The 72,089-nt window shown below is 35.0% G+C and overlaps 3 protein-coding genes across 6 annotated transcripts; 2 read left to right on the plus strand and 1 right to left on the minus strand.

Moving 5' to 3' along the window:
• Window positions 1–3,400: 3,400 nt before the first annotated feature.
• Window positions 3,401–4,782, plus strand: LOC139888139 (uncharacterized). Its single transcript, XM_071871170.1, has 2 exons — window positions 3,401–4,189; window positions 4,402–4,782. The coding sequence occupies exons 1-2, from the start codon at window positions 3,401–3,403 to the stop codon at window positions 4,780–4,782; spliced, it is 1,170 nt and encodes a 389-aa protein (XP_071727271.1).
• Window positions 4,783–9,585: 4,803 nt separating this feature from the next.
• LOC139894373 (probable amino acid permease 7) lies at window positions 9,586–12,347 on the plus strand. Of its 4 annotated transcripts, XM_071877621.1 has the most exons (8): window positions 9,803–9,869; window positions 9,984–10,055; window positions 10,239–10,334; window positions 10,408–10,566; window positions 10,652–10,866; window positions 10,942–11,075; window positions 11,175–11,402; window positions 11,679–12,347. In XM_071877621.1, exons 3-8 carry the CDS (start codon window positions 10,246–10,248, stop codon window positions 12,078–12,080), a joined length of 1,227 nt encoding a protein of 408 aa, XP_071733722.1. In that variant the 5' UTR covers window positions 9,803–9,869; window positions 9,984–10,055; window positions 10,239–10,245; the 3' UTR covers window positions 12,081–12,347. The 4 variants fall into 4 exon arrangements, with proteins under 4 accessions (XP_071733721.1, XP_071733724.1, XP_071733722.1 ...); XM_071877620.1 differs by having other exon boundaries at window positions 9,586–9,869; window positions 10,239–10,566; XM_071877623.1 differs by having other exon boundaries at window positions 9,586–9,869; window positions 10,239–10,566; window positions 11,710–11,873.
• LOC139894372 (proteasome activator subunit 4) lies at window positions 12,170–24,061 on the minus strand. Its single transcript, XM_071877619.1, has 35 exons — window positions 23,832–24,061; window positions 23,229–23,331; window positions 23,045–23,157; window positions 22,835–22,957; window positions 22,638–22,739; window positions 22,376–22,541; window positions 22,167–22,283; window positions 21,842–21,909; window positions 21,653–21,754; window positions 21,364–21,568; window positions 20,765–20,998; window positions 20,540–20,667; window positions 20,310–20,427; window positions 19,998–20,216; window positions 19,749–19,904; window positions 19,584–19,660; window positions 19,282–19,490; window positions 18,993–19,200; window positions 18,832–18,911; window positions 18,391–18,508; window positions 18,138–18,308; window positions 17,897–18,065; window positions 17,609–17,652; window positions 17,485–17,527; window positions 17,093–17,235; window positions 16,908–17,002; window positions 15,711–16,612; window positions 14,195–14,470; window positions 14,013–14,108; window positions 13,350–13,528; window positions 13,140–13,221; window positions 12,921–13,045; window positions 12,703–12,795; window positions 12,446–12,599; window positions 12,170–12,362 (listed from the first exon to the last, which is right to left on the minus strand). Exons 1-35 carry the CDS (start codon window positions 23,990–23,992, stop codon window positions 12,321–12,323), a joined length of 5,421 nt encoding a protein of 1,806 aa, XP_071733720.1. The 5' UTR covers window positions 23,993–24,061; the 3' UTR covers window positions 12,170–12,320.
• Window positions 24,062–72,089: the final 48,028 nt, after the last annotated feature.

Genomic DNA, 72,089 nt, shown 5'->3' on the forward strand with positions numbered 1-72,089 from the left:
ATCATACAAACATGGACTCCAAATCTTGTCCTTATTTTAGTATGCAACAGCGGAAGCTCTTAGTATTCACCTGAGAATAAACATGCTTTAAACGTCAACAAAAATGTTGGTGAGTTATAGGTTTAACCTATATATATCAAATCGTAACAATAGACCACAAGATTTCATATTTCAATACACATCCCATACATAGAGATAAAAATCATTCATATGGTGAACACCTGGTAACCGACATTAACAAGATGCATATATAAGAATATCCCCATCATTCCGGGACACCCTTAGGATATGATATAAATTTCGAAGTACTAAAGCATCCGGTACTTTGGATGGGGTTTGTTAGGCCCAATAGATCTATCTTTAGGATTCGCGTCAATTAGGGTGTCTGTTCCCTAATTCTTAGATTACCAGACTTAATAAAAAGGGGCATATTCGATTTCGATAATTCAACCATAAAATGTAGTTTCACGTACTTGTGTCTATTTTGTAAATCATTTATAAAACCTGCATGTATTCTCATCCCAAAAATATTAGATTTTAAAAGTGGGACTATAACTCACTTTCACAGATTTTTACTTCATCGGGAAGTAAGACTTGGCCACTGGTTGATTCACGAACCTATAACAATATATACATATATATCAAAGTATGTTCAAAATATATTTACAACACTTTTAATATATTTTGATGTTTTAAGTTTATTAAGTCAGCTGTCCTCGTTAGTAACCTACAACTAGTTGTCCACAGTTAGATGTACAAAAATAAATTGATAAATATTATCTTGAATCAATCCACGACCCAGTGTATACGTATCTCAGTATTGATCACAACTCAAACTATATATATTTTGGAATCAACCTCAACCTTGTATAGCTAACTCCAACATTCACATATAGAGTGTCTATGGTTGTTCCGAAATATATATAGATGTGTCGACATGATAGGTCGAAACATTGTATACGTTTCTATGGTATCTCAAGATTACATAATATACAATACAAGTTGATTAAGTTATGGTTGGAATAGATTTGTTACCAATTTTCACGTAGCTAAAATGAGAAAAATTATCCAATCTTGTTTTACCCATAACTTCTTCATTTTAAATCCGTTTTGAGTGAATAAAATTGCTATGGTTTCATATTGAACTCTATTTTATGAATCTAAACAGAAAAAGTGTAGGTTTATAGTCATAAAAATAAGTTACAAGTCGTTTTTGTAAAGGTAGTCATTTCAGTCGAAAGAACGACGTCTAGATGACCATTTTAGAAAACATACTTCCACTTTGAGTTTAACCATAATTTTTGGATATAGTTTCATGTTCATAATAACAATCATTTTCTCAGAATAACAACTTCTAAATCAAAGTTTATCACAGTTTTTAATTAACTAACCCAAAACAGCCCGCGGTGTTACTACGACGGCGTAAATCCGATTTTACGGTGTTTTTCGTGTTTCCAGGTTTTAAATCATTAAGTTAGCATATAATATAGATATAGAACATGTGTTTAGTAGATTTTAAAAGTCAAGTTAGAAGGATTAACTTTTATTTACGAACAAGTTTAGAATTAACTAAACTATGTTCTAGTGATTACAAGTTTAAACCTTCGAATAAGATAGCTTTATATGTATGAATCGAATGATGTTATGAAAATCATTACTACCTCAAGTTCCTTGGATAAACCTACTGGAAATGAGAAAAATAGATCTAGCTTCAAAGGATCCTTGGATGGCTTGAAAGTTCTTGAAGCTGAATCATGACACGAAAACAATTTCAAGTAAGATTTCCACTCGAAATAAGATTGTTATAGTTATAGAAATTGAATTAAAGTTTGAATATGATTATTACCTTGTATTAGAAAGATAACCTACTATAAGTAACAAAGGTTTCTTGATCTTGGATGATTACTTGGAATGGATTTAGAAAACTTGGAAGTAAACTTGCAATCTTGGAAGTATTCTTGATTTTATGAAATTAGAACTTTTGGAATTTATGAAGAACACTTAGAACTTGAAGATAGAACTTGAGAGAGATTAATTAGATGAAGAAAATTGAAGAATGAAAGTGTTTGTAGGTGTTTTTGGTTGTTGGTGTATGGATTAGATATAAAGGATATGTAATTTTGTTTTCATGTAAATAAGTCATGAATGATTACTCATATTTTTGTAATTTTATGAGATATTTCATGCTAGTTGCCAAATGATGGTTCCCACATGTGTTAGGTGACTCACATGGGCTACTAAGAGCTGATCATTGGACTGTATATACCAATAGTACATATATCTAAAAGCTGTGTATTGTACGAGTACGAATACGGGTGCATACGAGTAGAATTGTTGATGAAACTGAACGAGGATGTAATTGTAAGCATTTTTGTTAAGTAGAAGTATTTTGATAAGTGTCTTGAAGTCTTTCAAAAGTGTATGAATACATATTAAAACACTACATGTATATACATTTTAACTGAGTCGTTAAGTCATCGTTAGTCGTTACATGTAAATGTTGTTTTGAAACCTTTAGGTTAACGATCTTGTTGAATGTTGTTAACCCATTGTTTATTATAACAAATGAGATGGTAAATTGTTATATTATCATGATATTATGATATATAATATATCTTAGTATGATATATATACAGTTAAATATCGTTACAACGATAATCGTTACATATATGTCTCGTTTCCAAATCATTAAGTTAGCAGTCTTATTTTTACATATGTATTTCATTGTTAATACACTTAATAATATATTTACTTATCATTTAACATAATTAACCAAGTGTATCAATATCTTAATATGATTCATATGTACCTAGTAAGACGTTGTTATAACGATAATCGTTATATATATCGTTTTCGAGTTTCTTAAATTAATAGTCTCATTTTTATGTATATAACTCATTGTTAAAATACCTAATGAGATACATACTTATAATAAAATCATGTTAACTATATATATAACCATATATATGTCATCGTATAGTTTTTACAAGTTTTAACGTTCGTGAATCACCGGTCAACTTGGGTGGTCAATTGTCTATATAAAACCTATTTCAATTAATCAAGTCTTAACAAGTTTGATTGCTTAACATGTTGGAAACACTTAATCATGTAAATAACAATTTTATTTAATATATATATAAACATGGAAAAGTTCGGGTCACTACATAATAGTGTTGTTCTTTCATGGATACTTGGATCAATTTCTGATGAGCTTTATTTTGGTCAAATTTTTTCTACTAATGCTACTCATGTATGGAATGAATTAAAAGAAACTTACAACAAGATAGATGGTTCAATCATTTATAATATTCATCATAAGATAAATTCTATCAAACAAAATGAAAACAGTTTATCTGATTATTATCACAGTTTGAATAGTTTATGGAAACAATATGACTGTATGATAACTGGTCCTGCTTGTACTTGTGGTAATGTTTGTAATTGTCCTGCTGGTGAGTTTGTTAAGGAACAAAATAAGGTTCAAAAGCTAATGCAATTTTTAATGGGTTTAAATGATTGCTATATGTGTGTTAGAAGTAATATTTTGTTGAGGGATCCCTTGCCTGATGTGAAAAGTGCTTATGCTATTTTGTCTAGGGAAGAATCACATAGAAATATAAATCTAAAAGAAAATGTGATTACTAAACCTCAAACATCTGCTTTTATTGCTCAAACTTCTAACAAAGATATGAATTCTAATAATAGCAGTTCAAGATTTAATAATGGAAGAGGACCAAATCAGAATCTAAAATGTAAAAAATGCAATAAACTTGGTCATGCCATTGATAGATGTTTTGAAATTGTTGGATATCCTTCTGGATATAAGAGAAACTTTAATAATAATAATAACAGCTATAAGCTAAATGAAGGATATCAATCTCAAAACAATTTTAAAAGTGTTTCTAACAATACTACAGCTTCTAAAGAAGCTAGTACAAGTTCTTCTCCTCTTTTTTTCTCAAATGAACAGATGATGAAGCTTTTAAGCCTTATAAATGAAACACCTGAATCTAGTACTCAGTCTAATATGGCAGGTACTTTCTTTAATTGCAGTGTAAAGTTTAATGCAAAATTTAATAAATACTTTAATGCTCTTAATTCTCAATCTGAAAATGTTTTTAAGGGTTGGGTTATTGATTCTGGTGCTAATCAACACATGACACTTTTTGAAAAAGGCTTATTCAATTTGGTAAATGTTTCTAACTTAAAGCTAACTGTTGGACATCTAAATGGTACTCAAGCATTAATTAAAGTATTGGAAACTTAAAAATTAATGATCATATCACACTTTTTGATGTTCTTGTTGTGCCTGAATATTGTGTTAGCTTAATGTCTGTATACAAATTATCAAAAGATAATAAATTAAGTGTTAGATTTGATGATAAAAGATGTTATATTCAGGATTTGAAGGACTTGAAAATAAAAGGGATTGGTAAACAGGATGGTGGATTATATGTTTTTGATGATACTCATGATTGTTCTTTTACTGCTAATAATTGTGTGAGTAATTGTTATGCATATTGTAAATTATGGCATGCTAGGTTAGGTCATCTTTCAGATCAAGTTCTTAATGTTCTTAAAAATAAACTTTCTTTAAAAGGAGATTTTAATACTGAACCTTGTGAAATCTGCCATAAGGCTAAACAAACTAGACTACCTTTTCCATTAAGTGAACAAAAAACCAAAAGTCTTGGTGATTTAATTCATTTAGATCTGTGGGGTCCTTTCAAAATTCAAAGTAAAGAAGGTTTCAAGTATTTCTTAACTGTTGTTGATGATTAATCTAGAGCTGTTTGGATTTATATGCTTAAAAGTAAAGAGAATGTGTATGACAATGTGTTCAGTTTTGTTCAGCTAATTGAAAATCAATTTTCAAAGAAAGTTAAGATCATAAGATCTGATAATGGTACTGAATTTCTGAATAATAAAATGGCTGATTTTATTAAAACAAAAGGTATTATTCATCAGACTACTTGTGCATACACACCTCAACAAAATGGTATTGTTGAAAGGAAACATAGGCACTTGTTAAATGTTGTAAGAGCCTTAATGTTTCAGGGAGGATTACCTTTAAATATGTGGTCTGATTGTGTGCTAACTGCTTGCTATTTGATTAATAGGACTCCCACTGCTGTGCTGAATGGAAAATCTTCTTATGAACTTGTTTTTAAAACTGAACCTAACCTCTCTTATATTAAGTGCTTTGGTTGCTTGTGTTTTTCTACTGTTCTTAATCCTTCTGATAAATTTAGTAGCAGATCTGTTAAAAGTGTTTTGATTGGTTTTTCCAGTGTAAAAAAGGGTTATAAACTTTACAGTTTGGAGGATAAAAGTGTTTTCTTTTCTAGAGATGTGAAATTTTATGAAACTATTTTTCCTTTAAAAAAGAAAATTTCTGTTGATGAACAAAATGACATTGATTTACAAAAGACAAATTTCTTTGATAAAATGTTTTTAAGCACCAATGACACTTCAAGTCCCTATGATGAAGATAGGTCTAATAGTGATGGTGATGGCAGTAGTGATTATGTTCATAATCAAGAACACAATTCTGCTGCAACTCATGTTGATGGCAGTAGTGATAATGCTAATGAGCATAGTCCTACAGCAACTCATGATAGTGAACAAAATTCTCATTCTGAGGGCAATTCTCATGTTTTACAAAACACTAATTCTTCTGATAACCTAAGGAGATATACCAGAAGCACAGTATTTCCTAAGAAGTTTGATGATTTTGTTGTTGATGATAAAGTTAAATATAGTATTAATAGAGTTGTAAATTACTCTAATCTGAATTCAGAGAATTTGTGCTTTGTTTCTAATTTGAATAAAAGTTTTGAACCTAAAAATTATGAAGAAGCTGTTAAAGATAAAAATTGGGTTGAAGCCATGAATACTGAGATTGAAGCTCTTAATAGAAATAATATATGGATTATTACTGATCTTCCACCTGATAGAAAGCCTGTTGGTAATAAATGGGTGTATAGAATCAAGTATAAATCTGATGGTGAGATTGAGAGATATAAAGCTAGACTTGTTGCAAAAGGATATAATCAAAAGGAAGGAATAGATTATGATGAAACCTTTTCTCATGTTGTTAAACATGTTACTGTTAGGTGTTTAATAACTATTGTTGTGCAAAATGTTTGGCCTCTTTTTCAACTTGATATCAATAATGCTTTTCTTTATGGTGATTTAAATGAAGAAGTTTACATGACATTGCCTCAAGGCTATTATTCTGACTCTGATAGAACGAATAAAGTGTGTAAATTAACAAAATCTCTTTATGGATTAAAACAAGCACCAAGACAATGGAATGAAAAATTAAATGCTGCTTTGGTTGAAAATGGTTTTGTTCAAAGTAAAAGTGATTATTCTTTATATGTGAAAGATTGTGATAATGTGTTTATCGCTGTACTTGTTTATATTGATAATATTGTTATTACTGGAAATAATCTGACTGAAATTGATAATTTCAAAACTTTTTTGAAGTCTAAATTCATGATAAAGGACTTGGGAAATTAAAATATTTTCTTGGTATTGAAATTTTAAAAACAAATCAAGGTGTTTGTTTGTCACAAAGAAAGTATTGCTTAGAACTTCTAAATGACTATGGTTATTTAGGAGTTAAACCAATTGGTACTCCAATTGAATCAAACTTGTGTGTTGCTTGTGAACCAAGTGATAAGGATTTATTGATTTCTAATATAACAGAATATCAAAAGTTAGTTGGAAGGTTGATTTATTTGACCTTAACCAGACCTGACATATCTTTTGCTGTTCATGTTCTTAGTCAATATATGCATGCTCCATTGCAATCTCATTTGAATCTTGTATTTAGAGTTCTTAGATATCTTAAGAACTCCCCTGGAAAGGGTATACATTTGATGAAGGGCAATGGTTTTTCTCTGTATGCATATTCTGATTCAGACTGGGGAAAATGTAAATTAGATAGAAAGTCTGTCACTGGTTATATTGTTTTCTTTTGTGGATCCTTAATCTATTGGAAAAGTAAAAAACAAGCAGCAGTTTCTAGGTCCTCTGCTGAGGCAGAATATAGAGCAATGGGTTCAGCTGCTTGTGAAATTATTTGGTTGAAAAATTTACTTTCAGATCTGAATATTACTGTTAAATTACGTATTGAGCTATACTGTGATAATAATTCAGCTATGCAGATTGCTTCTAATCCTGTATTTCATGAGAGAACCAAACATTTAGATATTGATATGCACTTTAGACCACTCTCAACAATAACATACTTCTTTAAAAAGACCGACTGCCACATCAGCACTATCTCAATATTTCTTAAAAAGACTGAAAAAGACAAATCACTACCAACTATAACATACTTAAGTAAAATACTGGACCCACCATTAGATAAAACTTATATTAAAATACTTGACCCACACAAAAACACACAGATTATGTTTACCATATATTAATTCATGGAGTGAAAGTTCCATGGACCCATCAAATATTAATTCCTACCTTGAAAAATAGATTGGCCCCACATATTCAAGTGTCCTCCTCTGTCTTAATTGAGACGAAATTTGTAACTTTCTAAAAAAGGACGTGAATGACGATACAATACCTATGTCGTCTTTTGAGTTTGAAAAATGACATAGCAAATGACGGTAGCGTTGGCAGTGGTCTTATAAGAGATAAAGTTTGTACATGTGTTATCAAAACTTTAAGAATTAACTCTGGAAATCAGCTGGATGATGTTTTAACCAAAGGACTTGGTATCAAACAACATAATTTTCTTTTAAAAGGGTTGGGACTTATTGATTTGTTCAAAAATAAGTTTGAGGGGGAATGTTATAATTTATAAATAGTTCAAGCTTATTTTTGATTCTTATTTAAAATTGTTCTTATTCTTTGGTTCTAGTGTTTGCAGAGTAATGCTTGTTATTCTGGAAGGATTGGCATTGCTGGATTTCTTAAAGTGAAGGACTAAAGTTGTTAAGTTATTGAAGTTTAATGTTGGAATCAAGTTGGAGGACCTTTCTGCACTTCTTAGAAGATTAAAGGACTACTTGGGGACCAAGTTATTTTGATGCTTATATCTGGTTTTAGGGTTTCAGTTGTATCCATCGTTTTCTCAATCATTCATTCTCAAATTTGTGGTTTTCTCTCAAAACACACAATATCTGAAACCCTAATCATCTTCATCAGATCGATAGAGTGCTTCGGTTATTCATTTAATCAATCACTTATAGTGATTGTAATTTTGATATTTGCTGTTCAAGAGATTTTTAGTCTATTTGATTTTATTATCATCAAAGTTAAGATTGTAATTTTGAAGATTGAAGTATTTTGTAATCGAATCTGATATATTTTAGCAAAAAATTTGATTAGATACTTGAATCCTTTTATCTACTTTTGTAACTGTTTCAAGATAGCCTAGTAGTTGAGATCTCAGGTTTTAACTTCATTAGCAACATATCTTGTAATTTAGAAGAAAGAGTCCGGAATCTTGTATATTTACATGTTTATAAAAGCACCTCTCATTTTCGGTTTCTATTTCAAGGTCGAAAATAGACCTTGAAATTGATTAAAGTGGGGTCGGTGTCAATTTAAAGGTCGAATATGACGTGAACAAATAAGAAAATAGAATTACTTTTAAAAAAACAAAAAAAAAAAACAAAAATTAAACCCACCAACTCTTGCTAGACTTCGAAAACCGACGGTGAGATTGACGCTAGCCCGGCGGCGACGAAGAGCGACGACGGATGCCGAGGGCTCGAATTTATATGATTTTTGTACAAGAAAATAGTCACATACAAAAATGGACCTAAGTTGGGACCGAGACTATTTGTCCCAGTTGACTATTCATTTTTCTAGTTTAATTTCTAAAATTAAGTTGATCTATTCCTCGGTTAATTTAACGAAACTGATTATCCGATTTCAGTTATTTCATTTAAAGTTGCAGTATGATATTCAAACACCTAAAAAGGTACCAACTTTCTCAGCCAATAAAAGCAATAAAATGTTAATTGGTGAAATTGGGAGTTGGGAGCCTTTACAAAATAATGTCCCCAAAACACTTAACTTTTTACTTTTCTTTATTATAAAGAATATAAAATAAATAAATAAAATACAAAATTAAGATAATAAAAATGACCCACTGTCCAAATATATTAGTGAATATACTTTTTTTTTCGGGTTCGATGTTATTGCCGGCGTTGTTGACTTAGTTGACTTCGGTAAATAGGCCTCGGGTTAGGTGTTCTTGGGTTGCCCGGTGATTGGTTTGGATTTGCGGTTTCTGAGGAGAGCTGTTGCGAGGTTGAATTCGGGATCGAGTTTATGTGTTTATGTTTTAGGCTTAGGTTTGGTGGGTTGTCTTTGTTTGACTTTTCAGTTGTAATTCATATATTGCTTAAGTGTCGTTCATATTGTTTAGAACGAACATAGTTTCTCTAGAGATCGTTATGATCTGTTTAATGCTGTACCACCGGAACCTCAGTTCTTTTATATATATATATACATATTAATATTTTTGAAAAAAAAATAAAAATTAGTGAATATACTTATATATAAAAATATATTTAAAATATAAATTTAATAGATCCAGAGAGAGTTGAATCTTGAAGTCTCCGAGTTTGTTTGAAACTGACAAACAAGTCTTGACCAGATTTTAGGATCAATATTCCTTGCAATCTGGATGATCAAACAAACACGCAACCTAAATCCTAAATCAGATGATCCAAAATTAATATATCATACAGTAGCATTTAAAAATCTAAATACTTAAGATAAAAAAAGAAAAAAAAAAAAAAAAAAGATGATGATTAGAGGAGATGATTATCAACAGGAAGAAGAAGAAGAAACTCCAATGTTGCAGTTATCTCCATTTAAGCACACTGGTTTGATCTTTAAATAACTTATTAATTTTCTGTTTCTTTTATGCTACTAATTACTAACTCTGCATAACTCACTTTAATCCATAACATGGATATATTCCTTTTTTAATTTAATAGACATAGCAGTTGAAAATGAACTACTTCCTGAAGTTTGTACAACTAATGATCATGCAAACATAATAAGAACAGGTGAATCTTGATTCCATTTTATGTTCTTTTAATTCATTTTAGATGATGTCAATCAACCTTTTATACGCGGTCTAACCAGATTAATCTGTTCAGGTTATTAGGAGACCGAGTATTTTTTTAGTTCCATGACCGTTTCTAAATATGAATATGAGATCATTTTATTTTTCTTTCTTTTTGAGTCAGGCACACTATGGACTACAGTTGCTCATATTATAACTGCTGTGATTGGATCCGGTGTGCTTTCTCTCGCGTGGAGCGTGACACAATTAGGCTGGATCGGTGGGCCCGTTGCTTTATTTTTCTTTGCAGCAGTAACATACGTGTCTTCGTCTCTCTTATCAGATTGTTACAGGTCTCCTGATCCTGTTACTGGCACTAGAAATCAATCTTACACAGATGCAGTTAGAGTTATCTTAGGTGAAAAACAGGCATTATTATGCGGTTTTCTTCAGTTTTGGAACTTTTATGGGACCGGTGTTGCTTATGTTGTTACAACCGCAACTTGTATGAGGTGTCGCTTCTTAGATAAATCTTTCGACTAATAAATGATATGATCTTTGAATATCATGAATTAACGTTGCGTGCATTGATATCAGTGCAATTCAGAAATCAAATTGCTATCATAAAGAAGGGCATGAGGCTTCTTGCAAATATGAGGGGAATATTTATATGTTTTGGTTTGGAGTCATACAAATTGTTATGTCACAAATACCAGATTTTCATAGCATGATGTGGGTATCTATTGTTGCTGCAATTATGTCGTTTTGTTACTCTTCAATTGGGTTTGGACTCGGTATAGCTAAAGTAATCGGTATGTAAATCGTTAAACACAATTTAAACAGTTCTGTAACATATTAGTTTTTTAAATAAAAATGTGAAAATGCAGATAATGGTAAAGTAGATGGAAGCATCTATGGAGTCACAGCTGTTAACGCGCCTGTGAAACTATGGTTAACGTTTCAAGCGATTGGTGATGTGGCGTTTGCTTATCCGTATTCTTTAGTTTTTCTTGAAATACAGGTTCGTACTGGAAACAACTGCTTTGATGATGGACGAATCGGCTGTGCATACTGATAAGTGTAACGATATGTTTTTTTTTTCTTCATGTGTTTTGTTAAGGATACTTTAAAGTCACCTCCGTCGGAAAACAAAATTATGAAAAAGGCTTCAGTTATTGCTATCGTAGTAACCACCTTCTTCTATCTCGGGTGCGGTTGCTTCGGATACGCAGCTTTCGGAGAGAATACGCCGGGAAACCTCTTGACGGGATTCGGGTTTTACGAGCCGTATTGGCTCATCGACTTCGCTAATGCTTGCATTATTTTACATCTAATTGGAGGATATCAGGTAAACACTAAACACTCCATACTTCATTTTAAACTCTACAGTTTGACTTTTTGGTCAAATTGATGACTTTTCGTATCAAAATTGAAACGCGTACCATTTAAACGTTCGATACCTAATTTTTAACTTACGTGTCATTTGATGCATACTCTCATCTAGCTATCAAGGTTTTCTCGAAGAATGAATGAAGTAACGAAAACTTGATTTTTTGTAATTTGACCTTAAAAGTCAAAACTTTCTGTTAACATAAGCATTGTTTTCTTTGTTGGGTAACAAAAGCTATACAGTCAACCTGTATATGCATATGCAGAAAGATGGCTAACTGAGAAGTTCCCGAACAATGTACTAGTGACGAAAATTTGCGTGTTAAAGCTGCCGTTGTTGCCGGATTTCGATCTGAATCTATTCAGGTTATGTTTCAGAACGACATACGTTGTGTCAACGACTGCAGTGGCTATGGTGTTCCCATATTTCAACGAAATCTTGGGTCTATTGGGGGCTTTAAATCTATGGCCATTAGCAATATATTTCCCAGTCGAAATGTACATATTACAAAGAAAGGTGCAAACTTGGAGCAAAAAATGGGTTGTTTTACAAATTTTCAGCAGTGTTTTAATGGTGTTATCGGCAATGGCTTTGATGGGGTCCGTTGCGGGGCTCATAGATGCAAAGATGAGCTAATGAACCACCATGAACCAACAATCATGTATTTACAGACGGTCTCAGATTCTTTGGCTCGAGATATGGAGAATATGTTAAATTCATTTGCAGAAAGAAATGCAACGGATTATCAAGAAAAATGTATAGTCTACATATATCGAGAAAATAAATACAATTACTATCCGACTACGTATCGAATTTACTTGTAGTGTTCTCCTATTTTGTTCCATAATCTTAATTGGGTTTACAATATAATATAAATTAAGCGAAATAAGACGATGATGATGATGTATCCGCTAACACCTACAAGTATAAACAAGAATTTTAGAAAATATATGAAATTTAAGCAAGTTTTTTTGACAGAAAAATAATTACGTATAATTTACCTCAAGTTGTTCTTCAGTGAAACAATCCTTCTGAACGCTCCAAGTATCCGCATGGGTCCGGCGAAACTCGGCAACTGCTTTTGTAACAGTTGACTTGACAGGTGACGGCTCGCTGACAAAGCGCGCCAATAAGGTCGCATGCTCAGGTAACCAACTAAAACAAACATAAAAAAAGTTAACAACATTGCTCTTAATTATTAAATTTATAAAAACTATAAGGTATAATTAATAAAAGGAACTACAAACGAGTAACGTACCTGGGCATATCATATGGAACTGACAACACACAGGCAGCCAGAGCAAGAACACGGCCATGTAGGGAAGCAACGGAAGGACCCCCACTTGAGCTTCTGCAGTTTCCAAAAACAAATGGTACTCGGTATATTATATACGATAAGTTTTCTAAGGCCACAGTCATAATAATATAATATAATAGATAATAAATAAAGGATATTCAAAAATTTAATGCTAAGACCTCTGTCTTCGTCTCTTTTGAAGCTTCATAGCCTCACTGTAAGCTCTATCACGAAAATCTTTTGATAGCTCTCCATCGTCACCCTTCATTAAACCAGCTAAAACTGCTGCTGCATGCTCCCGTACCTGTACCGAAAATCACAAATATCGATAACATCATACGAAAATGAGATGTAACTAGATTGGGATGCTAACACATAAAATTATAAGGTAAACTTGCCTCCACTTGGTTATCTGTAAGTAGCTTCTCAACTGTTGTCCAGATTTTCTGTTTCTCATCAATCGAGAGGATGAAGGTGTGCCTGTAAGAAACGACAATTAATATATAATTCAAAAAAATTAATAATAAGCACTTAACGAAGTAACAAATGTCAAATAAATATTGTATAATTCATGTAAAAGATTGTAGATTGTTATAACGGTTGCCTACCTATACATAAAGCTGCGGAGGAAGGTTAACGTTGCAGATCTTGTCCGCCAGTTGGGATCTTCTGCTGATGATAGAAGTATTGATACCGCCTTTCTGAGATGAGCTTCTGGAAATATCCTCCATTTTAATAACTCAAAAGCCGCTTTGGCCAGTATCGACAAATCTTTATTGGATGTTTCCTTCAGAACAACAATAGCAACAAATCAATTGTGACAAATACCAAATATTACTTGATTGTCTATCAAATTATTGTATACCATATATCATATCATATATAATACATAAAATATATATACAATGTTGGAAAAGTCGTGAGACGGAGTCGGTCGGAAGTTTGAAACGGACTAGTCGGTCGAGTCGGAGTCTACTCGGACGTTGACTAACAAATATTTCAAACAAATTTTTGACCTAACTTTGACCAACCTTGAGTTTGACCGATCCAGACCCACCCGACTTTGACTAACTTTGACTTACTTTGACCTGACCCTTTTTAGGCTGACCGATTAATAAGACGTTTTTAGGCGAAAAGGGACAGGCTAGTCACCAAACCGACTAGCAAGCCGACTAATCAGCCGAGACGGCCGCCGTTTACAACACTGTATATATATATAAACACCAGGCATTACTTATATATATGCATACATGTAATAAATATTTACACACCTGCAAGGAGATCACGGGGTAAAGGAACCCCACAAGAACATCCAGCAGGAACGCAGATCTCCCAGACTTCATTAACGAGATAATGAAATGAAACAACTACACAAAAAGAAATCAAATTTAATACGTCTAGATAAAATTATACGAGTTACGATTAAGCAGAACACAAATCCACTAATAAATACCGTTTCCATCCATTGAACATCATCCGATGAGTTGCTATCCGACCCAGAAACTGTGCTCGTTTCTGCTAGATTCTCCAAATTTTCAGAAGGATTGGCATTTTGAATTGCCACCACGACTTCAGATGCTCGTTCGGGTAAATACAAATTCCAATTATCCCCATGTTTTCCGGTAACTATATTCTTCCCATTCTCGATTAAATAATCTTTATTGATGGATTCATGTAATCGAATATTAGAACACAACACAGAGAGTGCAATAGCTATTGCTTCCCTAACCTGTTGACATACAGCTTATATTAGCACGAAAATAACCCTATTAAATGTTTAAATAAACAGAATTTTGGTGGCTATTAACCCGTTTAACCTACTTGACTTATTTCCATTTTAGCCAAGATTGCACATTTTAGATAAAAAGGAACAAAAATCGATCCATTCATATGTAAACTAGTAGTTTATAACCCCCAACATCGCAGATTAATAGCAATAATTAATATTCTGAAATTAATAAGTACTCCCTCCGTCCCATATTAATAGTCCCCAGAATATCATCATTACATTGTACTTTTTCTGACAGTTTTACCACTTTACCTGTCTTTATATATATATATATATATATATATATATATATATATATATATATATATATATAGGGGCAGGATCAATGGGGAAGTAACCAATCGGGGGAAGCAAAAAATTTTTTATTTTGCGTTTTTTTTGAATTTTTTTTTTCCGGAATCAAGATCACACGAAAATATGAACATTTAGAAGAGACACTTCGTGATGAATGTTATTATTTAGGCGGGAAAACGATCGACAAAAATAACATTCAAGATAATATTGTTCGTGAAAAATATGAACGTTTTTTTTTCATGTTTTGTGAAGTAAAATTTAGCCCGATTTAGAGTTTAGGGTTTATGGTTTGGTGTTTTGGGTTTATTCCATAAACCCAAAACACCAAACCCTAAACCCTAAACCCTAAACTCTAAACCGTTCATGTTAAAAACTCAATCTAAATCCTAAATCTAAACCCTAAATCTAAACCCTAAACCCTAAATTTCTAAACCCTAATATCTAAACGCTATAAACCCTAATATCTAAACCCCAATAGCTAAAACCTCAAAATACGCTCGAAAAACACGATAATTGTTATATATTACTTCTTCGAGCGTTTTCCCGCCAAAATAAAAACATTTATCACAAAGTGTCTCTACTAAATGTTCATATTTTCATCTCATCTATAATGTTCGTGAACAAAGTTTTTTCAAAAAACGAAAAAAAAAAATAAAAAATTTGCTTCCCCCGATTGGTTACTTCCCTCTTGATCCTACCCCTATATATATATATATATGTATATATATATATATATATATATATATATATATAAAGTTATAGTAATAGTTATTAGTTATATATATATAGTTATAGTTATAGTTCATAGTTAATAGTTAAAGTTACATAGATAGATTAGATTAGATATAGATTAGAAGATTAGATTAGATGGGTAAAAGATACTTACATGAGCAGTTGGATGACTCATTTTATCGAGCAACTCGTGCAATAGTTTATAGTGAAGTTGAATTTCCGACACCGGCATCTTTGCGGGAGATACTTCAATCAAAGCAGCCGAAAGGAAAGAATATCGTTTGCCGACTACGGTGGTGGTTACCGTTTGAGGCAACGGTTCGATCAAACAATCGAAAATCTTTTGCCTTAAAAGTGGTACTTTTGTTCCATATTTACCCTTACCAGTCACGGCATAACGTATACAAGCAGCCCACTCTGGAATTGATTCAACTGAAGGTGCAAGAAGAATATTTTGCAATAAGGTCATCATCCAACTATCCCATGCTTCCTCAAGCCCAATAACATCAGCATGTAACAAACCCGCAAAAGCCTCGGCTGCAACGCATTGTTTAGACCGTTCTTTAGCATTTACAAACTCTTCTAATGCAGATTTTAATGACAGTAATACTGGGGCCCCACATTCTTGAACTAAACGTTTGAATATGCGAGCAAAACTTGAGTAAAAAGTATCGGTTCCAAATAAAGAAATCCAAGTAGGTGTACGGGGCCATGAAGATGAAAAATCAAAGTAGAAACGAGTGATGGATTTATCTGCTAAACTTTGAAACGATGAGTTTCCATGGCCGCCCCTTGAAGACGAGTTTTCAGTGTCGCTGATGATGTGGACGTTTGATAGGCTGTCGAAAGTGTGGCTAAAGAATCCTTCTTCTTGAAATATATTACTTAACGTATCTTCGAGAAAAGATTTGGAACTTTCTTGTGGGTCCCCTGAAGCAACAGATTGTTCCTTGGATGATAGTTTATAAGGCGAGTCTTTTAATAACATATTTAGAGCCGAGATTGCTAGTATTCGTGTCTGCGGAAGTTGACTTCTCAAATTCTTCAAAAAATGACCTGAAAAATTGCAAGTTCATATTTTTGTCCAAAATTTGAGTTTTGTTAACATAATGCTTTAGTAAATTTTTGTTTAAAAATAATAATAATAAAATTCGATTTGACAAATGTCGCTAGTTAACTATATTGTGTTTTATCCATTATACATGTTAGGATAAAACATAGCTTGATGCCCGAAAAGATAAATTTATAAGTAGGTTGATCAAAAGTGCCACCTTTAAACATTTTAAGTGCCATAAACAGGACGAATTACAAATTTAATTCGAAATATATGAACATGGACCATAAAACTAACCAGCAGCTTCACTAAGAATCTTTGATGATAAGTTAGGCTCGTTTCGGGATGACATAGCCAACAACAGTAGAACCCTGTTGGCCATCAGATTATACCTAAAAAAAATGAGTATAAGTTTCTGTAAGTGGAGAACAAATATGCAGTTTGTTGACTTTGTTCATATTTCAGAGAGCCGAAACGTTTACCTCCAATGCAAATTAGTTGACTCAAAACTCATAGAGCTGATCTCAGAGACTAAAGATGCAAAATCTGTCCCAGAATGGTCCTCGGATTTCCGAAATATGTTGCTAGAGATCCCAGAAAAATAGATATTGTATTTGACAAAAAGCTGGTGAAAGTGACATATAATTAGCAGTGTTAGCAATTACAATAAGAGAAAGTAGGCTATCTAATCATCTCTTGCAACTCAGCGAGTACTCAGTCAAACTCGGATATTCTCAGAAAAATCAGTCAAAACTCGGGATTACTAGGAAAATCGGTCAAAACGAGTCAAAGTCAAACTTGGTCAGCATCCGAGTTCTCCCGAGTTGCCGAGTACTCCCTAAAAAGTCCTGGTTGCAACCTTTCTTGCACTTACCTCATTGAGAGCTTTCTGGGATTTCAAGGATTCATGATGAGAACTGTAAACAAATATGAAAAAACATCACACAAGCACAACTAGGTTTAAGAATTATAACTTGAATGATTGTATGTACACTTGCCTTAAAAGAATTCCAAGAAGAAACAATGAAAAAGATTTCGGTTCCTGTATTCAAAGAATCATATTTATACAAATAAGCAATAGAAGATGATAATATCTACAAGGATTTTCTAACGACAGCCCTTGTTAACACGCTTTAAAGTGTTGTACATCTGTATAACCGTCATCCTAAAAATAATAATTAACCGTTACGTACAACACTTTCTAGCTTGTTAACGACAACCCTAAGGGCAGTCGTTAGAATAATCCTATCTATAAATTTACAAATTTTGTAAAATTGATAGAATACCAAAGTTAGATGCTTGAGAACGGTTTGAGTTCCAAGAACAGCACAAGAACCTAAAACTTTATATTCGGGTGAGTTGGAATTTCGTAGGTTCTCAGTGAGCGTAAGCACGACTTTCGCAATCAATGATGGCCAGCGCTTTATCAGTTTCACAAGTGACCGCCCAGCAAGCCTGAAGACCAACATAAAAATTAGAATAAAAGGTTGTTTGTTCTTATTTAGATATATGTGCAAAATAACTTACGTGCGAACAGTATCATAGCTATGCACACACAAATTAAGTAGATCCTCCATCATAAGATTCACATTTTCCGAAGGAGATACATTTTTACTTGTGCGATACAGATGATACGATGATTGTGATGTTCTCCATGTATTGTGCATGTATGCTTTGTCAATGAGTGCCCATCTTGGCCTAAAATGAAGAACAAATGAAATTAACAGAGATATATAAGTTTTTCTTTCATAAAAAATATAAAAAGGGGGATATGTTTTACCTTTTCTTTCCTTTAGAATTCGACGGCACGATAAAATTAACGGAAGGTTCTATTATGGCAACAGATTCTAGTTTCCATGCCTGCCTATGGTTACTCCACTCTTCATATTCAGAACTTCCTGTACGTCAACTCAGTTAAGAATCAAATACTCATGAATAGACAATAACAAAATTAGAGGTGGCAAAATAGGCGAATTCAGTTACAGTCAAAACGGGTGAAGAATTATACAGGTGAGTTCGGTTCCCTGAGAAGTACTTCAAATTTAGAACTTGTAATTTTTACACATTGGGCGACGTGTGACCTGTTATGTTTTGAGCTAACTTTCTTAGCTTACTTGTCTAATGCATTGAAATGTAACATAACCCGATTTGATCCATGTACAAGTGAATGGATCAAAATTGCCACCTACAGTATAAATCATACAACTGCACTGCACATTACCATAGTTCCCCAAAGCCTCGATAATACGAATGAGAAGTAGCAAAAGAATGCTATCGTCTGACTTTTTCTCAAGCAAGTATCTACAATCCATACAAATAAAGCGTTGTGAGATAGTAGAGGGAAAAATGGGAAACAAATTATTAAAATGGAAAATTATTTACTTGGAGGCTACATGGATGACATCAGCAGCTTTTTCACGCAACCCAGTGCCACCGACAGTCGACCCGGTTGCACCAGCAATTAAAAATAGTGGATTTTCATCCTTCCCGTTTTTAAAAGATGGTACAAAATCAGGCAAACATGACAGAACACCTTGTAACGAAGAGTCGATCCGCAATAGTGTCACTTTCAAGTGATCTTTTTCATTTCCTGTGCAACAAAACGACAGTCATACAGTTGTAACCGTTTACTGCAATTAAAGTTCATAAATATTGATCTCGGGGATCATACCTGGGTCAGAGTGAATGTTATCTTGACATATTTTCAAAAGCTCATCTAAAGCTGATACCAGATGAAGGTTTAAGAGTTCATTCGCGAATTGAATTTCTTCATCACTAGGTATATGCCACGTGGGGCCCTTAACCGTTTCGCCGTTTGAAAAATCTTTATTACTAATCCATTCCTCCAGTGGGTTAAACGAAGAATGACGTGATAAAGACCTGTGAAGACAAAACATCATAAACATCTCAAAATTTTACAATTTTATTCATGTCATTGTGACTATTATCATGCAAACACCGCAAGAAACTTACTTGTATTGATCAACAGGATAATAAAGAACAAGACTTCCAAGTAGGGCCCGCAGAACTTGATCACCAGCAATGTTAACCTGTTAAAATTATGAAATTCACAACAAATTAGTGAGTGCAATTGACAAATTGGATTAACCATAAAGACAATAAAAAGAGATTTATAACCTTCCAAGAAGGGGATTCAAAGGCAGAATGTAACGCCTCTTTAAACTGATCCTTGTAATGAAGTAACGAAGGACCTGCGTAACTGATTGTAATTGACAACACCTTCAATTGGTAATCGATCGATGTTTCAAGGGCTGGAGAAAGTGTTGCTCTCGCCTACAAATATTACATATCACATACATACATTAATATAACACATAATGAATGTCAAAAACACGAGAGTTTTTTAAGGAATTTCGATGAAAAAACCTTATTCAAAGATGCATCGGCGTAATTTCCGCTTCCCCCAAAACCTGTAAGCGGAATCCCTTTCAAAGATAATATAACAGAAGATAGAAGAGGTTCGATGAGTTGATTAACAGCCACTTCAGGATTTGAATGGATGCATGCACAACAAAGCAGCCCGACTTCAGCAATAGCCCCGGGTAGAATATTTGTTTTCAAAAATTTTGACACTTTTTTAATAGCCTGTTCATGACAAAAAAACGTAACTTGAGAAAAAAAAAAACTCAAAATGATGAAATATTTTCATTTAATATGGAGATTGAATACGTATTGAACCTGGTTGTACAGGGATCTTGAAAGCCTTCCGAATAATATTTCTAGCATACAAAAATATTGAGGACCATCTTCAACAAGGAATGTTCCAGATGTTGCAGGTGAATGCACATCTTCATTTCTGCAGGAAAAAAAAAAAAACATTTTAGTTTAAAATTTGATAAAGTAAAACATAGCGTAGTTTAAGACTAGAGGGGGTAAATATGTAAAGAAGCCAATTTGAAAGTACTTACAAAACACTACTAGGTTCCAAATGTTGCAACAGGGAAAAAAGGCGGCATAAGAACTCATCAAGCCATTCTGAAAACTGTTCTGCAGGCATGAATGATATATTATCCGTATCGTCGTCCAATGTCGCCATCTGCAGTTGACAATTTTACTAGATAAATATAGTTATAATAGAAGATTGGTGCAGTTTTATATAATTACAGTTTACAGTAAACAATATTTGTGGTTACGTTGGAAAATATGGAGCCGATTAGTTGCATAGTTGCTAAGGTCTTCGGAGGATCATTAGCATCCATCCCGAGCAAGGCGTTGGTGAGTGACATCATCAAGACATCACGAAACATATTCCCGTCGTCAACATCGTCAATTTCCATCGATGAAGAAGATAACGACGTAAAGAATAGTGATCGACCAGAAAACGCTACTGATGTTAAAGCCGTCTTCAACTGATGAGTTGCCGTCACCTAACAATAGAAAGCAAGAAAAGTGAGTGAAATTGATCACACGAGACATAAATGAACCGTTAGGTACAGCAACTAAGATTAGTGGTAGCATTTTCAGCCCGTTTACATAAAACTGGGTTGGTTTTTGTTGTATTCTATATCCAACTGTAAACTATAAACAAATAGATATAGCTACAACAATATATGTTGCAAGATGTTATATAATATATTAGTTATTTAACAAAGTCAGATAATGGACAAAGGAATGTTGGCAGGTTGGTCCAACCCGACCCGTTTGGACATGTAATTAAAAGTTACATGTTTGACCCACCAACCCACCCCATTTTTCGAACTTAACCTAAGATGAAAACATGCATGTCACTAACCGTTTCTAATGCCATATTGAACCGAGACACCAAGAATGGCAGAACCAATGAGGGCTCCACATAAGACAAAATAGACGTTGCAGCAGCAACTGTTTCAGATAGGTTTTCGTTTTTGCTGTATTGACCACGGTCAATTAACTTCAGCACAGTTTTTACAAAAGATTCCCTTTCTGACTGGCCTAATGAAAATTCAATGTGCCCATTCCTGAATCGACAAACCATCATATAAGAAATTACATATTATAAGCAAAATTAAAGATAAAGTTATACAGTTGATCAAAACTCTTACTCTTTCTCTCTTTGTAAACGTTTCTGGAACGTATATACCAAATGTGATAAAAACCTCTCTAGTGAGTACGTCCATCGACCGCCATTAGAAGGATGGTAATATCTGCAGGACGTATCCAACGTATAAACGATACACATCTTAACAACACAACTCATCAAAAATGAAAATAACAAAATCGAGAATACAAACTGTTCTAAAAGGTTGACCAATTTCTCAAAGTGTTGTTGAGTCAAGCTACCAGGCTTTAACAGATAAACCTGCACAGCAGCAGAAACATAAAAAGAGAAATTGGATGCACTAGGGACCAAAGATTGATTAATTAGAGGTGGAAATCAAAACTCGGTTGCTTATAAACGGGTCGATATGCACTGCACTATATCTCAAACAGATAAAATGGGTTGGAAGTCGTCCAAAGTCTATTTTTAAAGCATACAACCTCCTAAATCATCAAGATTTAGATCACTATAGCATCTTTTTAATTGTAATTAAATAATCAATTATTTATTGATCTTACAATTGATTTCGCAATGGCCTTAGACGGAGTTTGTGATCTATTCGAAAACAGAAATCTTGTATTTCTCGGGACATCAATAGAGAACGGGTAGGATCCACCTCCACTGGCCACAGGTACCTGCACAAGTAATATAACATTAAAAATCATTTCGCCTATACTGTTATTAAAACATTACAGCACTTTATTATATTATTATCTGTCGTAAGTACCTCAAACATGTTCATAAATCGACTAAATATCTCATCTAAAAGATCCTCCCAATCATTAGACTGATAATTCTTAATAACACGAGCCATAATCGCTGCCCATTGACTATTCCAGAACTGACAATTCGGTATTGAATCCCACTGAAGAATACACGCATCTATCCACTTACTATCATCATAAACGAAGTGATTAATTAATTATTAATTATAAATTAACTTCATTAATAAATAAGCAAATTTAACGAACACACATCTAACAAATTACCGTGAATAGAAGTCCCGGTTTTCAAGATTTGTTGGAAGGAATAGTCTCACAAAACCAGAACCTTCGAAAACTGAATTATGCCATGGATTTTCGAGTAGGGATCTGAAAATAATTTTTAATCAAATCCGATAAGTTGACGAAATTAAGCAGTATAACAATAAACAAATGAATATATTTAAATTATTTCAAAATTATACCTAAATTCGGACCATATCTCATGAGCAGAACCTGCTGGAAAAAACCTTCTGCAGGAACGAACAAGCGATGTCAGCATCTCGAAATGTCGTTGCCTTATCCTCCATCCTTCGGGTCCCGTATTCCTGAAACATTCGAAATTTACATAAAAAAGAGCATTAATTTTAAGGTAATTTGCCCACATATGATTATGTAACTCCGAATAAAATTACCTAGTAAAGTGTGTTTGAATCAACGTATCGTAGAACGGGCGCCAGTCAACTTTCAAAGTCAATTTTTTGCGAAATTTGTTCAGTAACTTCACCACAATATTCCCCCATCTCACCTAAATAAATACAAGTGATTCGACTTTAGTATAAAAAGGATTAAGCATAATTTGCAGACATAAAAAGATACCTGAGCATAAAGCTTGTCTTGTGATGCATTAAACACTTTTAGCCCAAATTCCACAAGATCAGTAACATCTTCCAATGATACATCACTTTTCGCCTTTATAAACCTGCGTAATTTAAAATAATAAACACTTTGATATTTAAAAAGCTGATTCCATCTATCAAAAAACAATTATCACAAAACAATAGCAAGGAATATTCAATATTCATATTCAATCATCAGTATTATAAACAAAAAATAATACATTTACATCAAAAAGAAATCATTTTTATTACTTATAATAACAAATTTAATACTACTAGTAAACACTAAATTGTAATTCAATCATTAAATTCAACAAAATAACATTAATAATCACCATTTCACCAATAGTATTTCTTGCCTAATTTGCAAGAAAGGAATAAATAAATAAATCCTCAAAATTGAAGTGTTCACAGTACTAATAAGTTGACCAGTCAAAGACTATAACAAAAATTAGGTAAAAAAATCAACAATTTCAAGTGAATTAGCAAATTGACTGTAAAATTAGTGAAAACAAACATAAATAAGGCGATCATCGCATAGAAATGTAGGTAATTAACATTAAAAAAAATAATAAAAACTCACAAGTCAATGACTGATATCCATTTAAGAGTTGAGTAAACAGAATCTGGATCATTGGTGATATATGAATCTTTAACAGATGAAACGACGCCGGTGAACGATTGTTTCTCTTTTTTGGAAGCTTCGGCAACCGGAGGTGGTAACCAGGCGTTATAAAGATGCATTTTTGGGTTTTGTTTTTAAGGGTCTGTGTATGTATTGTGTATGTATGATTGTGAGGGTGTATATGCATATATAAGGGGTGTGTGTGTGTGAGTATATCTTTCTGGGCAAGAAAAAGATTGGAAATTTATTTGGAAGGAGAAAATGGGGTAAGGGATGACCGGCAACCCAATTCGGCGGTTGTTGATTTCCAACTACGATCTTTTGTTTTTATTAAGTTTTTTTTTTTTTTTTTTTTCTTTTCTTTTCTTTTTTTATTATGAGTACTTTTTTGTTTTTCTATTTATATATTTTTAGGAAGACTTATGTCACGGACTTATCTCGATAAGCTCACGTGCGGCACTTAGTCTCTACTAAGTCAGCCTTACTCGGACCTTATAACGATTCAAGTAACCAAAAGAGAAAATATTATAGAACAAGTGGAATTGAAGAAAATACTTATATTGCTTGAGAATGCTTTACAAGAGAGAATGTTTGAGATTTGAGGTGTGGTGTGCCAAATGAGACCACCCCTATTTATACTACTTCTAACACAAAATGGATGGCTAAGATTAATCTAAATCAATGGTTAGGATCTAAGTACTAGAAACTTCAAGTATATACATGGAGATAGATATTTCCATGAACATTCCATACCATTCCATGGAAGAACTCATGGGAAAGTTCTAGGGAGCTTCCATGATGTTCTTGGGCCTTCCATGAAGTTCTTGGGTTAAAACCCTTAATTGGGTCATAATCTTAGTGGGTTGGGCCACAAACTTATTGGGTTGTGACATTCTCCCCCACCTAAGCTCGCGACGTCCTCGTCGTGTGATCCTCGTGATACTTCTTGATTTTGTCTGTGAACTGCCATAATATGTCTTCGGCTTCCCAGCTTGCTTCACTATCGGGCAAGTTACGCCACTTAACTAGGTATTCTCTATAGCTCGGCACACCTCGTCTCCGTACAGTTCGATGCAACAAGATATCTTCCACCTCACGATCAAACGAAGTTGCAACTGCCATTGGTGCACGTTTGGAAACTCCTCGTTCTGGGTTTTCCTCGTCTCCATGATAAGGTTTTAGAAAACTTACGTGGAAGACTGGATGAATCTTTAACTTGGGCGGTAGTTGGACTCGATAAGATACGTTCCCAACACGTCCAATTACTGGGAATGGGCCTTCATATCTCCGGATCAATCCTTTGTGCACCTTCCTAAATGTTTTGAATTGTTGAGGTAAAAGCTTCACCATCACTTGGTCCCCAACTTTGAACTCAACATGTCGCCTTTTCTCATCCGCCCATTTCTTCATTTTCTTGGCCGCCTTATCTAGTGATGCTCGGGCCAAGTCGGCTTGTTCGTGCCACTCCTTCATCGTTCTATAAGCGGCTGGGCTGCTTCCATCATATGAAGCGGCCAAAGCATTTGGGGTCAAAGGTTGGCGTCCTGTCACCAACTCAAAAGGACTCTTCCCCGTGGACTCACTCCTTTGCATGTTATAAGAGAACTGAGCAATATCAAGGAGCTTAGCCCAATCATGTTGATTTGCACTTACATAGTGTCGAAGATAGAGCTCCAATAGTGCATTCACCCTTTCTGTTTGTCCGTCCGTTTGGGGATGAAAACTCGTGGAGAAATTCAAGTCCGTCCCCATGATCTTGAACAACTCTGTCCAAAAACGCCCTGTGAACCTCGGATCTCGATCACTTACTATCACATGTGGTATCCCCCAATACTTCACCACATTCTTGAAAAATAGTTTTGCGGTTTCATCCGCGGTAACTTCGGATGATGCGGCTATGAAGGTACCATACTTAGAAAACCGGTCTACCACGACTATAATACTCCCACACCCTTCCGACTTGGGTAAGCAAGTAATGAAGTCCATGGAAACACTCTCCCATGGTCCTTTCGGTGTAGGTAGCGGCTGTAATAGTCCTCCTGGTTGGCGTTGCTCTATCTTGTCTTGTTGGCATATTAGGCATGTCCGCACGTACGTCTCTACGTCGTCTTCCATCCTTGGCCAATAATAAGTGCCTTCTACTAATGCCAGTGTCCTCTTGATACCTGGATGACCAGCCCACTTTGAATCATGACACTCCTTCAAGATTGTCCGTCTAAGATCACCCCACCTAGGCACATATAACCGGTCTCCTTTGGTGAATAATAGATCACCCTTGAGCCAAAACCTTCGCGTTTTCCCATCTCGAGCCAATCCAACAAGGTTTTTGGCTATAGAATCATGCTCTAATCCCTCCTTTATACGATCTTGAAGGAAGAATTGTGGTTTTGTGATCGCTGCAAACTCCGCCTTACGACTTAGGGCATCAGCTACCACATTGGCTTTCCCAGGCTTATACTCCAACACATAGTCAAATTCGGCTAAGAAGTCTTGCCAACGAGCTTGTTTGGGACTCAACTTCTTTTGGGTTTGAAAATAACTCGTTGCCACATTATCCGTCTTGATCACGAACCTTGATCCCAAAAGATAATGCCTCCATGTCCTCAAACAATGAACCACCGCCGTCATCTCCTTCTCCTGCACAGTGTACTTCCTTTCCGCCTCGTTAAGTTTCCGGCTTTCGAATGCGATCGGGTGACCCTCTTGCATTAGAACTCCTCCAATAGCAAAGTCCGATGCGTCTGTGTGTAACTCAAACGGAATGGTCACATCCGGAAGTCTCAACACCGGTTCTTCCATGACCGCTCCTTTCAACTCTTCGAATGCTGCTTGACATTTCTCATCCCACAACCAAGCTTTGTTCTTCTTTAACAATTCTGTCAATGGAGCCGCTTTCGCCGAGTATCCCTTGATAAAACGACGATAGTAGTTTACTAAACCAAGAAAAGATCGTAAATCAGTCACCTTCATTGGTGCCTCCCACTCTTGAATTGCCTTGACCTTAGCCCCGTCCATGAGTAACTTCCCATTTTTAATTCGATGTCCAAGAAAATCCACCTCCTCTAATCCGAATGAACATTTCTCTAGCTTCACATACAACTCGTTGTCCCTTAGTACTTGAAATACTTGCTTCAAGTGCCTCACATGATCTTCCATGGTATCGCTATACACGACTATGTCATCCAAGTACACCACGACGAACTTGTCGAGGAAGTGGTGAAATAATTTGTTCATCAAAGTACAAAATGTGGCAGGGGCATTGGTTAAGCCAAAGGGCATGACTAGGAATTCATAAGCGCCATACCTCGTCACGCATGTGGTCTTAGCCTCATCTCCTTCGGCAATTCGGTCTTGATAATATCCCGATCTCAAGTCTAACTTGGAGAAGTATCTCGCCTTCCCAAGTTGATCGAACAAATCAGCAATAAGTGAGATTGGGTATTTGTTCTTGATAGTTACCTTGTTGAGTGCCCGGTAATCTATACACATCCTCAAGGACCCATCCTTCTTTCTTTGAAATAGCACCGGAGCACCATACGGGGATTTTGACGGCCGGATGTATCCCGCATCCAGCAACTCCTTGAGTTGTCTTCGCAACTCCTCCAACTCGGGTGGTGGCATTCGGTATGGGGCTTTGGAAGGTGGTTTTGATCCCGGCTCCAACTCGATCGCATGGTCAACCTCCCTTCTAGGTGGTAACTTCTTTGGTAACTCCTTGGGCATGACATCCTTGAACTCATCAAGGACCTTCTCAATTTCCTTGGGTACCTCTAGTTCTCCCTTATCTTCGACCGTCTCTTGCTTTGCTACCGCTAAATAGCATGTCTCATTCTTGTTGTACCCCTTCTTGAATTGCATGGCCGAAAGTGACTTGGATGCACTCTTGCTTCCACGTTCGGTTGACACCATACAAGTCTTCTCACCATCCAAGATACACAGTGAATTAGCAAACGGCATAGGGAAACCGCGTACCTTATCTAGGAACTCCATCCCAAGTACTAACTTGAAGTCGTCCATAGGCACGACTGAGAGATCAATCATTCCTTCCCATTCTCCAATCTTCACATATACGTCTTTAGCCACCCCACTAATCGGTCTGGCACTCGTGTTCACCGTCTTCATCATGCCACTCTCTTTTGTTTCCTTAAGTCCTAGCCTTTTGGCTTCATCGGTGGAGATAAAGTTATGAGTTGCTCCCGTATCCACCAAAGCTCGTACCCGATCTCCACAAATGTTAATATCTACGAATTGGAGTCCTTTAGCCACTACCTTGGGTATCTCCGTCTTGGCCTTGATTGCGTTGAGGATATGCATTGATCCTATGCACCGCTCCTCATCCTGACAACCTGCCTTTTGAGCTTCCATAGCATGAAGGCTAGCTTTCTTCGGACAATCTCGGGCTCTATGAGGTCCATCACATATGAAACATCCATCATTCTTGTAAGAAGTTTTTATGCTCTTGTTATTCCCGGTTGGTGGCTTACGTGTATTATCATTCCTTGATTGGGCGGGCTTATCTCCCCCACCTTTCTCATGGCTCACCTTCTTATCTTTTGACTTGAACGAATCTTTCCTATTAGCATGGTCGACTAGTGCCTCCGCTTGAGCAATTGCGGTGGCAAGGTCTTGGACTCCTCGTCTCTCCAACTCCGTTTTAGCCCAAGGTTGCAAACCATCGAGAAAATAGAAGAGAAGAATATCATCGGGAATATCTGGGACCTCCAGGCTAAGGTTCGTGAATTCTTTAATATACTCCCGAATCGTCCCGGAATGATGTAATTTACGTAGACGACTCATCGCATTCTTTTGAGCATTCTTGGGGTAGAATTGATTCTTAAGTTCAGTAAGGAAATCATCCCAAGTATCAATAGTAACCGTACCTTTCTCGATATCTCCATATCGACGACGCCACCATAACGCTGCGGTATCCTTCAGGTAACGGGTTGCCGTCTTGATCTTCATTGCATCATCCACTATGTTGACTCCCTCCAAGTATTGTTCCATCTCCCATATAAAATCATCAACCGCTCGGGCTTCCCGCTTCCCCACGAACGGTGACGGCTTGGGAACGTCCACCTTCGGATCATTGCATCCAGTGTTGCTACCCCCACTGGCCATGAATCTCAAACAAGAGTTCATGTTGGTTTGTAAATCCACGAGGCGTTGGTGAATAGTGGAGACCTCCCCCTCCACTTCGCCTCGCAACTTCGTAATCTCACCCATGAGCATACCCCTTAAGTCATGGATCTCACGTCGCATGTCAACGTCTAGCACGTTGATTGCACTCTTGCAATCATCTTTCAATTCGTCAAAGTCCCCGTCCAAACCATCCAAACGTTGGTGGACGTCTTCGACCTTTGCTTTCACGTCGTCCATGGATGTCTCTACATCCATGATCCTCTTGTCCAAGTTTGCGACAAAGTCTTTGGACATACCTCGGTTCTTCTTGGCTCCTTGTCGAGTCTCTACCCGACCACGAGTCTCATCACCCATCACACCACTTGTTGCGCTCACATTCTTCTCGGTCTCGGTTGCCATCTCCTTGAATCGACCTTGCTCTGATACCAAATGTCACGGACTTATCTCGATAAGCTCACGTGCGGCACTTAGTCTCTACTAAGTCAGCCTTACTCGGACCTTATAACGATTCAAGTAACCAAAAGAGAAAATATTATAGAACAAGTGGAATTGAAGAAAATACTTATATTGCTTGAGAATGCTTTACAAGAGAGAATGTTTGAGATTTGAGGTGTGGTGTGCCAAATGAGACCACCCCTATTTATACTACTTCTAACACAAAATGGATGGCTAAGATTAATCTAAATCAATGGTTAGGATCTAAGTACTAGAAACTTCAAGTATATACATGGAGATAGATATTTCCATGAACATTCCATACCATTCCATGGAAGAACTCATGGGAAAGTTCTAGGGAGCTTCCATGATGTTCTTGGGCCTTCCATGAAGTTCTTGGGTTAAAACCCTTAATTGGGTCATAATCTTAGTGGGTTGGGCCACAAACTTATTGGGTTGTGACACTTAGCATCGTGTACTTGTGTGTTTGAGTTGTCTTTGATCATTTGATTTTTGTTAATTTAATATTAGATTATTTTTATACATGACATATGTCTTAATAATCACATTGTGTTACATTACTCTCACATTAACAGTTCCTTTTTATCACTAACCTACAGAGTATCACACTACACTAACATCTATGAGATCTGTCTTCACAATCACATTGACTTCACTTCTATTATTTTATTAAAATACTTGTTATTATTATTTATTATTATTATTATTAATTATTAATTATTAATAATTATTATTATTATTGCTACTTATATATTAAATCTCTCTCGAAATTTTGACGTTTTATTCTAACCCTATGCCGTTTCACTTATACTTAGCTAATCAAATACGTTATCCACTTTATTTTACTGTGTGTTATATTTTCCCGAAACTCCATCCTCTCTTCTAGATTGTTCATCGTCACTTGCTTTCATCTTCTCAAGGGCTATCCATCGATCTATCAAATCTATCATCCTTGAGTGAAATTACAATTGCGCTTATCCACCACTTCATAGCGGTAAGTCATTAACTCGTTATTATGGTTTTGTGCTACATATTTTAACTTACACTAACAGGTGTTTCACGTACGCATTTTTCGCTCTCTGAATTTCTATTCAACTTCTAGGTATCAATCAAGACTCACAATTTGTTAGCTTAATCGCAATTTATTACGGTTTATATCACATTCGATCAATTCAAGTCTTCATCGCGATATAATCTTAAATCAGATATGTATTCAATGATAGATTTTTATATACCTTACATTAGGGTTTATTATAAAAAATTCTTTATATGTTTCGAAATTGTTGGGTAAACAGATTGATGTATTTCTTCGTTTGTAAAACGATGTTTCTTTTTTATTTATTTTGATTATGAGATTTCTAGGGTTAATATTTGTTAATTGTTCCGTTAGAGCGTAATTGATAAACTAAACATACTATTCAAAAAAAATTAAAAAAAGAATATGGCTGCGTGTAGTTTTCTTAGAAAAAATATGTATAGTTTTCTTTCATAAAATATTGTAGTTTACAACTAGAGTATAGTATGTAATATGTACCAGGTTCTATTGACATGTGTTCATTTGGAGATTTTTCGGGCTCATTAATGATTTATGCACTTGAAAAACTTGAAGTAAAATGCTTGTTATCACACGTATTGGTTTTATTTGCTCATGATGATAATATTGGTGCATCTTGATTCTATTATTGTTGAAGACACGCTTCGAGTATGTTTATTCTTGCACTGGTTTATATTATTTGAAGATATGCTTACTTGAGGACAAACACTGTTCAAGTGTGGGGGAATTTGATAACACCCAAATCATACATATATACTTATGCGTTATCGGATCTTGGTTTTGTTATTACTAACGCCTTTTGAAGAGTTTTGAGTTCATATGAGATTAACATGACGATATATGGTTCAAGGAAGTGTTGATTGTATTTGGTCGAAAAGATGAGGTTTTGAAACTAAAAAGATGATTGATGAAGAAGGTTAGTATCTCGTTGGCACCACCATGTCTTGGGTGCGCCAATTTACACTCTTGATGGTGTTTGTCGTTGAACAGTAGATGGTTGGAGGAGACTTATGCAAATATTTTGTTGTACATATGACAATTAAAACTATACTTTGTATTAATAAATTAATTTAGTGGATCCTAAATTTGTGATGAGGTATCTAATGGTTGTGAGTGAAATGTTTTAATGAGAAAGAAATGATGAGGTATCATTGATGTGTCAATGTGTTAATATTAACATGGGCTTAATAGTTGGAGGGTGGTCCAAGAGATGATGTTCAATCTCTCTTATCTATAATAAGAAAAAAATTATGGTATAATAATATCTGGAAAAAAATCTACGTGGCTAAATGCTACACATTAGATGACTTTCTTAATTTTTAATCCTAGCCTATTAAATTCTTAATGGCGTCATTTAGCTATTCAATCTGCAGTTACCTAAACTAATTACAGTGGTGCCCATTGATAGTTATTCCCAAATATAATACGCCCTATTCCATACTGTTTCAAGCTAAATACGGTTTCAAAATTCACAATTACCACTCCTTCCATTACATACGCGTTTTTATTTCCTCTAGTGTTCTTTTCAACTTCTTCATGACAATTCAAGACTTCATATCTACAGGATCTAAAATCAGGTATGCAACAATTGACTTCTAATTAAAAAAGTTTATTAGTGTTTGATGTTTGATTGTGTCTTCATATCTATCGATTCTTAAATTCAAGACTGTTGGTCCCTTGATTAACAGCAGAAGTATTGTAGGGGGTGAATACAATTCTTTTTAATTAACTTAATAGTTAAAGCAATTTAGTATTCAAGCAAGTAATTTAAATAGAGTCTAGGGTAATTTTCAACGGTTATTCTTTATTGATTGAATCACAAAGAATTACAACTATCCTTGGCGGAATGATAGTTGGTTGATACAGATTATACCTAAGTTATAGCTATTGAGGATATCTTAAAGCTATTACAAGTTTGGACTCTAAATAAATAAACCCACACCACTAGTTGTTACAACAGTGAATACTTCTATTTATAATAGTCCTATTATCCATGTAATTGTTCTATTGTCCACTGGTACATAGGATATCTGTACTTGTGGGGACAACTGCATCAGAGAGCGTGCTCTCTTCTTTCCTCTTTGGTAGCTATTTGCAGGAACACCTCAATTCGGTTTGGCACCACTATTTGATTAAACAAATAGAATGTTGTGTTCCCTAGGCCTTGAAAAAGAATAACACATGTCTTCACATGTGTTAAACTTCTGTATTCCCACGTGGTCTTGTAAGGTCACTTATCAGCCGCCGACACGTGTCCTTTTCTGTTCAACTTTGTCTTCGACTTCTGTTGAATAGTACAATTGATGTAGACCGCTAAGGAAACCATTATGCTTGTAATGGTGCATAGCTGTCTCGTGTAGTAAGCTGCTTTCCAGCCATGTTGGTTCTTCTATGATGAGTCACTTGATATTCTTGAATTGCTGGGTACGCATTCTGTGCTAATTGAAGAATACTGTCTATCTTGTGCTGGTAGAACAGGCTGCAAACTAAACACTAGACACAGCAAAATTTGCTGTCTATACATAAATAAACATGTGCTGGCTGCACATAACATTCTAGTGTACATATCTGCTGTTTTGTCATAATTAAATCCTTAATTATACTGGGGACTCAACAATCTCCCCCTATTTGATGATAATAACCCCTATGACAAAAAGAGTAGAACACTAAAGCCAACATAAAGGACCTAATGAAAATAGGCAGTAAAATTTGTCCCTTTTTGGTTTTTTTTTTAGATCTTTTGCTGAGTTATCTATATCGTATAAATTGATATGATTTTTAAGATAAACTCATTTCACGTTCATTACGATAGATATTACAAGACAGTATAATGAAACATGAAATAACAAAAGATATAGTTTTAACATAAGAAGGCTATATATCTTTATCTTTATCCTTCTCTTTTTCTTCATCAAATAGCTCTTCTTCTTTGACTTTCAAGGCTGCCCAGGCTTCAAGGAAAAGTACAGGCAAGTCTTCAGGATCAAATACTGGTATTTAAGGAGATAGAATGATGAGATCTCTTCTGTGTGAGTCAGCACCAATAGATTTCTTTCTTTTAGGCTTTTGAGCCAAAACTTCTTCTACTTTCACTACTGGTGGATTCCCATACTTGACTGCTTTATCAAAAAGTTCTTGTAGTTCAGGTTTTAGTGTATCTCTGAGAGCACTTTTACCTTTACCAATGAAGTACTGCAGTATCTCCATCCATTCACTGAATCTAAAGGTTCTTAGATTAGTGTAATCTACCCTCTCATAGACATCATTGTCCCTGCTGACACTGAAGGACCTTCTTGTACCTTTATGAACCTTGATGATCTTACCAGGATTAGATCTTCTGATCATCACATCAACATATTTACTCCTAAAGAAATGATCAGATAGCTCTTTTGTTCTTTCAGTTTCTATAGGAGCTTCAGTAGGTACGTTCTCAGCAGATTCCAGTTTATCCAAAGCTTGTCCTGAGCTTTGACTATGGCTTTTGCTAACTTGAGAGATGTAGCCTCTTATTTTCTGTCAGCAGCCAGTTTAGCTTCTTCTTCCTTAAGCCTCAGCCTTTCAGCATACTCAGCATCATCCCTTCTTTGCTGTTCAAGTTGAATACTTGTGATGTATTCATTTATTATGATGTTCAGGGATTTTGTTGTTGCAATCAATTGTCTGCCTTCATCAGTAGTCATGGCATCATAATATTGCCTTAAGTCCATACCCAGCTGCACAGCCTCATAGAAGAGGGCTTTTACCTCATCACTGTGGAGTCTTTGGCCACTGTTATATAAGTACATACCAATATCGATGTTGAAATCCATAGCATCAATGTAGAATTGCTGGTCAAGTGGATGATACAATAGTCTGATTTGGCGTATTCTTTCAGGTCTTCCTGCTGCTCTTAAGTTTAGCAGCTCAGGGACAGTGATCTCAAGTCTATAAGCCTCTCTTTCATCTGGATTCATCTTTCTTATGTCAGGCTTTCCTTGTGCAGCTACATCATCTTCCCAAGTAGTATGTTTATCATTAGGCTTAGGGGAAGATGGAGGATATACAAAAGGTGATTCTGTTGTGCCTGAAGGACCAACTGGTTCATAGAAATGAAGATCACCCAGTGTCCTATCAAAGTAAGTAAGTGAATCTGCTGGTAATGGTGATTGAATAAAAGTTGAGTTGCCACTACCCCAGATAGTATAATTAGCAGCATCAGCAGAATCGTTATCAGCATTAAATCCCAGTTCATCCTCATTTGCTGGGTCTTCAATTCTTCTTTCACCGAGCAGCACACTTCTGGCTGGGTCTTATATCACAGCACTCCTTGTTGTGTCTTCAGTACCAGCTGACTGATCAGTATCAGCTGGTACAACTGCCACAGTACCTTCACCAGCTGCCTCGAATAAGGGCTCTTTCTTTAGGGGCTGGTTGTCCCTAGGGGCAGATTTTACCCGTTTTTTATTAATAGGCTTGGGTTCAGCTGGTGGTTCTTGTGTTGATACTGGTTCTTGTGGAGGTAGTAGTGGAGTAATTGCAAGATACTCCCCCTCAGCAGCAGACAGATCTGTCTCTACTGGCTTCTCTTTATCATCATCAAGGTTGATGATCTCTACTGGCTGTTGTGGTGCAGCTGGCTGAGCAGAAGATGCAGGTTAAGAAGATTGGCTGGTTTTCATCATACCATCCAGCCATTTCATAAACATATCAGCTCTTTCTTCCCTTGACCTGCTAGAATCCAAGTACTTTTGCATTTCTTCAGGAGTCATCTTCTTGATTCTTTCTACTCACTCAACATACAACTTTGCCTTCTTTCTATCATATCTCACCATTAACTTAGCATTTCTTTTTCTAGCATCTTTCTTGTATTGATCAATGATGAGCAGTTCATTGTGAATTTCAAGTTGCTTAGGAGAGAGACCTCTTATATGCATAATTCTGTGTCTTTTTCTTGCAGTATAGGCCTCAAATCTAGCATTGAAAGCATCATTTAAGTCTTGTTGTCTCTTCTGATGCCTCTCTATTTTTCTTTTTAGCTTTCTTTCAATGGTTTGAGAGGCAACAAAAGATTCAGCCAAAGCCAGTTCAAAGACATCACTAGGCTTACTGCCAGAACCAATATCATGCACAGACGTGGCAGGCATACTGGGTTGAGATTCACTAGCAGCCTTGACACCTGCTTCAGTATGAGCATTACTGGGCTTAGGGCTAGTATTTCCTTGATCAGTACTGATAATGCTAAAAACGAACATATATTTCATAGCATTATCCTTCAAGAAAGACAAGCTTTTAGTTGCAATTGTTCTAATTTCAAGTAACTATCGTTTTAATAATAAAAGGTGAAGACAAAAGACAGATTCGACGATTTGAAGACGCAAATGACCAAAAAGCTAAAAAGTACAAAGTACAATTCAAGTGGTTCAATTTATTGATGAGAAACGTCTCAAAATTACAAAAGTACAAGCCCCAAAACGCAAAGTACAAGATATTAAATTCTACGAAAAGGCGTTCAAAAATCCGAAACCGAGACGTGAACCAACTTTCAACGCGCGACGTAACGAAGCTGAAAGTACAAGTCAACTATTCACAAGAATATAATATAATATTTAAATAATTCATAATAAGAATAATAATAAATAATAAAAAGTTGTTAATTGAGCATAGTTAAAGGGTCATAAGTGAAAATTTCAAATCAATAATTCGCAACGAGATATTATTGATTCAACTTTGAATGGTAGCCAGCTAACATTCCACCTACAACATTATCAATCATTTGCCTATAAAAGCAAGGCACGGAGTAATGAAGAAACTACACCTTTTTCTTTTCCTTTCTCATATCATATACTATATATATATATATATATATATATATATATATATATATATATATATATATATATATATATATATATATATATTATAATCTTAATTTTAATTTAAGTTTAATAATAATTGGGTTATTGTAAGAATGTTTTACGGGTTTTAAATCGAAACTTTGTCCGTGTAACGCTATGCTATAAACAATCATTGTAAGTTATGTTCTTCCTTTTTAAATTAATGTCTCGTAACTAATTTATTATTATGCTTATTTAAGCCGAAGTAATCGTGATGTTGGGCTAAATATTAAGATTGGGTATTGGGCTTTGGACCATAATTGGGGTTTGAACAAAAGACCGACACTTGTGGAAATTAGACTATGGGCTATTAATGGGCTTTATATTTGTTTAACTGAATGATAGTTCGTTAATTTAATATAAAGATTTACAATTTGACGTATCTATAAATAACCACATACACTCGATCGGATACGATGGGCGGGATATTTATAAATACTAATAATTGTTCATTTGACCGGACACAGGGATGGATTAATAGTCAATGGACTCATTAAAACAGGGGTGGATTACATACAAGGAAAATTGGTGTAATTGTTAACAAAGTATTAAAACCTTGTTACAGTTTAAGTCCTCAATTAGTTGGAATATTTGACTTCGGGTATAAGGGTAATTTGACGAGGATACTCGCACTTTATAATTATGGCCGATGGACTGTTATGGACAAAAACCAGATAGACGTATCGAATAATCCAGGACAAAGGACAATTAACCCATGGTAATAAATTAAAATCAAAACTTCAAACATCATGATTACGGAAGTTTAAATAAGCATAATTCCTTTATTTTATATCTCATCGTACTTTCATTTATCGTCATTTTATTTATCGTACTTTAAATTATCGCACTTTTATTTTTACGCTTTATTTATATTTTTAATTATTGCACTTTTATTTGTTGTCATTTACTTTACTCTTTAAAATAAGTTATATTTATATTTAATATTTTGCATTAGGTTTTAACTGTGATATAAGTCTCAAAATCAACAAACCGGTCATTAAACGGTAAATCCCCCTAAAGTTACCTATAATTACTATATATTACTAAATCTAGTTTAACTACTTAATTAACTAATTTGACCTAGTAAGACACCCAATAATAGTGTCTACGGATCGACCTCCCGGACTTTACCTTAGCTATATTATTACACGATAGGTATACTTGCCTTTTGTGTTTAAGTTTAATTTAGGTGATTTCCTATAGTAAATAAATATAAAACTGATAGCCGTTTCATACACACCCTCTAGAACACATCAAGTTTTGGCGCCGCTGCCGGGGACACTTTTTGTGTCTTCACGGGGTATTTAAGTTTTTTTTAGTTTTTGACTGATTAAAGATATATTAATTTAAATATAATAATTTAATAAATATAATAATTTTATAATATTAAAATAAAATATAATAATATAATAATAATTTTGAATCAAATTTGAATCGTAAAGTTTTAAAAAGTCGTATTTATTAAATACTTCAGGGGTATATTATGTAACTTATAATTAATAATTTCTATTATGTCGATTTCATGTGAATAGTAAATTAATTAATTTCGTTTCATTTACTATTCAATGAATAGTAAATGAATTAAAGAAGAAAAAAATAATTAAATAGTTTTTGCTTTTCTACTTTTTTTTAAGTTAAAAAAATTAAAAAAAATAAAATAAAATTGAAAAATCAAAAAAATTAAAAATAATAATAATAAAAAAAATTCTCGTTTTTTTAAAAATAAAAATAAAATAAAAAAATTTTAAAAAAAATATTTAAAAAAATATTTAAAAAAAATTAAAACGTAAAAAAAAATAATTTAAAAAAATAAAAAAAATTATTAATTTCGTGTAAAAAAAATTAAGTTTTATTACCTTAAGATTTTTAGACTATAGTCACAACTTTTAGTATTAAGTTTAGTTTTGCCATAGTTATTTTTATATTTTTAGATTTTTAGGATTTGTCATTTTGCCGTAAAATCCCTTAAGTGCTTTTTCTTTAGACTAAGATTTAGGTGCCTTAAAATTTTGCAACGCCGTGTTAAAATTTTAGTATCCTTTTAAGTAATTCCCGTTTTTCGTTTAGAATCCCTTTTTAATTTTCGCCGCGCTACAATTTTCTTATTTTTCGACCTTTTATTTTTCGACATTTTTCGACGCGCTCTTTTTCTTTCTTATATCTCGACGCTCTAGTTTTTAGGACATAGATTTTTATTTCAAAATTTCGACGAAAAATTATTTTAAGCGATTGAATTGATAGACATCCAAATTTTCTGGTTCGTAGTAATAGTTGGATTTGTTAGTGGCGAGTTGTGGGCTTCCGATTTAAAGGGTCCTGGCTACCTGCTGCATCTATTGGCTATTCGAAACGTGGGCAAAATCAGAAAAGTCTATTAATTTGATAACTTATATAATTTTTATTTTTATAACTAATAGGATATTCAGTGAATGCACCGAGCAAAACGTTCACCACCTTTCATATGTTCACCACCTGTAACTCGATCAAGACATCTAGCCAATATTGTCGCCGTTGATTTTTCTTTAGAATCGTCATCTAGTCGACCAAGTACTCTGATTCAAATTTCCGATAATCCATTTTTTGAACTCGGCCTCACAATTGAGAATCCGGAGAATATTCAAGGACAATTCAGAGATCCTGAACCACTAATCATTCCTCCTGAACCACAAATCACTCATCCAGAGATTGTCGAGGAAGAAACCATTAAATCAGAATCCTCTAGTGATTTAGATTCAACAAATTCAATTATGAAAGTAACGGAACCTCTAAGTATGGAAGACTGAATAAGAGCTACACGCACTGGCCAAGGTCACGCCATTATTAAGCCAGACATTAATGCGCCAGATTATGAAATCAAAGGACAAATCCTACACATGGTAACTAATCAATGCCAATATAGTGGTACGCCAAAAGAAGATCCAAATGAACATCTTCAAACCTTTAATATGATTTGTACTCTATTCAAAATTAGAGAAGTTGAGGATGAACAGATCTATCTCATGTTGTTTCCCTGGACTTTAAAGGGAGAAGCCAAAGATTGGTTAGAATCGTTACCTGAAGGGGCGATTGACACATGGGATGTTTTAGTTGAGAAATTTCTTAAACAATTCTTTCCGGCATCTAAAGCCGTGAGACTTCAAGGAGAAATTGTTACGTTCGAGCAAAAGCCAAATGAAACATTATATGAGGCGTGGACAAGATTTGGAAAGTTGTTGAGAGGATGTCCGCAACATGGTTTAGACACTTATCAAATAGTACAAATATTCTACCAAGGTGTTGACATTGCTACACGAAAAGACATCGACATAATAGCTGGTGGTTCCATTATGAAAAAAAACCGCACCGAAGCTTACAAAATCATTGATAACACAGCCTCCCACTCGCATGAGTGGAACCAAGAAAAAGATATCTTTCGATCATCTAAAGCGGCTAGAGCCGATTCTAGCCATGACTTTGATTCCGTTTTCGCAAAAATAGATGCTTTCGAGAGACGAATGGAAAAGATGAATAAAGATATTCACGCAATACGAATCAGTTGTGAGCAATGCGGTGGACCACACTTAATGAAAGATTGTCACATTGAGCAAACGATGGAACAACGAGAGAATGTTTCCTACATGAACCAAAGGCCGGGAAATAATTATCAAAATAATTATCAACCGCCAAGGCCAAACTTCAATCGAAATCAAAACATTCTTTACAATCCAAAAGGACCCAACAATAACTCGTACAACCAACAAGGTCCGAATAACCAACCAAATCAAAACAACACTTTCAATCAACAAAGACCTGGCTTGTATAAACCACCACAACAAACCGAAGAGAAAAAGTCAAATCTAGAAGAAATGATGGCAAAGCTAATGGAATCTCAAACACAATTTATTACATCTCAAACCCAAACAAATGAGAGGTTTGATCAGTCATTAAGAACTCAACAAGCTTCCATTTTGAATCTAGAAAAACAAGTAGGTACTCTTGCTAGCATGATGAGTAAGAGGGAACAAGGAAAGCTACCGAGTGATACTGAAGTAAATCCTTGGAATGAGAATGTTAATATGGTATCAACGAATTCTAAAAAACTAGCATCAGAAGATGGGAAGGTTTTAGATGTGAGTAACAATGAAGAAGTTACACCACCACCACCACCCGAGTATGTAAACCCAGTGGTGGCACCATACAGACCACCCATCCCGTTTCCAAGAAAAGGAGTTGAGTATGAGCAAGTAATAGGTAATAAAGTTTGTGATACCCCTGGAAAGAAGAAGAAGAAGAATAAGAAAATACAAGAAACAAAAACCGTAAAAATAAACCCGGTGAAGACAGTTCCACCAAAACCTCCACCCAGGGTGGGTGATCCGGGTGAATTTGTTGTTCCTTATCTACTTAGTGATTGTATCATGTATGATGCACTAGCAGATTTAGGTGCGAGTGTGAGTGTTATGCCTCTTTCATTATATAAGAGATTAGGAGTAGGTGAGTTAAGTCCAACAGAGATGTGTGTCCGACTCTTTGATCAAACCATTAGGCACCCAGTTGGAATTGCTGACAACCTACCCGTTCAAGTGGGTAATTTAACCTTTCTAGTCGAATTCATTGTCATTGACATAGAAGAGGACCCAAACATTCCTCTAATTTTAGGTCGACCATTCTTAGCATCCACCAGGGCGTTATTCGATGTAAGAGAGGGTAGAATGACACTTAGTGATGGTGAAAAATCAATCACCTTTGTGAGTCAAAAGTCTAAATCTCCACTAACCAAAACTGCTGAACCAACAAAAACGATCGATAAGAACCATATTGTTTTACCAACTCCAACGGTAGTGCTTAACAATAATAAAATGCCTAAGTGTAAGGAAGATGAAGTAAACCCTAATGATGACCTTATAACAAAGAACCTCATTGTTGATACGAAATTAAATGATCCCGTTATTAATAGTTCAATGAAGAAACTTATTAAACGGATTCGCGATGCTAGAACCAAGGGGAACTTTAAGTTATGTAACCGGTTAGTATCCAATCTATCGCCTAAAGAAAAGGCAAAACTAGTTGAATTTGTGGATATTACACAGGAATCCGACCAATGGCTTAAAGCGAAAGTCACAGATATGCAAGTTGATTATGGTCCAAGAGAAATTGACAATGAAGTTAATCACAAATTTGACACCACAGCTACCTAAGTGTGGGGAGATTCAAATGTTCTAAAAAGAAAATACTGTTTAGAGTTAGTTATTCTGTTCTCATGTAGTTCCGAGAATGGAATCCGATTGGTCTTTTTCACTAGCAGACACTAAAGAACTAGTTTTCTCCCTCCATTCTGAATTTTTGTTTTATAGGTTTTGTATGAAATTAATATGCTTTTTAAATTTAAGTTTTGTGTGAATTTAAAAATAAAATTTACTTTATTTCATTAAGTTTAAAAAATAATTTCTAAAATTCATCGTAAGTTGAAGATTAGGTCATGGAACCGAAATTGCTTTACCCGAGGGCGGGGCGACAAATTTTGTTATCATTATTTTTAATATTATTGATCTAAAGTATACCAAAAAAATTAAAAAAAACCCAAAAATCTTTGCTTTTAAAACAATCGCTTTAAAAACGACAAGTTTTAAATTTTGTCGAGGGACGGACTAGGTAAACATACCGAAACTACCTAAAGTAAAAGGAAACAAAAATTTTTAAAAAAAATTATTCATTTAAATTGTTTTAATAAATAAAGGTTTTTATAAAATATATTTATATATATATATATATATATATATATATTTATATATATATATATATATATATATATATATATATATATATATATATATATATATATATATGTTTGTAGTTTATATTATGTACAAAACAGGGTAAAATAGCGTATTTTTAAAGACTGACATTAAAGTTCAGCAAAAGCTACTAATTTTGAAGACAAGACGCAAAATATCAAATGTGATGTAAAATAATATGCTTGCAAACTCGGTATTTTTAATCACTTTTCTACACTAATCACCCTCATGAATTTATAATTATAGTATGATTTCATGCAAATGAGGGCATTGCATGATCTCAAGTGTGGGAAAGGGTTATAAATTCTCTCGGGTTTACACTTAGTTTAATTGCCAAATTTTGTGAAAATTTGAAAAATTTTCAACTAAATGAATTCAAAATCATGTTTATACATTTTTATGAACGATAAAACTAGGTGTTAATGCCGAAATTATTGTTACCTTGGAGAGAACATAAATGGAGAAACAACCCAAAACGTTAGAATTCATTTAAAATGGAATAGAGGAGAATAAAAAGGCAAAGAAAAAAATAAATAAAAGCCAAGTGTGGGGAGAATATACCAAGTTATTCAATTAAAAACTATATATCACATGTTTCTGTAAAGTTATTGCAGGTGCTTTTGTTTTGGACTAAATTAACTATTTTACCCGATTTATTGTAATACATTGAAAGAAAAGATGGATAATCAATTCCATCATTAAAATGAAGTAAAGTCTTCAGAAAAAGACACGCGCTTCTTGATTTAGGTCAGGAAGTTGTCGTCCAGACCAGCTGTAGGTTGACGAAAAATCTAGAAAAGTCATCTCTAAAATCAGCAGGAAATCCACGGACCTCAACATCAAACAGGGTCGCCAAGTGGTCAGACTTATCCTAACCATGAGAGGATCTGTCTCGTAAAATGGGGAGGGCACCGTGTAAATTAGCTTGATAAGACTAGTGAATCAGACCTCCAGAAAGGATAATCTCCTTAAAGATCAAAAATCAGCTTTTAAGCCTGATATTACTCAATCCTTGAGATTGACCTTAAAGATTGAGAATTACAAACTCATGGAATTCGATGATATCTAAACTCGAGCTTGAACGAGAAAATATTTTGATCAAATTACAAACCGATTTGTTTTCTGAAAACCTATTTTCAATGCATTCATTACCATTGATCGTAAAATCCTAGGAATTCACCCGGAATTCATTATGTCACCTGAACCAAATCGGGTGTCAACCGTAAGAACGGTGGTTGCATAGCATGGTCGAAGATAGGACCTTGTGCCAGACCAAAAAACTATAGGGTGATCTTTACTATTGCTCCTACAAAGGATAGTAATTGCATCCGACACGATATAGACCATAATCAAAAGCATGTCACAGGACATTGCCTTAACAGTTGCTTGTTCAACGCTTTCCTTTACAACCGGATGGTAGTTTACCGAAAGCTAATATACGGAGCAAGTATACTGGATGTGTTGCTTTCCTAATACAAGGTTAGCAAGTGGGTGACACAAAACCATAAGTTTTGAGCTAAAATTTTCAAATCTGAAACCTACAAAACCCACAAAAACAATTTGCAAACACCGGTGAAGGGTTATTCCGGAAAACTTATCTAGGGTAAAAGCTAGATTGAATTTTCAAAAGATCAAATGTTTTCATAAAGATCCGATTTCCTTAAAGGATCTAAATTTTCATAGTCATGTGGGACTGTAAACCACATCGTTACTATCATTGTTCATACCGCCGTATTGAAATCACTGATGTACAAAATGTGAAGAATAAAGAAGTGATTCTGGTAAAGTTATATTCAAGTTCTATATTGCTTGAGGACAAGCAACGCTCAAGTGTGGGAATATTTGATAATGCTAAAAATGAACATATATTTCATAGCATTATCCTTCAAGAAAGACAAGCTTTTAGTTGCAATTGTTCTAATTTCAAGTAATTATCGTTTAAATAATAAAAGGTGAAGACAAAAGACAGATTCGACGATTTGAAGACGCAAATGACCAAAAAGCTAAAAAGTACAAAATACAATTCAAGTAGTTCAATTTATTGATGAGAAACGTCTCAAAATTACAAAAAGTACAAGCCGCAAAATGCAAAGTACAAGATATTAAATTCTACGAAAAGGCGTTCAAAAATCCGGAACCGAGACATGAACCAACTTTCAACGCGCGACGCAACGGAGCTGAAAGTACAAGTCAACTATGCACAAGAATATAATATAATATTTAAATAATTCATAATAAGAATAATAATAAATAATAAAAAGTTGTTAATTGAGCATAGTTAAAGGGTCATAAGTGAAAATTTCAAATCAATAATTCGCAATGAGATATTATTGATTCAATTTTGAATGGTAGCTAGCTAACATTCCACCTACAACAGTATCAATCATTTGCCTATAAAAGTAAGGCACGGAGTAATGAAGAAACTACACCTTTTTCTTTTCCTTTCTCATATCATATACGATATATATATATATATATATATATATATATATATATATATATATATATATATATATATATATATATATATATTATAATTTTAATTTTAATTTAAGTTTAATAATAATTGGGTTATTGTAAGAATGTTTTACGGGTTTTAAATTGAAACTCTGTCCGTGTAACGCTACGCTATAAATAATCATTGTAAGTTATGTTCTTCCTTTTTAAATTAATGTCTCGTAACTAAGTTATTATTATGCTTATTTAAGCCTAAGTAATCGTGATGTTGGGCTAAATATTAAGATTGGGTAATTGGACTTTGGATCATAATTGGGGTTTGAACAAAAGACCGACACTTATGGAAATTAGACTATGGACTATTAATGGGCTTTATATTTGTTTAACTGAATGATAGTTCGTTAATTTAATATAAAGATTTACAATTTAACGTGTCTATAAATAACCACATACACTCGATCGGATACAATGGGCGGGATATTTATAAGTACTAATAATTGTTCATTTGACCGGACATGGGGATGGATTAATAGTCAATGGACTCATTAAAACAGGGGTGGATTACATACAAGGAAAATTGGTGTAATTGTTACCAAAGTATTAAAACCTTGTTACAGTTTAAGTCCTCAATTAGTTGGAATATTTGACTTCGGGTATAAGGGTAATTTGACGAGGATACTCGCACTTTATAATTATGGCAGATGGACTGTTATATACAAAAACCAGATAGACGTATCGAATAATCCAGGACAAAGGACAATTAACCCATGGTAATAAATTAAAATCAAAACGTCAAACATCATGATTACGGAAGTTTAAATAAGCATAATTCCTTTATTTTATATCTCATCGTACTTTCATTTATCGTCATTTTATTTATGGTACTTTAAATTATCGCACTTTTATTTTTACGCTTTATTTATATTTTTAATTATTGCACTTTTATTTGTTGTCATTTACTTTACTCTTTAAAATAAGTTATATTTATATTTAATATTTTGCATTAGGTTTTAACTGTGATATAAGTCTCAAAATCGACAAACCGGTCATTAAACGGTAAATTCCCCCAAAGTTACCTATAATTACTATATATTACTAAATCTTGTTTAACTACTTAATTAACTAATTTGACCTAGTAAGACACCCAATAATAGTGTCCACGGATCGACCTCCCGGACTTTACCTTAGCTATATTATTACACGATAGGTATACTTGCCTTTTGTGTTTTAGTTTAATTTAGGTGATTTCCTGTAGTAAATAAATATAAAACTGATAGTCGTTTCATACACACCCTCTAGAACACATCAAGTACCATCACTATCATCATCACCATCTCTCCTCTACTGTTTAGGAGCTTTCTCATGTTCATGCCCCCCGTCAGATTGTTTTCTCTTCTTATGTCTTTTAGATTTCTTCTCCCCCTTTTTTGTCATCAGCAGGGGCAGAAGTAGAGCCAGGGAGAACACTTACATCAAGATCGCTGTCTGAATCAGGTACTGAGTATGTAAAGTTGTTCCAGTCAGCATCAGTAGGAGATAGGTGAGCACCAGGGTCCATGCCATATTGTTAAAGACACAGGTTTGAAGTTCTGACTTCATTCCTAGCAACACCCATGGCCATTTGATTTACAGGCTCTAACATCATCTTGAAGAGCAGCCATGCGTTGCATTGTGTCAATCATAGTAACATAAGCAGAAGCAGGAATCATGGTAGCCATCTGCAGTTCCTGTGACTCCAATCTCTCTTCCAACACCCTATTTTCTTCATTTAGAAATTTATTCCTTTGATTGGCAGCATCCAGTTCTGCTTGAAGTCGGGTGATATGGTCAGTATATTCATTGTGAGAGATGATTCGCTGCTTAAGCTGATATTCTTCTTCAAAATAGTGGCAAATGGCATCAACTACTAGATCTGCAAAGGCAGTAACTTGACGCAGCTGGGTTTCAATAACAGAAGTGGTAATATAGCCAGCTCGTTGAATGGCCTCAGCCATTCAGTCAACTAGAGTTTTCCTGGTGGTCTTGGTGATGTCAGGTGTGATTCTAGCAACAGTTCTATAAATAGCCAGAGTAGACAATCCAGTTATATCAGAAGCATTAGTTGTACTGGTGGATGTTGTTCAATAGCAGCAATAATGGGAGTACCGTCGTGAGGTGGTGGAGGTGGAAGGTCAGAATCTGACTCATCACCATGATCACCATCATTTTTACCTTCACCCGAAGGTTTAGAACTACTAGTATCCTTTGCAGTATCATCAGTTGCATCATCATTAAGATCCACTGGTTTATTCCTGTAGCCAGTCACATTATCATAAATGACTGGCTCTTCCTTACCAGCACCTTTATCAGCATCATCATCAGATAAAGAAGATGATGAGGAAGAAGCTGATGAATCAGAAGGTACGAGCGAATCAGGAATATTCTGCATGACAAACTTACCAGAATCTAGATCACGAACAAACTTGAGAGGCGTCCATGTACCGGTCTATGGGGAGGCAGCAGGAGCCATACCAAAAACATGGTAGTATGGCTGCTCATTAATGTTCTTAAGTGTAGCCAGCCTCTCATAAACCTCTTCTCTGGCTGGCTGGTCCAACTATGAAAGTAGCTGAGTCAGCTCTTCATCAGGTAGTTGGCTGGCCGCAACAAGAGCAGTTTGTGGATCAATAGTTAGCTGATCCACTAGATGAGCAACTTTAGGAGTAATGTATACTCCTTTAAAAATAGGTTTAGGAACAACCTCCTCTGGATCTGGTACCTGGCAAACATATTTAGGCTTTTCAGTAGAAACATCAGCCTTAGAAGATGTAGCAGTGGCAGTAGCAGAGGTACTAGCATCCAATTGTGGTTTTTGTGAACCAGTAGCAGCAATAGATGACTGTGCAGGAGGTGGAGTAAAAGTGTCCACAGCACCTTGAAAGAAGGTATCCGGTGTTGTATCAGAGATATTAAGATTACCAGCAGCATCCACGGTGATGAATTCTCTAGATTCAATAGTAGCAACATCCGGAATACCAATTGAACCAGTAAGTTCAGAAACTAGAACCTCCTCAGGAAAAATAACATGAGTAGCAGGAGGAGGTTTAATCACCACTTCACCAACTACTTCAGAATCAATAGTCAGGGCAGTAACACTGGGGATATCAGGAGGAGTAATAGAAGCGTCAGCAGTAGCTAACTCCTCATTAACAGTAAGATCAGTGGAACCAGCAACCATTTCATCCCAGTAACAGCAGCAGCAGTAGGATCAGTAATAGCTGTATCAGGACCAGTACTAGTAGCAACTGAGGGCTCACCAGTACCGGCCACAACACCAGTAGAGGTAACATCTGCTGCCCTGCTAAGATCTGAAATAAAGTAACAAGTTTTGTTAACAATAGCAGAACAAATAAATTGACTCAACAGTTGCATCTGATGTTGGTCTTTGGGGACAAATGTGTATTTTAGTTAGTCCTTCGATTGAGACATAGTGTGGTGTCTGTAAGTGCAGCTGTGACTCTGCTGGCTCATTGGCAACACATGATGACTCAGATAGTATAAGAGTTTTAGCAGGTTTTGATTCATTAGTGTGACTCTTATCAGGATCCAAGTTATAAGTAGGTTGAGCAGTAGCATGAGCTGGTTTAACACTATGAGGACCCAGCTCAAGTCTGCTTTGGGGGTCAAGTATGTTCTCTGCTGGTTGTACTGTCAGCAGAGGATATTTCTTGAAGTCCAATTTTGAAAAATGTGGAGGTGCCTGGTTAGAGGAGTATGGGTTGCTACTGATAGTGCTCCAAATGATCATATATTTAGTCGCAATATCCTTCCAATATGTAAAGTTTTTAGTTGTAATTGTTCTATTTTTAAGTTGTAATCGTTTATATTAAATAAGTGCGAAGACGGAAGACGAAAATGAAGATTTGAAGATGAAAACGTCCAAAATGCTCAAACGTACAAGTTAAACTCCAAGTGGTTCAATTTATTGATGATTAACGTCTAAATATTGATAAGAGTACAAGTCGCGGAACGCAAAGTACAAGATATCTAAACATAAGAAAAGATGTTCGAAAATCCGGAACCGAGACATAAACCGAGCATCAACGCGTGAGTCAACGGACCCAAAATTACAAATCAACTATGCACAAGAATATAATATAATATATATATATAATTATATATAATTATATATATTATATTATATATTAAATTAATCGAGCAGCCCACGTTTTGAAAAGCAAAATATCATGTCCAGGCTGGCCATGCGATCGCATGACCATGAAGAAGCAAATCCATGCGATCGCATGGATGAAAGAAGTTAGCCAAGTCTATAAATTAAGCAATTTTTCGGACGAGTTACACACACCTTCACACCTCAATTTCTTTCTTTCTCTCTATATGTAATATATATATATATATATATATATATATATATATATATATATATATATATATATATATATATATATATATATAATTTTAATTTTAATTTTAAGTTAAGTTTAATAAAAATTGGGTTATTGTAAGAAATGTTTTACGGGTTTTAAAGTCGAAACTCTGTCCGTGTAACGCTACACTATAAATAATCACTGTAAGTTATGTTCAACCTTTTTAAATTAATGTCTCGTAACTAAGTTATTATTATGCTTATTTGAGCCTAAGTAATCATGATTTTGGACTAAATATTAAGACGGGGTTATTGGATTTTGTACCATAATTAGGGTTTGGACAAAAGACTGACACTTGTGGACATTGGACTATGGACTATTAATAGATGGGGGTATTGTCTAATCGAATGACAACTCTTTGGAGTCTGTCGAACCTATCTTCAAATTAGTTAATCTAATAATTATTAAATGATTACGAATGTCTTATTTAGTGACGTTTATACAGAATCTTTTACAATCATTTAATTAATCAATTGGGTTGAGTAATTGATTATTCATTTTGGCCAAGTGAATAAATTAATATATCATGGACTAATTAAAACAGGGGTAGATTACATATAAAGATAAGTGGTGTAATTGTTAACAAAGAATTAAAACCTTGGATTACATACAGTCGATAACCTGGTGTAATTAACAAAGTATTAAAACTTTGTTACAGTCTAAATCCCTAATTAGTTGGAATATTTGACTTCGGGTATAAGGTTAATTTGACGAGCATTTTATAATTATGACCGATGGACTATCATAGGCAAAAACCAGATAGGTATCAAATAAATCCAGGACAAAGGACAAGTAACCCAGAGTAATAAATTAAAATCAAAACGTCAAACATCATGATTATGGAAGTTTAAATAAGCATAATTCTATTATTGTATATCTCATCGTACTTTTATTTACTGTCATTTTATTTAACGCAATTTTAATTATTTGTCATTTAAATATTGTTATTTATTTTACGCATTTTAATTATCGTCATTTATATTTACGCTTTATTTAAAATTGATAAACCGGTCATTAAACGGTAAAATCCCCCTTTTTATAATAATAACACTTATATATATATATATATATATATATATATATATATATATATATATATATATATATATATATATATATATATATATATATATATAGTACGTAATCAACTAGCTCCCTGTGGAACGAATCGGACTTACTAAAAACTACACGACTCTACGATTAGATACACTGCCTATAGTGTTGTAGCAAGGTTTAGGTATATCACATCTAAATTAAATATATAAAACTTGTGTAAATTGTACCGTATTCCGTATTAAAAATAATAGTATTTCGTACACCTCCGCTGCATCATCACTGCCGGGGACCTAGGTGAAACACGCTATATTTTATTAAAACTATATTTTTGTATAATTTCTTATTTTATAAAAAAATATTTTGTATTTATTATAAGCAAGGTTGAAAAAGACGCGAGACGGGGCCGAAACGGTAGCGACCTCAAAACGTCGCAACGGAAAAAAGGGGACCGAGACGGGGTCGAAACGGACGTTGACTAATGTTGACTTTTATATATATAAATATATATTTACACATATTTTAGAGCTAAAAAACCTTTGTTGACAAATTTGTACCTATATTTGCTATTAGCCTTAATATAATACAAAATGGAATACTAAATTAAGTCAATTTTGATTGATTTAACCGACTTATGATTGATTTTAACAGAATTTCTGACTTTTGACCGGCGTTGACCCAATTTTTCCTGCATTTGACCTGACTTTTGACCGTTGACTGACTTATAAGAAAACGGGACGGGGTCGAAACGGTTTAGTCACCAAAACGCCGCAACGGGCGTCGCAACGGACGCAACGGACGCCGTTTACAACAGTAATTATAAGTGTGTAAAAAAATAAAAAAATAAAAAAATATAATAAAAAATTTATATATTTTTTAGATTTTATATATAAAATTAATAAGTACTTTTATTTTTAAAATATAAGTTTAATTTAATTTATATAAATATCTTTATAATAAAAAGAAAATTAAATTTAAGTAATTAATAAATTTAAAATTGGGCCGAACGGTTTAAAAGCCCAAATTTGATTTGGACTGTATGGTCATGCGACCAAATGAGCTCGGAACCTTAAATCCATGCGATCGCATGGATTGAATTGGCAAAACTGAACCTCAGACGAAATTAATTACGGTGTAGGTTTAATATTATTATTATTTAATCTTTAGGGTTAGATTTAATTATTATTATTAATTAGGGTTTAGTTATTATATATTTATTTTAAGTTTTACCATAAATAATAATATTAAGTTTTTGTTATTAAATAGTTAGATTAATACTTTTATATAAATAATATAAAAATAATATTTTTATAAAAATTTTATTTTAATAACTTTAGTTTTATTTTTATATTTTGTATCTTTTTATTCGTTTAAATTCATAATTTTTATATTTGTCGTTCGTATTTAGTTTTAAGTTTAGTTTTGCCGTAGTTATTTTTATACTTCTAGATTTTTTGGTTTTGCCGTAAAATCCCTTAAGTGCTTTTTCTTTAGATTTAGAATTTAGGCGCTTTAGAATTTTGCGACGCCATTTTAAGTTTATAGATTTTAGTGTGTTTTAAGTAATTGCCGATTTCCTTTAGATTTAAGACATTAGCCGCAACTTTTAGTTGTAAGTTTTTAGACGCTAAGCTTTAAACGTAGAATTTTAGTTTATAAGTTTTAGAGTGTTTTTCGACCTTTATTTTTCGACGTTTATTTTTCGGCTTTTTGTTTTTCGACGCGCTTTTTCTTTTTCATTTCTACGCTCTAGTTTTTAGAACATAGATTTTTATTTCAAAATTTCGACGAAAAATTATAAAAAACAATTAAGTTAATAGACGTCCAAATTTTCTGGTTCGTAGTAATAGTGGAATTTGTTAGTGGCGAGTTGTGGATTTCCGATTTAAAGGGTCCTGGCTACCTGCTACATCTATTGGCTATTCGAAACGTGGGCAAAATCAGAAAAGTCTATTAATTTGATAACTTATATATTTTTTTATCTTTATAACTAATAGGATATTCAATGAATGCACCGAGCAAAACGTTCACCACTTTTCATACGTTCACCACCTGTAACTCGATCAAGACATCTAGCCAATATTGTCGCCGTTGATTTTTCTTTAGAATCATCATCTAGTCGAATAAGTACTCCAACTCAAATTTCCGATAATCCATTTTTTGAACCCGACTTCACAATTGAGGTGTAGCGACCCGACCAAATCGTCATTTACGGCGCTGACTACTTAGGTCCCATTGCGTGGTCGTAAGTCTTTAAAATGACGTTTGACCAAAGATATGTCGCATTCCTTTCAAAAGTAAAGATTTGTTTCACAGTTTACAAGAATTGTTCATCCAAAAGTTTCGTTACAAAGTTATAAGTACAAAGGAAACCTATGCGACACAGTTTTAAATAAAGTCAAAAGACGCTCCATGTATGCACATATACTCGACATCCAATGCAAGTATCAAATAATGAGCAGAAGCATGTTTCACATATCGTTCAAAGACCTGAGAAAAACATAGAAATCTGTCAACGAAAACGTTGGTGAAATCATAGGTTTAAATAAGTAAGTGAGTAAAAGTAAGTCGAACCACAAGATTTGCAACATTGATAAATAGTAATACATTCTAAAAGTTAATATTCACGAGCACCCAATTATCAAGGCTTAACGTTTCCTTCCATAGTACCCCATCACAATAGTGTTAGAACATACATGTTTCCCGAAAATATATTTCATCCGAATAACGGTAGCGAACCGTTCGAATGAGGGTTTGTCAAACCCATATGGCCATACAACATAAGTTCACGCCTACACTTACACCCTGCAAGTGTAACTAATGATAATTGAATTGAGGATTTTGTTCTAAACTCGTATGTAGAATGTTTGTTTTCTTGTACTTGTGTTCACTTAGTTAAAAGGTAACGTTTATGTTTTCTCATCCCAAAATTAAGTTCAAAAGAGTAAAAAGTGGGACTATGATCTCACCTTGAGTGCAAGAGTAATAAAGTACTTCAATAAGTAAACGCGTGCAAAGGCAAAACTAGTCTTGACCTAAACATATAGGTTGTATCAATAACGGTAAACACGGTAGGTCAAAGATGTTCAATTAGTCCTATGGCTCGTTACGACTCGATTATAAAGCATGTGAATCAAATTGTTAAGTTTCATGCAAGATACAAGTATAGAAACAAGTTAGGAAGGTTGCATAATCATTTGGTTAAGTTTGACAAAAAGTCAAACTTTGGTCGGGTTAAAGTCAACGAAAAAGTCAACATGTTCGGGCCGGGTCCCGAACTATTTTTCTGAGGTTAGGAGTCATATATATGCATGTTAGAACAAGTTACATGTGAATCGGAGGTCCATAGTATGCCAAACATTTTTCGTATATTGGACATGGAGGTTAGAACCTGGAAACGGCTTATGCCGCGCCGCGGCCCCCAATTGTCGCGCCGCGACAATACACGGGAGCTGGTACCTGGCCAGTTTCAGTTTTTCTAAGTCCAAATCAACACTCAAACAAACACAAAACACAAACCGTAAACACTTAGAACTCGTATCTTATATCGTTGGAAAGCTCTTTTGACAAGGAACATAACTAAACATGTTTCATCAAACAAAACATCATTTTCAATAACCGATTTCTCGTCATGTGATCATTTAAAGTCCATTTTCGAATTTCAAGTTCACAAAATGCCTTTTAAGTTTCGGGAATCCAATTCACACATATGATATGCCGTTTTGAAGGTAATGAAACATGCATTACAACTAAACACTTACAATTAACATTTCATGGCATTCAAGCATCAGAAAGTTCATCTCAAGAACGATCAAACCCTAATCAAGAATTACAAAATCATTAATCATGTTTTTGAAGTTTTACAAATCAACCTACACATCAAAATGAAGCTAGTGATACTAGTAACACAATTAAAACATGAACTTTAACAATTTAACAACATTTAATCTTCCAAAATCAAAGATTAAGCAAACCCATTTTCAAGTGTTCAAACTAGTTACTCAAAACAACAAATCGAACAAACAAAACATATATTCATGTTATACACGAGCCATAGACACTAATTAACACTTTTATAATTCAAAAACATCAAGAACACAAAATCTAGTGATTTTAGAAAGTTACCCAAATGAGATAAAATTGGTTTCAAGTTGTAGAGGATGAAGAGAGGATTCCAAATATGTAATTTGTTTTGATGTTAGCTTCCAATTCCGAATTTAGATGATGAATCTTTGGGTTGAAGATTTAGAGAAAATGTGGAAGTATGAGAGAAAAAGGAAAAAGAAAATAGGAAAATGAATGGATGAGGAGGGAGTTTGACTCCTTTGACCTAGTCACCCTTTTTGGCACTTTGGCAAGTTTAGTCCCTCAAGTTTGTAGTCGGGTGCGGGAATTAACCGAACGAATTATTTTAAATTACACGAGAGTACGGGAGATATTATAATCCAATAACGAAAATATTAAGAATGCTAGCTAACGGAGGGTAAGAATCTAGATACGAAGGATATTAATTTAAAAAAATATATATATAAAAAGACGAACGTTAAAATAATTTAACGAAAAAATGCGAAATGTTACATTACCCACACCTTAAAAGAAATTTCGTCCCGAAATTTAGTTGGAAGTAATAGTTGATGTCCCTTACTCGAGACCTTACGTTGTCAATGCTATGAATAGGTGAAGTTATGTCCTTGGGCAATTCCACGAATTTGGATAGTCGGGGTTTCACGTTGTATTAAGGTTTGGTTTACGATCCACCATTTCAACCGGTTTTCCCATGGAGGGGATTTTGTCATCAATAGTAGGTTTATCTAGAAGGATAGCGCATTCCTGTTCCGCAGGGCACGTCTTCTAAGTTTGTTACACAAAACGTAAGGTAAACAGAAACTTTAACTGAGTCAGGAGATCTAAACGGTAGGAGGCGGTTCCAATACGCCCCAAGATTTTCAAAAGGATTAATATTGCGGATATGACTATCCTTGATTTCTCGAAATGGGTTACACCTTTCTAAGGTGCGGTTTTTCAATGTTACGCGGTTACTGACTTTGAACTTGAGAGATTTTCATCTAACCTCGGTATAACTCCTTTGGTGATTACGGGTCGTCTTGAGCCCTTCTCGGATTTGAATTATCTCAACGGTTATTTCTCAAATGATTTCGAATTTGATGACTTGCTTGTCACCTACTTTGGTCCAACGAAATAGGAGAATGACACTTGTGGTGATGTAAGGTTTCGAAAGGTGCGGCGTTAATACACGAGTGGTAACTACTATGTGAGAGGAGACAACTAAAGGCAACAATACAAGTTTGTAACATGTCTTTCCAAGATTTAAATCATAAGTTTGTTTGGTCCTTTGGTTTGTGGATGATACGCGGTACTCATGTTTGGACGAGTCCCCGAGGTTCCTTGTAAGGCATTCCGAATTTAGAAGTGAGACGAGTATCTCGATTTTGAAATTTTAATGGAGATGGCACGCCGTGCCGAACTAAAATATATATATATATATATATTTTTTTACGTTTGAACAGGTTTCGTTTCTCAAGAGGTCCGCGCCGCGGAAGATCTATCGGTTTCTGAAAATATTTGTTAGGACTATTCGCCCTCGTGGTGAATACTAATAATACATGAAGTGTCTCTCTCTCCGTTGAGGATTTAGATAAAAAGGTTTCCTCATACGAAAGTATGAGCGAAAAAGATGCGAGTGAAGTGAGAACTTAGAATAGGATGAGTTTACACCTTGAGGTGGCCATATCATGCATCTAGTGGCCCTGAGTTGAGGCTTGGAAGGGGAACGAGATAGTACGCATAGTTGTATAGTTCGGGGTTGAGTAGTAGTTGGCCATATCAGGAGCATAAGGACGATAAGACAAAGAAGAGTAAAGTATCCTTGGATTGTGTGTTATCTTAAGTTCTAGTAATATCAGACGGTAACGAGGAAATAACAGAGTTATGTAACGTGGCACTTGATGACGAGAAGATTGGTTGGATTCATAATCAAGTATTTAAATTTTTCGAGCAAATTAACGAATTTCAGTTTCCTTGATTTCGAGTCGAGAGAGTATGCCCTTCGGGCGTTCAAGTAGAAATATTTCCCATATTTGAGTTCCATTGTGCTAAACGAATTTAGCTAGTAAGGTTTGTGTGAAATAATTACGTTCTAGGTTCGGGCACGGAGAGGTTTAAATTTTTCCCTTAGTGAGTTAACGGGTTTAAAGGTCGTGCAACACGAGAAAAGTCGGAAATGAATCTTCGGCAATAACCGGCGAGATCCAAGATTTTTTTACGAATACCAGTCTTAGTCGTGAGGGTTTCCCGATTACGTGTGGTTCCGATTACGAGATGTATTGAAATACCTTGAACACTATCAACATGGTCTAGAAATTGGACTTCGTTTAACCAAAATTCTCGCTTGGAGCATTCGGCATAGAGTTGCTCTTTTCTCAAGAGTTCGAGCGTAAGACGGCGATGTCGTTCATTTTCTCCTTTACTAGGATAGGTTTAGACACCATTTGTAAATACGATAATGGATTTTTCTAGATAAGTTGCATACGCGGTTCAAGAGGCCTATGAATACGGACGGAGCCCTAGATAAATCGAACGGTACTAAAAGAGATTTACAACTATCGTAACGAGTTTGAAAAATGGTTTAGGAGACATCGTCTCCCTTAACCCTCAATTGATGATAACCGGAACGGAGGTCAATTTGGAATACACACGGAATTCATTTAGTTCACAATAATCTATACATAATTGTAGGAAAATCATTTCTCCTTAACGAACAGGTTTGGAGCTCCTTAGTTCTATAGGTATCAGGTCAAAATTCAAATTATCCACTCAATAAGATTAACATATATCCTCCGATAAAATTTTGGTACACAATATTTTCCGTTGGTCACTTGAATTGCCTAAGTAATATCTAGGGGGAGTGGTGAAATGCAAAGGGTAGGCTCCAAAGCCTCGGATTTAAAACATTTTATCGGCACCCGAATCGAATAAATATGAAACATAAGAGTTGATGAGAAGAAACGTACCCGTGACTAGTCCATCGTCGTCTCGGGCATCCTAGGCGTCGATGTTGAGAGTCCAACGGCGTGCGTTGGGGTTGGTTTCTTTGTTGGACATGCATTCCTAAAATGACCCGGTTGGCCACATTCGAAACAAACACTCGTTTTTGGTACATTGGGCCCCTTTTTAGCAACGGGGGCGGCACTTTTACAAATATGGGCCACATGGCCACTTCTTCGACACCTGGTGCATAATGGTTTACAACATTCGCCCAAATGATGTTTGTGGCACTTGTTACAATAAGATAGGTTTCCGGCATACCCCTTCTTGCCACCGGGGATGAAAGGCTTCTTGGCGAAGTTGTTGTGGTTGTGGTTGCTTGATGGAGAGGCTTCCCATTTTCTTTTATTGTTACCCGGTTGGTCCTCGGCCGTTGGTGCCGGCGCTTCAATTTCATTCACCGTTTTTATAGATTGGCGGGCCATCGCTAAAACCTCTTGTAGGTTAGTGGGTTTGGATGACATTACCCCGTGTTGAATGCTCTTAGGGAGGCCATCCATGTAAAGTTCAACTCTTAGGGACTCGGGAGTCATGAGGGTCGGACAACTTATGGCTAGTTCGGCAAACCGTTGATTATAAGCTTCGAGGTCATTCCCGACCGTTTTTAAATTTCTTAGCCCCTGTTCGAGCCTTCGAGTCTCGTCGCTCGGGAAGTATTCGGTGATCATTCTTTCTCTTAATTCGGTCCAGGAGAGTTTATGGGCTTCATCGATACCCACCGATTGTACGTACGTGTTCCACCATGAGAGAGCAATACCTGCGAGAGTGTGGGTGGAAAACTTGACCTTATCTTGGTCCCGACAACCGCCTTTGCTAAAAACAGATTCCGTTTGTTCGAACCATCGAGTGAGAGCAACCGGTCCCCCGGTTCCATTGAAAGTGGGAGGATTGTACTTCATGAAGTTTTTGTAGGAGCAACACTCGCTTGGATTACCAGCTCCATGATTGTTGTGGTTGGAAAAGTGATCAGCTACGGCCGTACCCACGGCGGTGGTTATCATTCGTTGAAGAGCTTGTTCTAGAGTTTCGGGAGGAGTATCGTGTTGACCTTGGTGAGCCATTGTTCCTTCATGACACCAGAATACCGTTGATTAGTATTATCAATAATACTAATCGTGATATGAAATCAAGTTAAAGAGAAAAAATTTCCTTGACTCGCCTTAAATTCTTTATGTCAAAATGTCGGAACGTTCATATGAGTCACCGTAATATAATCTCGGAAATTATATTACCCTAATTCATATGTGCATTCGACATTATTTCACAAAGTCAAGGTGGCGCGTCAATCAAATTAAACAACGTGAGATCAAGATGAAGCAAGAGTTAGATATGAGTAGAAACGTTCGAGTATAAATGCACAAATAGTCAAGTAATTCCTACTTCAAGTCTATATGCCGGTTGTAGTCTAGATTCACTAATGTATCCTATGACTCGGGGTTGACACCAATGAACTCTAAATCCCTACAACCAAAGCTCTGATACCATCTGTAGCGACCCGACCAAATTGTCATTTACGGCGCTGACTACTTAGGTCCCATTGCGTGGTCGTAAGTCTTTAAAATGACGTTTGACCAAAGATATGTCGCATTCCTTTCAAAAGTAAAGATTTGTTTCACAGTTTACAAGAATTGTTCATCCAAAAGTTTCGTTACAAAGTTATAAGTACAAAGGAAACCTATGCGACACAGTTTTAAATAAAGTCAAAAGACGCTCCATGTATGCACATATACTCGACATCCAATGCAAGTATCAAATAATGAGCGGAAGCATGTTTCACATATCGTTCAAAGACCTGAGAAAAACATAGAAATCTGTCAACGAAAACGTTGGTGAAATCATAGGTTTAAATAAGTAAGTGAGTAAAAGTAAGTCGAACCACAAGATTTGCAACATTGATAAATAGTAATACATTCTAAAAGTTAATATTCACGAGCACCCAATTATCAAGGCTTAACGTTTCCTTCCATAGTACCCCATCACAATAGTGTTAGAACATACACTGTTTCCCGAAAATATATTTCATCCGAATAACGGTAGCGAACCGTCCGAATGAGGGTTTGTCAAACCCATATGGCCATACAACATAAGTTCACGCCTACACTTACACCCTGCAAGTGTAACTAATGATAATTGAATTGAGGATTTTGTTCTAAACTCGTATGTAGGATGTTTGTTTTCTTGTACTTGTGTTCACTTAGTTAAAAGGTAACGTTTATGTTTTCTCATCCCAAAATTAAGTTCAAAAGAGTGAAAAGTGGGACTATGATCTCACCTTGAGTGCAAGAGTAATAAAGTACTTCAACAAGTAAACGCGTGCAAAGGCAAAGCTAGTCTTGACCTAAACATATAGGTTTTATCAATAACGGTAAACACGATAGGTCAAAGATGTTCAATTAGTCCTATGGCTCGTTACGACTCGATTATAAAGCATGTGAATCAAATTGTCAAGTTTCATGCAAGATACAAGTATAGAAACAAGTTAGGAAGGTTGCATAATCATTTGGTTAAGTTTGATAAAAAGTCAAACTTTGGTCGGGTTAAAGTCAACAAAAAAGTCAACATGTTCGGGTCGGGTCCCGAACTATTTTTCTGAGGTTAGGAGTCATATATATGCATGTAAGAACAAGTTACATGTGAATCGGAGGTCCATAGTATGCCAAACATTTTTCGTATATTGGACATGGAGGTCAGAACCTGGACACGGCTTATGCCGCGCCGCGGCCCCCAATTGTCGCGCCGCGACAATACACGGGAGCTGGTACCTGGCCAGTTTCAGTTTTTCTAAGTCCAAATCAACACTCAAACAAACACAAAACACAAACCGTAAACACTTAGAACTCGTATCTTATATCGTTGGAAAGCTCTTTTGACAAGGAACATAACTAAACATGTTTCATCAAACAAAACATCATTTTCAATAACCGATTTCTCGTCATGTGATCATTTAAAGTCCATTTTCGAATTTCAAGTTCACAAAATGCCTTTTAAGTTTCGGGAATCCAATTCACACATATGATATGCCGTTTTGAAGGTAATGAAACATGCATTACAACTAAACACTTACAATTAACATTTCATGGCATTCAAGCATCAAAAAGTTCATCTCAAGAACGATCAAACCCTAATCAAAAATCACAAAATCATTAATCATGTTTTTGAAGTTTTACAAATCAACCTACACATCAAAATGAAGCTAGTGATACTAGTAACACAATTAAAACATGAACCTTAACAATTTAACAACATTTAATCTTCCAAAATCAAAGATTAAGCAAACCCATTTTCAAGTGTTCAAACTAGTTACTCAAAACAACAAATCGAACAAACAAAACATATATTCATGTTATACACGAGCCATAGACACTAATTAACACTTTTATAATTCAAAAACATCAAGAACACAAAATCTAGTGATTTTAGAAAGTTACCCAAATGAGATGAAATTGGTTTCAAGTTGTAGAGGATGAAGAGAGGATTCCAAATATGTAATTTGTTTTGATGTTAGCTTCCAATTCCGAATTTAGATGATGAATCTTTGGGTTGAAGATTTAGAGAAAATGTGGAAGTATGAGAGAAAAAGGAAAAAGAAAATAGGAAAATGAATGGATGAGGAGGGAGTTTGACTCCTTTGACCTAGTCACCCTTTTTGGCACTTTGGCAAGTTTAGTCCCTCAAGTTTGTAGTCGGGTGCGGGAATTAACCGAACGAATTATTTTAAATTACACGAGAGTACGGGAGATATTATAATTCAATAACGAAAATATTACGAACGCTAGCTAACGGAGGGTAAGAATCTAGATACGAAGGATATTAATTTAAAAAAAAATATATAAAAAGACGGACGTTAAAATAATTTAACGGAAAAATGCGGGATGTTACATGAGGACCCGGAGGATATTCAAGGACAATGATCCTGAACCACTAATCATTCCTCCTGAAACACTAATCATACAACCAGAGGTTGTCGAGGAAGAAATCATTAAATCAGAATCCTCTAGTGATTCAGATTCAACAAATTCAATCATGGAAAATCCGGAACCTCTAAGTATGGAGGATTGAATGAGAGCTACACGCACTGGCCAAAGACATGCCATTATTCAACCAGACGTTAATGCGCCAGATTATGAAATCAAAGGACAAATCCTACACATGATAACTAATCAATGCCAATATAGTGGTACGCCAAAAAAAGATCCAAACGAACATCTTCGGACTTTTAATAGGATCTGTACTCTATTTAAAATCAGAGAAATTGAGGATGAACATATCTATTTCATGTTGTTTCCCTGGACTTTAAAGGGAGAAGCCAAACATTGGTTAGAATCGTTACCCGAATGAGCGATTAATACATGGGATGTTTTAGTTGAAAATTTTCTTCAAAGATTCTTTCCGGCATCCAAAGCTGTGAGACTTCAAGGAGAAATTGCCACGTTCGCGCAAAAGCCAAATGAAACTCTATATGAGGCGTGGATAAGATTCGGAAGGATGTTGAGAGGATGTCCTCAATATGGTTTAGATACTTTTCAAATAGTGCAAATATTTTACAAAGGCATCGACGTCACCACACGAAAAGACATCGACACAGCAGCTGGTGGTTCTATTATGAAGAAAACCGCAACTGAAGCTCACAAAATCATTGATAACACAGCCTCCCACTCACATGAGTGGCATCAAGAAAAAGATATTTTTCGATCATCTAAAGCGGCTAGAGCCGATTCTAGCCATGACTTTGATTCCGTTTTCGCAAAAATAGATGCTTTCGAGAGACGAATGGAAAAGATGACTAAAGATATTCACGCAATACGAATCAGTTGTGAGCAATGCGGTGGACCACACTTAACGAAAGATTGTCACATTGAACAAACCATGGAACAACATGAGAATGTTTCCTACATGAACCAAAGGCCGGGAAATAATTATCAAAATAATTATCAACCGCCAAGGCCAAACTTTAATCGAAATCAAAATATTCTTTACAATCCAAATGGGACTAACAATAACTCGTACAACCAACAAGGTCTGAATAACCAACCAACTCAAAACAACACTTTCAATCAACAAAGACCTGGCTTGTATAAACCATCACAACAAACAGAAGAGAAAAAGTCAAATCTGGAAGAAATGTTATTGAAGCTAGTTAAATCTCAAACACAATTTATTGCAACTCAAACCTAAACAAATGAGAGGTTTGACCAGTCATTTAGAACTCAACAAGCTTCCATTTTGAATCTAGAAAAACAAGTAGGTACTCTGGCTAGCATGATGAGCGAGAGGGAACTAGGAAAGCTATCGAGTAATACTGAAGTAAACCCTCGGAATGAAAATGTTAACATGGTTTCAATGAATTCTGAAAAACCAACATCAGAAGATGGGAAGGTTTTAGATGTAAGTAACGATGAAGAAGTTACACCACCACCACTAACCGAGTATGCAAAGCCAGTAGTTGCACCATACAGACCACCCATCCCATTTCCAAGAAAAGGAGTTGAGTATGAGCAAGTAATAGGTAATAAAGTTTGTGATACCTTTGGAAAGAAGAAGAAGAAGAATAAGAAAGTGCAAGAAACAAAAACCGTAAAAATAAACCCGGTGAAGACAGTTCCACCAAAACTTCCACCCAAGTTGGGTGATCCGGGTGAATTTATTGTTCCTTATCTACTTAGTGATTGTGTCATGTATGATGCACTAGCAGATTTAGGTGCGAGTGTAAGTGTTATGCCTCTTTCATTATATAAGAGATTAGGAGTAGGTGAGTTAAGTCCAACAGAGATGAGTGTCCGACTCTTTGATCAAACCATTAGGCACCCAGTTGGAATTGCTGACAACCTACCCGTTCAAGTGGGTAATTTAACCTTCTAATCGAATTCATTGTCATTGACATAGAAGAGGACCCAAACATTCCTCTAATTTTAGGTCGACCATTCTTAGCATCCACCAGGGCGTTAATTGATGTAAAAGAGGGTAGAATGACACTTAGTGATGGTGAAAAATCAATCACCTTTGTGATTCGAAAGTGTAAATCTCCACCAATCAAAACCGTTGAACCAATAAAAACGATGGTAAGAACCATATTGTTTTACCAACTTCAACGGTAGTGCTTAGCAATAATAAAATGCCTAAGTGTGGGAAAAATGAAGTAACACCTAATGATGACCTGATAACAAAGAACCCCGTTGTTGATACGAAATTAAATGACCCCGTTATTAACAGTTTAATGAAGAAACTTATTAAACGGATTTGCGATGCTAGAACCAAGGGGAACTTTAAGTTATGTAACCGGTTGGTATCCAATCTGTCGCCTAAAGAAAAGGTGAAACTAGTTGAATTTGTGGATATTACACAGGAATCCGACCAATGGCTTAAAGCAAAAGTCACAGATATGCAAGTTGATTATGGTCCAAGAGAAATTGAAGATGAAGTTAATCACAATTTCGACACCACAGCTACCTAAGTGTGGGGAGATTCAAATGTTCTAAGAAAAAAATGCTGTCTAGAGTTAGTTGTTCTGTTCTCGTGTAGTTTCGAGAATGGAATCTGATTGGTCTTTTCCACTAGCAGATACTAAAGAACTAGTTTTCTCTCCCCATTCTGAATTTTTTTTTGTTTTGTAGGTTTTGTATGAAATTAATATGCTTTTTAAATTTAAGTTTTGTGTGAATTTAAAAATAAAATTTACTTTATTTCATTAAGTTTAAAAAATGATTTCTAAAATTCGTCGTGAGTTAAACACTAGGTCTTGAACCGAAATTGCTTTACCCAAGGACGGGGCGAAAAATTTTGTTATTATTATTTTAATATTATTGATCTAAAGTATACCAAAAATATTATATGAATGTAGAGTAATATACCCAAATTCAAAAATATGTATATATGTTTGTAGTTTATGTTATGTACAAAACAGGGTAAAACATCGCACTTTCAAAAATTGGCATTAAGTTCAGCAAAAACTACTAATTTTAACGACAAGACATAAAATATCAAATGTGATATAAAACAATATGTTTGCAAACTCGGTATTTTTAATCATTTTTCTACGCTAATCACCCTCATGAATTTAAATTTTACTGATTTCTTGCAAATGAGGGCATTGCAAGATCTCAAGTGTGGGGAAGGGTTATAAATTCTCTCGGGTTCACACTTGGTTTAATTGCCAAATTTTGTGAAAATTTGAAAAAATTTCAACTAAATGAACTCAAAACCATGTTTATACATATTTATGAACGATAAAACTAGGTGATAATACTGAAATTATTGTTACCTCGAAAAGGACATAAATTGAGAAACAACCTAAAAACGCTTGAATTCGTTTAAAATGGAATAGAAGATAATAAAAAGGCAAAGGAAAAAAAATAAATAAAAGCTAAGTGTGGGAAGAATTTACCAAGTTATTTAAAACATATATCACATATTTTTGTACAGATTATTGCAGGTACTTTTGCTTTGGAATAAACTAATCAATTTTACCCGATTTACTGTAATATATTTGAAAGAAAGATGGATCTACACGATGAATCAATTCCATCATTAAAAGGAAGTAAAGTCTTCCGGAAAAGACACGCGCTTCTTGATTTAGGTCAAGAAGTTGTTGTCCAGACCAGTTGTAGAGTCTACGAAAAACTTTGAAAAGTTTTCTCGAAAATCAACTGGAAATTCACGGACCTCAGCATCAAACAGGGTCGCCAAGTGGTCAGACTTATCCTAACCATGAGAGGATCTGTCTCGTAAAATGGGGAGGGCGCCGTGCAAATTAGCTTGATAAGACTAATGAATCAGACCCCCAGAAAGGATAATCTCCTTAAAGATTAAAAATTAGCTTTTAAGCCTGATATTACTCAATCCTTGAGATTGACTTTAAAGATTGAGAATTACAAACTCATGAAATTCAATGATATCTAAACTCGAGCTTGAACGAGAAAATATTTTGATCAAATTAAAACCGATTTGTTTTCTGAAAACCTATTTTCAATGCGTTCATTACCATTGAACGTAAAATCCTAAGAATTCATCGAAATTCATTAGGTCACCTGAACCAAATCGGGTGTCAACCGTAAGAACGGTGGTTGCATAGCATGGTTAAAGACAGGACCTTGTGCCAGACCGAAAAATTATAGGGTGATCTTACTATTTCTCCTACAAAGAATAGTAATTGCATCTGACATGTTGTAGACCATGAACATCTGCATGTCATTAGACATCGCCTAAACAGTTGCTTGTTCAACGCTTTTCTTTACAACCGGACGGTAGTTTACCGAAAGCTAATATACGGAGCAAGTATACTGGACGTGTTGCTTTCCTAATACAAGGTTAGCAAGTGGGTGACATAAAACCGCAAGTTTTGAGCTAAAATTTTAAAATCTGAAACCCACAAAACCCATAAAAACATTTTGCAACCGGTGAAGGGTTATTCCGGAAAACTTATCTAGGGTAAAAGCTAGTATGCATTTTTAAAAGATCAAATGTTTTCATAAAGATCCAATTTCCTTAAGGATCTAAATTTTCATAGTCATGTGGGACTGTAAACCACATCGTTACTATCATTGTTCATACCGCAGTATCAAAATCACTGATGTATAAAGTGTGAGAATAAAAAAAGTGATTCGAGTGAAGTGTGATTTAATTTCAAGTTCTGTATTGCTTGAGGACAAGCAACGTTCAAGTGTGGGGATATTTGATAGTGCTCCAAATGATCATATATTTAGTCTCAATATCCTTCCAATATGTAAAGCTTTTAGTTGTAATTGTTCTATTTTTAAGTTGTAGTCGTTTATATTTAATAAGTGCGGAGACGGAAGAAGAAAATGAAGATTTGAAGAAGAAAACGTCCAAAATGCTCAAACGTACAAGTAAACTCCAAGTGGTTCAATTTATTGATGATTAACGTCTAAATATTGATAAGAGTACAAGTCACGGAACGCAAAGTACAAGATATCTAAGCATACGAAAAGACGTTCGAAAATCCGGAACCGAGACATAAACCGAGCGTCAACGCGCGAGTCAGCGGACCCAAAATTTCAAATCAACTATGCGCAAGAATATAATATAATATATATATATATATAATTATATATATTATATTATATATTAGTTTAATCGAGCAGCCCATGTTTTGAAAAGAAAAATATCATGTCCAGGCTGGCCATGCGATCGCATGACCATGAAGAAGCAAATCCATGCGATCGCATGGATGAAAGAAGTTGGCCAAGTCTATAAATTGAGCAATTTTTCGGACGAGTTACACACACCTTCACACCTCAATTTCTTTCTTTCTCTCTATATGTAATATATATATATTTATAATTTTAATTTTAATTTTAAGTTAAGTTTAATAATAATTGGGTTATTGTAAGAAATATTTTACATGTTTTAAAGTCGAAACTCTGTCCGTGTAATGCTACGCTATAAATAATCACTGTAAGTTATGTTCAATCTTTTTAAATTAATGTCTCGTAACTAAGTTATTATTATGCTTATTTGAGCCGAAGTAATCATGATTTTGGACTAAATATTAAGACGGAGTTATTGGATTTTGTACCATAATTAGGGTTTGGAGAAAAGACCGACACTTGTGGACATTGGACTATGGACTATTAACAGATGGGGGTATTGTCTAATCGAATAACAACTCTTTGGAGTCTGTCGAACCTATCTTCAAATTAGTTAATCTAATAATTATTAAATGATTATGAATGTCATATTTAGTGACGTTTATACGAAATCTTTTACAATCATTTAATTAATCAATTGGGTTGGGTAATTGATTATTCATTTTGGCCAAGTGAATAAATTAATATATCATGGACTAATTAAAATAGGGGTAGATTACATACAACGATAAGTGGTGTAATTGTTAACAAAGAATTAAAACCTTGGATTACATACAGTCGATAACCTGGTGTAATTAACAAAGTATTAAAACTTTGTTACAGTCTAAATTCCTAATGAGTTGGAATATTTGACTTCGGGTATAAGGTTAATTTGACGAGCATTTTATAATTATGACCGATGGACTATTATGGGCAAAAACCAGATAGGTATCAAATAAATCCAGGACAAAGGACAAGTAACCCAGAGTAATAAATTAAAATCAAAATGTCAAACATCATGATTATGGAAGTTTAAATAAGCATAATTCTGTTATTGTATATCTCATCATACTTTTATTTACTGTCATTTTATTTAACGCAATTTTAATTATCGCAATTTTATTTAACGTCATTTAAATATTGTTATTTATTTTATGCATTTTAATTATCGTCATTTATCTTTACGCTTTATTTAAAATCGACAAACCGGTCATTAAACTGTAAAATCCCCTTTTTATAATAATAATAACACTTATATGTATATATATATATATATATATATATATATATACATACATATATATATTTGTATAAATATAGTTGTTAAAAATATAGTACGTAATCAACTAGCTCCCTGTGAAACGAATCAGACTTACTAAAAACTACACTACTCTACGATTAGGTACACTTCCTATAGTGTTGTAGCAAGGTTTAGGTATATCCCATCTAAATTAAATATATAAAACTTGTATAAATTGTACCGTATTCCGTATTAAAAATAATAGTATTTCGTACACCTCCGCTGCATCATCAGCTACTCCTCTTAACACTAGTTTTAAAACCAGTCAGCTTAGCAACATTTAAGTTAGCAGATAAAAGTTTTTGAATTATGTTAGTTATTTCTGCTGTTTGGTCTATAGATGCACCAGGTTCCATAGCAGTAACCTTTTCAGGAGCAGCAGTTGAGAGTGGTGCAATCTCCCCTATGGCATGCTTGGAGCCAGCTTTAGCGCGTTTAGATTTTCCTGTTATTAAGAAATAGATGAGCAACGGATTCCAATACTAGAAGTGGGTAGTCAGTATATAAGACTAGGGCTGTTCTTTATTATCAGAGAGCACTAGATTCTAATACAACTACTGCTTTACCAGTATCTACGACGGTGGATGTTCTAGTTGTGGTAGCTGGCCTTTTCTTGCGTATGGCTGGCTTGCGCTGAGGTCCCTCCCCCTCAGCTGGTGCAATATCAGAGGCAGTCGATTGGGTGGATCCACCTAGAGCAGCAAGATACTCAAGCATTGATTGCGTCAGGTCAGCATGTAGAGCAGCAGGTTTCTCCTTTGTCATTCCCCCTTGCTTTAAAGGCAGGTCTATTGAAAAATCAGTAATTTGCCTGTAGGCATCACCTAGCTCGTTTTCAAAAACAAGGCTTAAAAACCTTGAAGAGGGGATCAAATGTGTTCGTTTAGGCGCAAGCACCATTTCCCTTAACTTCAAGTAGATTTCAGCAGCATAGTCAATGTTTCGGTTGAACAGCAACCCATGACCTATCTTAAGCTCAAAATCTGAGCATTAGTCAAAACTCCCGGACTTCTGGCTTATGCACTGTGTTAGCAAACCAAAGAAATAGTACCACAGCGGTGGCATATGCTTCCTCAATGGGCTGTGGGCCACAGCACGAGCATAACCAATAACCTCCAACACTTTCATCCTAACTTAATCACTTAAAGGTGAATCAACAAATGGTCCACTAGGCAATTGCAGAGCTAGTCTTATGGCATCAACGGTGATGGAGCAGGTTAGGGTTTCAGTGACCATGCCACAAACACATGGAGTACCCTGTGGAGTGTTGGCCATCGTAGCCGTGTACCAAAATCTTCCTAAGCAGGCCGGATAGAATCTGGAAGGAACTCCGGTGATAGATCTAGCAAGTGGAGATTTCCAAACGTAATCAATAAAAGACTCATAGCCCATGTTGGCTTTAGACTTGGGAATGGAAAGAGCATGAGCAGCGTTGCCTCTAGATAGGCGAATAAGTTCGTGTTCTGGTGTATTAGCAGTCTTTACAAGGCTTGGGTGCAGGGCAAACAATGGTGCCAGTTCATTTTGCTCCTCCGGTGCCGGTGGTGGTAGTTGTTGTTGTTGTTGCTGTTCTGGTTGTTGTTGCTGTTGTTTCTTAGGTTGGTTCTCAATAGGCTGTGATTGTTGTTGTTGGTCTGCCATTGATGAATGTTAAAGATGAATGCTTGAATGTTTTGAAGATTTGGGGATTTTTTAAAGAAGAATGTGAGTTTGTACGTTTTAATAACCGAAGGTTATTATGGAAAATGAATCACCCTATTAACCTTTCGGATTGGTGAAAAAAATGCAGGAGAGAGAAAATGGCAACTGTCATCTGCAGGCGCGTGGGCAGACGTGATAGACTGGCACGTGTTCAAGGGGACATAGACTGTTGACATGACGTTTAATCGGCTTGAACACTCATCACTCCCATTACGCATTAAATGCAGTAGGTTTTAATTCAAAAATAGAAGTTAAAGACCACAAAATAAAAGTTTGTAGTAAATACAAAAATTCTTTTGTTACATTTAATATGTCGTGTTTTTAATTGAAATCATTGGGATTAATTGAGTTTCAGTTGTAAGGTATCAATTTAATGTTGTGAGCTATTGATTACTTCATTTTATACATTGTAAGATCATGACATAAAAGACCTTGTTGTGCTGATTGTTTGGCATATAGGCAGTAAGTAAAGGTTTGTGACTTACTGGTTTGCCCTACATGCTGTAGAACCAGCACACCAACAAAATTGTCTTTTATTTTAGAGTTCAAGCATACCCAACTCAGAGATGAGGTAGTTAAAGCGTTTCTCATCTAAGGGCTTTGTGAAAAGATCTGCTAACTGATGGTCTGTTGAAATGAAGTGAAGCTCCACATCTCCTTATTGAACATGATCCCTTATGAAAAAAAATCGAACATCAATGTGCTTTATCCTAGAATGCATCACAGGATTGTTGGTAATGGCAATTGCACTGTTGTTGTCACAGTAGATTGGAGTTTTTGTAATATGAACACCATAGTCCTTCAGCTGGCTTTGCATCCACAGTACTTGAGCAGTGTAGCTCCTAGCAGAAACATATTCTGCCTCAGCAGTAGATGTGGACACATAATTTTGCTTTTTGCTCGTCCAACTGACTAGCCTACCACCCAGTAACTGGCAACCACCAGTAGTACTTTTCATATCTATTTTACATCCTGCAAAATCAACATCTGAATACCCAATTAATTCAAAATCCTGGTCTTTGGGATAACAAAGACCAAGTCTGGCAGTACCTTTCAGATACCTGAATATCCTCTTTACTGCCAATAAGTGTGACTCTTTAGGATCAGCTTGATATCAGGCACAGAGACATGTGGCAAACATAATATCCGGTCTGCTAGCTGTGAGATAAAGTAGGGACCCAATCATACCTTTATATTCAGTGATATTGACTGGTTCACCATTGGGATCAGCATCCATTTTGATAGATGCTGCCATTGGAGTCCATATGTCTTTTAAACAGGTCAGACCAAATTTCTTTAACATATCATTGATATATTTATCTCGACTTATAAAAATCCCATCATCAAGTTATTTAATTTGCAATCCTAAGAAGTACTGCAAATCTCTTTGTAAACTCATTTCATATGTCTTTGACATACGTTTTGAAAAATCTTGACAATGTTTTTCATTTTTAGACCCATAAATAATATCATTCACATATATTTGTACCAGCAAGAGATCACTATCTATCTCCTTTGAGAATAGAGTGGTATTAATTGTTCCAACTTTAAAGCCTAAACTAGTAAGGTACATATGAAGTGTCTCATACTGTAATGACCTGACTTTTTCGACTTGCTTTTGTGCTTTGTGTTTTCACGAAGCTGTGTATTTGTGCGTACTGAGCTATATTATACTCTGGGAACTCCCTACATGTTGATTACTTTCATTTATATATTAAAGCGTATCATTAAGTACGTAGGATACTTAACTTAATCCTCGGAAGCCTTTATGACCGTTAGTGTCACTTGACATTTTTAACGAACTGCGTACTACGTATACGTTTAACTTTTGTCGTAATCGGAACATTATGACTACGAAATACTAATTGTTATTTTATAATAACAATTACTTGGGTTTTTGGATGCTTAATTACGCTTAGTAATTTACTAGAGCACACTAGTTAGTCTTGTTGAACTTTCTACCTTGTTGGACCTTAGCCCACCCTACACTAGTTAGTGGACTATTTAATTAGCCCAATTATAAGTAACTATTGATCCATTAATAAGTAAGACAAATGCTCATTTATTAGAGGGAACATGCTAGCATTTTTGTCAAGTATTATCCTTAATGTTGCATGAGATCCTAACACAAGCACCAACTTTAGACAACCATTAACCAAAAAGTAAAAAGGTGTCCCCCTTGGCCCCCTTAGAAACCCACAGCCTAACCACCACCACCCTCACCTCACCTCCTATAAATACTAAGCCATTTCCTCACCATTTACACTTGATTTCCATTCACAATTTACACACACTTGTTCATTTATTTTCTCTCTAGTCTAAAGCTTGTAAGTATTTTGAATTTCTTTTCTTCTTCTCCTTCTCATCATCACGAGTTCATCATCATCATTAGAAGATCAAGCTTTTTAGCTTTTGATCTTGATTACATCTTGTAGATTCAAACGTGGATTTAAATCCTTCAAGAACATGGAAGATTCAAGCTTTCTAGCTTTGAATCTTCACCTACTTTGTAGATCTAAATCTTTTAGCTTTATTCTTGTTATTTTATTATAAAGATTCAAACTTGTGTTTGTAATCTTCATGTATCTTAAAGATCCAAGCTTTATGCTTTAAGATCTTCAAGAACACTAAAGATCCAAGCTTTTTAGCTTAGGGTGTCAATATTATGTTAAAGATCTTAGCTTTTTAGCTTATGATCTCATTACTTTCATTATTTTGTTAAAGATCTTAGCTTTATAGCTTATGGTCTCATTAATCTTGTAAAGATTCAAGCTTTCTAGCTTTGTAATCTTATAACTTGTGTGAAAAGGATCCAAGCTCTCTAGCTTAGGGTT

Source organism: Rutidosis leptorrhynchoides, chromosome 2 (genome assembly GCF_046630445.1).
Source record: "Rutidosis leptorrhynchoides isolate AG116_Rl617_1_P2 chromosome 2, CSIRO_AGI_Rlap_v1, whole genome shotgun sequence".
NCBI classification, from domain to species: domain Eukaryota; kingdom Viridiplantae; phylum Streptophyta; class Magnoliopsida; order Asterales; family Asteraceae; genus Rutidosis; species Rutidosis leptorrhynchoides.

What these genes read in the sequence shown, in the direction of transcription:
- LOC139888139 (XM_071871170.1), top strand. Translation starts at nt 3,401, where the DNA reads ATGATAACTGGTCCTGCTTGTACTTGTGGTAATGTTTGTAATTGTCCT. An exon ending in AAAAAGGCTTATTCAATTTG is followed by an intron (nt 4,190 to 4,401) that starts GTAAATGTTTCT and finishes TGTTATATTCAG; the next exon opens with GATTTGAAGGACTTGAAAAT.
- LOC139894372 (XM_071877619.1), bottom strand. Translation starts at nt 23,992, where the DNA reads ATGCATCTTTATAACGCCTGGTTACCACCTCCGGTTGCCGAAGCTTCC. An exon ending in CGTTTACAAAGAGAGAAAGA is followed by an intron (nt 21,569 to 21,652) that starts GTAAGAGTTTTG and finishes TTGTCGATTCAG; the next exon opens with GAATGGGCACATTGAATTTT. An exon ending in CAAGATCCCTGTACAACCAG is followed by an intron (nt 20,217 to 20,309) that starts GTTCAATACGTA and finishes TGTCATGAACAG; the next exon opens with GCTATTAAAAAAGTGTCAAA.
- LOC139894373 (XM_071877620.1), top strand. Translation starts at nt 9,788, where the DNA reads ATGATGATTAGAGGAGATGATTATCAACAGGAAGAAGAAGAAGAAACT. An exon ending in ATCTCCATTTAAGCACACTG is followed by an intron (nt 9,870 to 9,983) that starts GTTTGATCTTTA and finishes TTAATTTAATAG; the next exon opens with ACATAGCAGTTGAAAATGAA. An exon ending in TGCAAACATAATAAGAACAG is followed by an intron (nt 10,056 to 10,238) that starts GTGAATCTTGAT and finishes TTTTTGAGTCAG; the next exon opens with GCACACTATGGACTACAGTT.